The sequence below is a fragment of the Lotus japonicus genome, chromosome 3 (genome assembly GCF_012489685.1).
Source record: "Lotus japonicus ecotype B-129 chromosome 3, LjGifu_v1.2".
Taxonomy (NCBI): Eukaryota; Viridiplantae; Streptophyta; class Magnoliopsida; order Fabales; family Fabaceae; genus Lotus; species Lotus japonicus.
In genome coordinates, this window is record NC_080043.1 from 61,014,858 (window position 1) to 61,086,946 (window position 72,089).

A 72,089-nucleotide genomic window follows, 5' to 3' on the forward strand; every position below is an offset into this window, starting at 1 on the left:
ACCACACAAAAAGCTATAGGTGGGAAACTACCCTGTCCCGAATGAAACAAATGATGTTCAGAGCTAAGACTCTACTCCTACACTAATCCCATCTCGAGGAGCTCACACTAACACTCAATCCTACATGCTAGCGTGATCGTCGTCCGAATCTGAATCCAGAACGACTAAGTCTAGGTACATCCTCCGTCCTCCGCTCGCTATCGCGATGCGCTCCTGTTCCAGCATCCCAACTCTAGTTTCCCCCGAAGGGTGAACCGTCGTGAACTAGTCCGCCAAAGACATCTGACAAAGGGCGTTTGTTCGCCAAAGCACACACAGAAGACGCGAGGGTCAACTCCAAAGAATTATGTAAATAATAGCAAGGATAGATACAGATAATAGGATAGCCACTTAGGCTTTTAGCTAGGGATAACATCCTAGGGTTGCATATCTCATGATGAATATAAACGACGATAAATCACAGTTAACATGCCTCAAATAGAATTAACAAGTATCAAACACACTCATCACTAAGTCAGTATGCATGTTGCATGAAATGATATGCAGGTTAACCCAGTTAACCACATGCATTCCGGAAAGGGATGGACATCAAACGGATCAGCCCTAACACCAGCCACGGTGGAACCATTTCGGCCCGCGTGCCTCTTACACCACACAAAGGTAGCCAGATCAGCAGTAAACCCGTAGGTCTGCCATTTCGGTCTGCTACAAGAGACGTCTATAAACGCTCTTTCACGGCATTCCGGGTCTTATGACCATTTTGGAAACCGACGAGGTCCAGAGTACGTCCTGTGTTAATACCCCATTAATGTTGCATGTATGCAAAATGATTAGTCAAACAACGTCTCCGTCCTCACTCGACACGTCGCCACGTGTTCTAGGGAAGTTAAAGTCTCTAAAAGCTTACCCTAAGGTAAAGTCGATTCTGCGACCAAAAGACACACTTCATAACGACACATAGCTGCTCCAACAGCACCACAACAAACGCTGCTCCAACAGCACAATAACAAACGCTGCTCTAACAGCACAACAATAAACGCTGCTCCAACAGCACAACAACAAACGCTGCTCCAACAGCACAACAACAAACTCAACACTTGGATCCGACGACACTCCTCGTTTTTCCAAAACTATGATTTGACTTCCAATGCCTTCCTTCGAGGTTGTTATCATTACTTAAAGATTTTGAGGTTATTTAAGGTCTTATGAATTTTCTTTATAAAATAGATTTCATTTTGTCTTATCGCAAGTCTTATACATTTTCAGGATCTCCCAATCCCAAGTCGCTTCCAGAGGATGTCTCGATCCACTAAACAAAATTAAGGCCCGAACCTCGTTCGTCCTATCAAACTTTCTCAAAACTCTCAAAATAAAATCGGCATGACCTGCCCGCTATTCTCACCATTCAGAATCTCAGATTCCAGTACAGAGCATATTTAAATCATCACAATCAACAACATGTCATATATCAATAAATCGCATCATAAACACTTAGCACTTAGCATATAAAGCATGCACCACACATCCTAGATTACCCACATAGCACATAGCATGTAAGACAATCTCAAAAACATTCAGTAGATGAATCATCTACATTGTCAGCCAAAGCCTCAGAAAACATTTTCCAATCACACACAATTCCAGTGCATAAACAGTAAACAATGTCGAAACATCGACCCTAAGCATTAACTAGAGATTCAGTGAGAAGCCCTCACCTGTAGATTCTCCAGGACGATCTCCTAACACTTGTTCACAATCAAAGGCTTGCTCCTCTGGGAATTCCTCAAAATCACCTTTAGAGCAAAACCACAGAAATACTATCAGAATCTATCGAAAACTAAGCTATCGATACTTACTAAGGTTGCTCGAAGTAATCTATACTCTAAGGTACGATAATCTAGCGCGAAAGACAAGTTTTCGGAAAAGGAAATTTTCCTCCTCCCCCCTAATAGGGCTCGGCCACTTTGTGCAATTATGGGGCTCGATTTTTCTTCGATCAAACTTGGTTCCTATGCTTTCATAAGCCGTAACTAAGGGTATTCTGAACTCGGAAAAATTATCGGATCAAAAACTGTCGCAGGGGTATTTTGGTCATGATTTTTAACTTAGAAATTTCAAAACTGAAATCCCAAAAACCAAATTTTGCAGGGACGTCACCAACGGCGTTTATGACAACTAATCCTACTAGCACTAAGCTAAGGCGATAGTTTTCAGCCTAAAGGTTGAAGCTTTACTCCAAAAACTCCAAAAATGGGTATTTTAGGCTCAAATTGATTCCGGCGGAATTCCGGCGACATAACGGAAAATCTAACCCGGCAGAAGTGATCTTGGGCGCATAAGGAAGAGGTTTAGAATCAGAAATGAAATAATCAGGATAGTTTTGCAAAAACCCATAAACTATCCGCTCAGAAAAGTCTACAGAAAAGCTATGGAAAAAGCGATCAGAGGTAAGGATTAGCGACTATACCTCGAAGCCTTGAAGTAGCAACTAACGGATCAACGATCAAGCAAGCGATGAACAAAATTCTTCTTCCTTCTTCCTTGTTCTTGGCCGCGGGTTTGAGGAGAGAAAATGGAGGAAAATTTGAGTTTTTCTTCCTTTCTTTGCTATATATAAAGGTTGGAAATTCGCGGGAAAATGAAAGTTTCGCGAATCTGATTTTTCCGGCGTCATTCTCCGTGAATTAATAGATATGTTTTGGTGAAAGAATTCCAAAACTAAAATGAGGTCTCTTTGTATTTTTGGCAACTAAAGCATAGTCGGTATAAAACTATTTTACCCGATAAGTTGCTTTTTGCATCGGATGTCGGAATGGAAAACTTCCTTCTGAAGAAAGATTGAAATCATCAAGAGAAATGGGTGTACGCGTGTAGAATATTCATTTGAAGCTATGAATAGATAAAGTCTTCATCGTCGAGAAATTCTAGGGTTTTGAAATACCAGGGATTCGGTTTCGGCAAACTTCCGATGATTGGAATCGGACGTTCGTAGATCCTAGAGTTTCGCCTCGAAACGATTGTGATATATGGAAAAAGAGAAGTTCTAACATTTCTCTGAAGATTTTTGGATTTAACTGCCATCGTGCCTAAAAGTGAAAATTAGCTATATACTAGGGTTTCTGACCTAGGTTTAAGCGTAAAACGTTCGTGCTATAACTTTTATCGATCATAATGCAATCCTTGAACTTTTCCTGAACTTTCTCCTTCATAAATATATTTCATTTAATAAACTTTCGTTCAGGTTTCCCTTCACATTACATCAACCCTAATCGTGAATAAGAAGTTTATTCACTTAGCATAAACTTAAAAACTCGGGCCTTACAAAGCCCAACATTTCTTACTTTCATCATTTTGGTTGTGTTTGCTATATGTTTAATACTAAGGATAAATTGCATAAATTTGATTCTAAGTCTTTGAAATGTTATCTGTTAGGACATTCTGAACGTTCTAAGGGTTATAGAATTTACAATATTGAATCTGGAACTATCGAAGAATCTATTCATATTAGATTTGATGATAAGCTTGACTCTGACAAGTCAAAGTTAGCTGAAAAGTTTGTAGATATGAGCATAACCATTTCAGATAAGGACCAAGATTCAGAAGTTGCTGAACCAGAAGCAACTACATCAGAAGATGTTGTTACAACTTCTGATCCACCTCGTCAGAAGAAGAGTAGAGTGACAGCTTCTCATCCTGAAGAATTGATTCTGGGCAATAAAGATGAACCAGATCAGCCTTTAGACCTTCTAAAAAGACTCTTCTAAGCTTAAAGGGTTTGGTCTCTCTGATTGAACCAACCTCTATTGATGAAGCTCTGCAAGACAAAGATTAGATTCTGGCTATGGAAGAAGAATTGAACCAATTCACCAAGAATGATGTTTGGAATCTTGTCCAGAAACCCAAAGGTGTTCACGTCATTGGAACCAAGTGGGTCTTCAGAAACAAACTCAATGAGAAGGGAGAAGTTGTCAGAAACAAGGCAAGACTTGTTGCACAAGGCTACAGTCAACAAGAAGGCATAAATTACACTGAGACCTTTGCTCCTGTAGCAAGGTTAGAAGCTATAAGGTTGCTGATTTCATTTTCTGTGAATCACAACATTGTTCTTCACCAAATGGATGTCAAGAGCGCGTTCCTCAACGGATACATTTCTAAAGAAGTGTATGTTCATCAACCCCCTGGGTTTGAAGATGCTAAACATCGTGACCGTGTCTTCAAGTTGAAGAAGTCTCTTTATGGATTAAAGCAAGCCCCAAGAGCATGGTATGAGAGACTCAGCTCATTCATTCTGGAAAATAAGTTTGTAAGGGGTAAAGTTGATACAACTCTTTTTTGCAAATCCTACAAAGATGATACTCTGATTGTTCAAATTTATGTTGATGATATTATATTTGATTGTGCTAATCCCTCTCTTTGCAAAGAATTTTCTAAGTTAATGCAGGCTGAATTTGAAATGAGTATGATGGGAGAACTCAAGTATTTTCTGGGTATTCAAGTAGATCAACAACCAGAAACAATGTACATTCATCAAAGTAAATATACTAAAGAACTTCTGAAGAAGTTCAACATGTAGGAATGTAATCCAGCCAAGACACCAATGCACCCCACATGCATTCTGGAGAATGAAGATGTGAGTTCAAAGGTTTGTCAGAAGCTCTATCGTGGTATGATAAATATACTAAAGAACATCTGAAAAAGTTCAACATGTCAGAATGTACTCCAGCCAAGACACCAATGCACCCCACATGCATTCTGGAGAATGAAGATGTGAGTTCAAAGGTTTGTCAGAAGCTCTATCGTGGTATGATAAGCTCTCTTCTCTATCTGACTGCATCCAAACTAGATATTCTATTTAGTGTACATTTATGTGCTCGTTTCCAATCAGATCCTAGAGAACCTCACTTAACTGCTGTTAAGAGAATTCTCAAATATCTGAAAGGTACCACTAACCTAGGCTTGATGTATAAAAAGACATTAGAGTATAAGCTTTTAGGTTATTGTGATGCTGACTACGATGGAGATAGAACTGAATGGAAGAGTACTTCTGGAAATTGTCAATTTCTGGGAAGTAACTTAGTCTCATGGGCTAGCAAAAGACAATCTACAATTGCACTATCAACCGTAGAGGAAGAATATATCTCAGCAGCTATTTGTAGCACTCAAATGCTCCGGATGAAGCATCAACTAGAAGATTATCATATATTTGAGAGCAATATCCCTATCTATTGTGACAACACTACTGCTATTTCTCTAAGTAAGAATCCTATCTTACACTCAAGGGCCAAGCACATTCAGGTCAAGTATCACTTTATTAGAGATTATGTTCAGAAGGGCGTACTTCTTCACAAAGCCCTTAGCAGAAGATAGATTTAACTTTATCCTGAAAAATCTGAATATGGACTTTTGTCCAGTGTGAAGATTTGTTCAGAACTTCTGACTATGATACTTTTGCTCTCATCAGAAGTTGTCTAGCTCAGAAGGTAACTTAATCAGAAGCTGAGTACTGTAACATCCCGATTTTCGGGTGTTACTTAGTAACTCAAAAACAAAATCAAGCGGAAAATGAAGGTAATTTTTTTCTTTTTCTTTTTAAAGTAAAAGTCTTTTCAAACTAAAGACTCAACCCAAAATTGCACAACATAACTAACTTACGACATAGGTATACAACCCCGTTGTAACCAATAGTACCAGAAAGTGACAGAAGTAAGCCCGAAAGCAAAACGTACAAATCCAGTGATCAGAGTGACAAAGTTATAGGTACATGTCCTCAAAGGTGGGAGAGTCAGCCTAAAACTCCCCCCTTCAGACTTCCTATGCCCGACTACTCCCTGTGATTCCATCACAAAGAACCACACAAAAAGTAATGTGTCGGGGAACTACCCTGCCCCCAAATACAAAAGACGAATCAGAGCTATGACAACGAAAACCAAAATCAGTCGACTCTAACCAACCATACCCTATACTAATATAATCGACCCCCATCAGATCACGCATGGAATCCGGGTCCTCGTCGAAGGTTCAGTAGTAGTCATTCAGCTCTGGATCCTCCCCGAACGACGCATCATCTCGAACCGTCTGTCGATCGTCTGGCAGTTTGCCGACCGCCCAAACACAAACAATACAAACAAGGCAAGACGCGAGGGTCAGCTCACAAAATAATGTAGATAATACAAACAACATGTAACGATAAAGGGGTATATACGTATATAGGTTCTTAATGGCCTATCCTTGAGTATATACATAGCATATCATCATTTCACCACTAACAAATATATTATCATCACCACTAACAGATATATCATCATCACATCATCAAATATGGTAAGATGCATGGCGTCCCAATGCAATGTCATGCTCAAAAGATGATCCGGATATACGCCACCAGCACGATCGGCGGGACAAGCCTATGGCATTGCCACTTAATGTTGGGCACATATCGATCCTTACCAGCTCAGTTTAACCATGTCTGCTTGTTATGCCCGAAGCAGCTCGCTTTGCTAAAGCAGCTTGCTCCGCTGAAGCACCACGCTCCTGTGAAGTCTCGATATGAGATCGTACGTCGGAAAGTGTAAGACCCAAGTTTTTAAGCTTAGAATAAGTGGAAGAGATTTCCATTTACGATTAGGTTTGACGTATCGTGAAGGGAAACCTGAACAAGAGTTTATCGAATGGAATAAATTTATGAAGGAGAAAGTTCAGGAAAAGTCTAAGGGTTGCATCAAGGTCGATAAAAGGTATAGCACGATCGAATTACGCTTAAACCTAGGACAAGAACCTTAGGAAAAGACTAAGTTCCACCCTTGGGACACTGTAGGAATTTATTCCAAAAATCTTCAGAGAAATGTTAGAACTTCTCTTATTCCATATATAACCATCGTTTCGAGGCGAAACTCTAGGATCTACGAACGTCCGATTCCAATCATCGGAAGTTTGCCGAAACCGAAACCCTGGTATTTCAAAACCCTAGAATCAACCGACAATGAAGACTTTTTCTATTCAGAGCTTCAAATGAAGATTCTACACGCGTACACCCATTTCTCTTAATGATTTCAATCTTTCTTCAGAAGGAAGTTTTCTATTCCGACATTCGATGCCAAAAAGTAACTTCTCGGGTAAAATAGTTTTACACCGACTTTGCATTAGTTACCAAAAATACAAGGAGACCTCATTTTAGTTTTGGAATTATTTCGCCAAAACCTATCTTAGAATTCACGGAGAATGAAGCCGGAAAAATCAGATTCGCGAAACTTTCATTTTACCGCGTTTTGCCAACCTCTATATATAGCAAGAAAGGTGAGAAAAATCACAAAAACTCCTCCATTTTCTCTCCAAGGCCGCGAGCTCCATTGAAGGAAGAGGAAGAAGAGATTTTCTTCATTTCTTGCTTGATCGTCGATTAAACAGTTGCTACTTCAAGGTGCCGAGGTATAGTCGCTAATCCTTACCTCTGATCGCTTTTTCCATAGCTTTTCTCTATGTCTTTCTGTGCTCATAGTTTTGAGGTTTTTGCAAAACTATCCTGAATACTTCATTTTTTATTCTAAACATCTTCCCTACATTCTTCTGAGTATGTTTAGCTAATAATATCTCGCCGATTCTCGAAAAACTACCGTCCAGTTTCAATTATGGTGAAAATACCCATTTTGGGGCAAAGCTTCGTCCTTTGGGCTGAAAACTATCGCCTTAGCTTAGTGCTAGTAGGATTAGTTGTCACAAACGTCGTTGGTGACGTCCCCATCCAATTTGTTTTTAGAAATTTCAGTTTTGAAATTCTGAGCTAAAAATATTGACCAAAATACCCCTGCGACAGTTTTTGATCCGATAATTTTTCCGAGTTTAGAATACCCTTAGTTACGGCTAATGATAGCATAGGAACCAAGTTTGATCGAAGAAAAATCGAACCCCACAATTACCAAAAGTGGCCGAACACTCTAAGGGGGAGGGAGGAAAATTCCTTTTTCCAAAACTTGTCCTTTCACGCTAGATTATCGTACCTCGGAGTATGTATTACTTCGGGTAACCTTAGTGAGTATTGATAGCTTAGTTTCCGATATATTTTGATAGAATTCTGTGGTTTTACTTTAAAGGTTCATGTGAAGAGTTTCACGAGGAGCAAGGCTTTGCTTGTGAAGAGGAGTTAGAAGATCACCCTGGAGAATCTGCAGGTGAGGGCTACTCACTGAATCTCTAGTTAATGCTTAGGGTCGATGCTTTCGACATTGATTTACTGTTTATGCAATTGTTTGTGTTTGATTGGAAAAATGTTTTCTGAGGCTTCGGCTGACAATGTAGATGATTCATCTACTGACTGTTTTTGAGATTGACTTACATGCTATGTGCTATGTGGGTAATCTAGGATGTGTGGTGCATGCTTTATATGCTAAGTGCTACGTGTTTATTCTGAGATGTATTGATATATGACATGTTTGTTGACTGTGATGATTTAATTATTTTTTTCGCTGATATCTGTGATTCTGAGTAGTGAGAATAGCGGGCAGGTCATGCCGATTTTATTTTGAGAGTTTTGAGAAAGTTTGATAGGACGAATGAGATTCGGGCCTTGTTATGGTGTTTTATGGATCGAGACATTCTCTGGAATCATTTGGGGATTAGGAGATCCCGAGAACTTATAAGATTTTGCGATAAGACTAAAAGGATATTATTTTGCAAAGAAAACTCATAAGACATTAAACAACCTCTAAAATCTTCAATTAATGATAATAAACTCGAAAGGAAGCTTAGGATGCAAATCTTAGTTTTGGAAAGCGAGAAGTGTCGTCGGATCCCAAGTGTTGAGAATGTTAAGAAGTTTTGAGTATGTTGATACTCTTGTGCTCTGGGAGCAGTTTGTTTAGCCATCCAAGGGATGAGCCGAGAAGCTTCACTGAGGCGTGAGACCTTGTGAATGCGTGATACTTCACTAAGGCGTGAGACCTTGTGAATGCGTGATACTTCACTAAGGCGTGAGACCTTGTGGAAAGCATGGATCTTCACTGAGGCGTGAGACCTCGTGAACAGCATGAGACTTCACGGAAGCATGAGACTTCGTGCAAGTGTGTAAATTCACTGGGGCGTGAGACCCCGTGAAAGCATAAAACTTCACTGAAGCGTGAGACTTTGTGAATGTGTGAGACTCCACTGAAGCGTGAGACTTCGTGAGAGTATGGATGACTCGAAGAGTTATCGTGAGTGTTTGCACTCATTTTATGATTATTGTATTTTGTCGCAAAATCGACTTTTACCTTAGGGTATGCTTTTAGAGACAATAAGTTAGCTAGAACACGTGGCGACGTGTCGAGTGAGGTCGGAGACGTTGTTTGGCTAATCACATTGCATTCATGCATACATAGGAGGTTAATACACGGCGTGATACCGGACCTCGGTGAATTCCAAAATGTCATCGGATTCCAAAATGGTCATAAGACCCGGATTTCCGTGTAAGAGCGTTTGTAGACGACTCTTGTAGCAGACCGAAATGGCAGACCTACGGGTTACGGCTGATCTGACTACCGTTGTTGTTGGAGTAAGAGGCACGCGGGCAGAAATGGTCCCACCGTTGCTGGTGCTAGGATTGATCCGTTTGATGCCCATCCGTTTCCGGAGTGCATTTGGTTAACTGGGTTAACCGTCATATCATTTCATGCAACATGCATACTGACTTAGTTGCTGAGTGTGATTGATAATTGATAATCCTATTTGATGCATGCTATTTGTTATTACTGTCTTTTATATTCATTATGGAATATGCAACCCTAGGATGTTATCTCTAGCTATAAGCCTAAGTGGCTATTCTATTATCTGTATCTATCGGTGCTATTATTTACGTAATTCTTTGGAGTTGACCCTCGCGTCTTCTGTGTGTGCTTTGGCGGACTACGCCCTTTGTCAGATGTCTTTGGTGGGCTGGTTCACGACGGTTCACCCTTCAGGGGGAACTAGGGTTGAGATGCTGGAACAGGAGCGCATCGCGGTAGCGAGAGGAGGACGGATGGTGTACATAGACTAGGTCGTTCTGGATTTCGAATTCGGACGACGATCATGCTAGCATGTAGGTTTTAGTGCTGGTGTGAGCTCCTCGAGATGGGATTAGTGTAGGAGTAGAGTCTTAGCTCTGAACATCATTTATTTCTTTGGGGACAGGGTAGTTTCCCACCTATAGCTTTTTGTGTGGTTTCTTTGCGGGAATCACAGAGAGTTGGTTGGACTTAGGAGGTCTTGTTTCAGGCCGATTGGGCTAACTTATTCTCGTTTTTGAGGTTTGTGTTGCGGACACTTCACCTCTACTTTGGTCTGTACTTATTGCCTACGGGCGTTACTCTCTTTTGCTTTCCGTCACTAGGGGTTACTCGTGACGAGGTTGGGTACTTACAGAGGGGGCTGTGATTTATATTGTATATTAGTTCTGTTGTCTTCGCATTTGCGTTTTATTTATTTCAGTCTTGTTTCTATTATCGACGAAAAAAAATATTCACGTTTTTTCCGCATTAAGTTTATTTTTGGTTACTAAAGTGACGCCACCGAAATCGGGGTTGTAAATACAGTTCTCGCACAGGACAGATGTCGAACGCGATGCTGGGACAACCGGTTCGACAACTGACTAACAGTAACAAAACCAGAAAAATAATAAAGTAGAACACAGAAGATTGGTAACCCAGTTCGGTGAAACTTCACCTACGTCTGAAGGGTTTGCACCCAAAGAAAGGAAATCCACTATCTCAAGATTCAGGAATTACAGACACTCATGAACACCACAGTTCATAGTTCACTTCCTAATCTACCCAAGTGTATTTCTACTTAGTATCTCAACCTAAGTATGAGAGTCCCTCTCCCTTTCTCTCAATCACTGCCACAGTGATTGGTAACAAACAATCAACAATCAGAGTTTGAAGAATTAAAGAACACAGAACACAACTTTGCTTTATAGAATCATGGAGCAAAGTTTGTTCACAAGAAACAAGGATAAAGAACAATGAACAACCCTAAAACACTTGATCTCTCTCTATTAGCTTCAGTGGTCTTCAAGCTTTAGGTCTTCATCCTTTTTATAGACTTCAGCAGCAGCAGGTAGGCACTAGGGTTTGCTTGGGCTGAAGTAACAGATTGCAACAATAATCAAATCAAAACAGAATCTCCAAAGATCTTGTTGCGTTTTTCCCAAGTAAAGATAGAAACAAATCTTTTATCAAAGATTGTTTCAACAAATAACAACCCAACAATTAAAACCCTTCTGGAATAGCTACTTGCTCCTCAAGTAACTCAAAAACATATCTTCAGCAAATCTTCAGAGGGCCCACAAAATTAAACTTCAGCAAAGGACTGATGTCCTAGCTTCACGAAATCAGATGCCACGGCATCTGCTTCGACAATCAGTTGTTTTTGACAAAATGCATGACAAAATGTTCCAACAATCTCCCCCTTTGTCAAATTTTGTCTAAAACAACTCACAGTCAGAGAGGATAAAAACTAGAGAAACAATTCTCCCCCTTAGTCAGATCTCCCCCTCAACGGATGCAACTACACAACCAACTACCATTCTTCAGAAGACAAAGTTGGAACAAAAATACTCACAAACACAAAACCAGAAGTACAAACAGCCTAAGCACATGATGACACCAAAATAGAACAGCTTGAACACCATAGTATCAAAAATACTACCATCAGAAGCTGGCAGCACATGATCAGAAGTACTACTATCAGAAATACTGTTTATCAGAAGCAACATCAGAAATACTGCTTATCAGAAGTAACGTTTCAGAAACAAACATAGCCATTGTCTTGAACTTGTCTTCAAATTGAACAGACCAAAGCTAACACTATCAGAACACACATAGCGAAAACAGAAGCAGCTTCACAGTAGAGACATAAGTCTTCACAAACTTCTGAAAACTCAAATATCTGAATCACAAACTTCTGAAAACTCAAACATCTGAAACACAAACTTCTGAAAACTCAAACATCTGAAAACTCAAACATCTGAATCACAAACTTCTAAATCACAAACTTCTGAAAACTACTCCCCCTTTTTAGCACAAATTTGGCAAAGGTAGCACAGCATAAACAAACCATCTCTTCTAAGACCAGAATGACAACAATTCATGAACACTTTCAATAACTGACTTCTTGCAAACGGTAGATGGTTCAGAACCCAAGGTAGATTGATGGATTTGGAGATCAAGTTCAGATGTGTCAACAATGGGGTTTGGATTTCCAACAGAGGGTCCCATACTCACATCTGAAGTAGTCTCAACTAATGTGTCAACATGGGGTTCAACATTTGGAACAGAAACAGATTCAACTGATATCTCATGAATCACACTAGGCACAATAGCATTAGGATCTGCACTTACAGATTCACCTATGCTTGCATGAACAGTTGATGGTGCATTTGAACCTTCAAGAGAACTTGCAGCAACAAATTTCTTCCTCCATTCCTTCATAACATCTACACCAGAACTCTGAGATTTAAGAAGAGCAACATCCTTGTTGGTCATGAGAAAATGCCTAGGAGCCTTCACAATCTCTTTCTTCTCCTTCTCTTTAAGCCCACTTGGTTTCCATTCTTTCCTTGTTGGAGTTACTTGTGGATTGGTCCTTGGTTGATCATGAGACTGAGGATATCCATATAGCTTGTAACAGTAAGGCCTTATATGACCAAGTTTGCCACAGTGATGACATCTCCAAGTAGATTTCTTGGATTTTCTGAACTGAGGGTACACATGTCGTACAGAATGATGCGACATTGGGTCTGACATTGGTTGCTTAGTTTGCTTTTTAGATGAAGCAGACTTATTTGCACTCTTGTAGCTGAAGCCTATCCCCTCCATATCTCCAACTGTTTTCCCAACTTCCAGAATCTCCTCTAACACATTAGTACTTTTATTCATCATACGAATAGACTTTTTCATACCTTCAAGCTTTGAGTTCAGTAATGTTACCTCCTCCTGCAGTTTTGCATTAGTGATCTGAAGTTTCTCATTCTCCTCACGCAACTTGCTGATGGTCTTTACTTCTTCTTGCAAACTGGAGTTATTACTCTGAAGTTGCTTCTTCTCAGCAATCAAATCCTTGACTTCTTTTCTCATTTTCTCACCATACATACATGATTCCTCCCACTTAGCCAGCAACAATTTGTAGGTTTCAACTAGTTCTTCCTCATCACCATCACTTGACTCAGCATCAGAATAGCACTTCCCAATGAGAGCCTTTACATGAATAGCCTTGGTTGTATCATTCTCATGTTTGTCTGTGAGTTGAAATTCAGTATTCTTCACATTGTCCGACACATTGTCCAGGACATTTGTATTTGACATTCTGCCCAAACTCTTCAACGCTTTGTTAAGTAATGATACAGCTTCTGCAATGTTTGCATCAGTATCCTTCTCCCTCTGATCTTCATCTTCTTCAGTGTTGGACACAAAGGTTATACTCTTCGCCTTCTTCTCAGATCTACCATTAAGAGACATCTCAAAGGTTTGCAAGGAACCAATGAGTTCATCAACCTTGATGTTACTGATGTCTTGGGCTTCTTCAATGGCAGTTACCTTCATATCAAACCTCTTGGGGAGAGACCTGAGAATCTTTCTTGCTAACTTTTCTTCAGACATTGGTTCCCCTAGGGCAAAAGAAGAGTTGGCTAGATCCCTTATTCGCATGTGAAACTCATATATGGATTCATCCTCATTCATCTACATAGTTTCAAACTGAGTTGTAAGAAGTTGAAGCTTTGACATACGTACTTTTGATGTTCCTTCATGAGCAGTCTTGAGAATCTCCCATGCTTCTTTAGCCACAGTACATGTGTTAATTAACCTGAACATATTTTTGTCAACTCCATTAAAAATAGCATTCAAGGCTTTGGAGTTTCCAAGAGCTTCGTCATCTTCTTTCTTTGTCCACTTATCTTCAGGCTTCAATTCAGTTGTGGATGCTATCACAGGATGTTTCCATCCCTTGACTATTGCCTTCCATGTTATACTGTCCATAGATTTGAGAAACACCATCATTCGAGCCTTCCAGTAGTCATAATTGGTACCATCCAAAATTGGTGGCATATAGATTGATCTTCTTGCATCCATAATGTTGTCCTTGAGAACAGAATATATTCCCTGGAGCTCACCCAACAGAGTAGGGTGCCTGCTCTGATGCCAATTGTAAATACAGTTCTCGCACAGGACAGATGTCGAACGCGATGCTGGGACAACCGGTTCGACAACTGACTAACAGTAACAAAACCAGAAAAATAATAAAGTAGAACACAGAAGATTGGTAACCCAGTTCGGTGAAACTTCACCTACGTCTGGAGGGTTTGCACCCAAAGAAAGGAAATCCACTATCTCAAGATTCAGGAATTACAGACACTCATGAACACCACAGTTCATAGTTCACTTCCTAATCTACCCAAGTGTATTTCTACTTAGTATCTCAACCTAAGTATGAGAGTCCCTCTCCCTTTCTCTCAATCACTGCCACAGTGATTGGTAACAAACAATCAACAATCAGAGTTTGAAGAATTAAAGAACACAGAACACAACTTTGCTTTATAGAATCATGGAGCAAAGTTTGTTCACAAGAAACAAGGATAAAGAACAATGAACAACCCTAAAACACTTGATCTCTCTCTATTAGCTTCAGTGGTCTTCAAGCTTTAGGTCTTCATCCTTTTTATAGACTTCAGCAGCAGCAGGTAGGCACTAGGGTTTGCTTGGGCTGAAGTAACAGATTGCAACAATAATCAAATCAAAACAGAATCTCCAAAGATCTTGTTGCGTTTTTCCCAAGTAAAGATAGAAACAAATCTTTTATCAAAGATTGTTTCAACAAATAACAACCCAACAATTAAAACCCTTCTGGAATAGCTACTTGCTCCTCAAGTAACTCAAAAACATATCTTCAGAAAATCTTCAGAGGGCCCACAAAATTAAACTTCAGCAAAGGACTGATGTCCTAGCTTCACGAAATCAGATGCCACGGCATCTGCTTCGACAATCAGTTGTTTTTGACAAAATGCATGACAAAATGTTCCAACAGGGGTGTTACATTGTGGTATCAGAGCACGGTCGAGTCTTTCGGGAGTTGTTGGGGAATAGGTCTTCTGTGCTAGGTTGTGTGACTCTGCAAAGAGTAAAAAAATTGATTGTCTGCAAGCGATTTTTTCGCTTAGAATTGATTGAAGTTATTGCTTAATCATATTGTATAGTTATACTAGATGCTATCTTATGATGAGTACTAACTGTTTGTTTAACTTAACAGAACATGGTGAACACTAACCAGTTAGCTGAGATGATGGCCACTATGGCCCAAGCTGTGACAGCGCAAGCAAACGATAATGCTATGAGGCGTGCTGCTGAGGAGGCACGTGATCAGCATCAGCGTCAGAGAGAAGTGACACTGGACCAGAACAAGGGCCTGAATGACTTTAGGAGGCAAGATCCACCAAAGTTCTCGGGTGGTACTGACCCGGACAAAGCGGATCTCCGGATTCAGGAGATTGAGAAGATATTTGGCGTTTTGCAAACTGCTGAGGGTGCCAAGTTGGGTATGGCAACTTATCTGCTGCTCGGTGATGCTGAGTACTGGTGGATGGGCACCAGGGGGATCATGGAAGCTAACCATGAAGAGATCAACTGGAACTCTTTCCGGACCGCGTTCTTGGAAAAGTATTTTCCAACAAGTGCTCGGGATGAGCGGGAGGCACAGTTTCTGACACTCTGACAAGGAGGTATGTCTGTACCGGAATTTGCTTCGAAGCTGGAGTCTTTGGCGAAGCATTTTCAATTCTTTAATGATCATGTTGATGAGCGCTACATGTGTAAGCGTTTTGTTAATGGACTGAGGCCTGATATTGAGGACTCGGTAAGGCCATTGGGAATTATGCGCTTTCAGTCGTTGGTGAAGAAAGCCACAGAAGTGGAGCTAATGAAGAATAGGAGGTTGAACCGTGCCGGAACTGGAGGGCCGATGAGGTCGGGCTCTCAAAATTTTCAAGACAAAGGGAAATTTCAAAGCGGGAGGCCATATCAGCGTCCTGCTGAAAAAGGGTTTACTTCAGGATGTTACAGGCCCATGACGGGTACTGCTGGTGGTTCTGGAGATCGGACTTTGAACAGGGAGATGACCTGTTTCAGATGTGGGAAGCCGGGGCACTATGCTAATGCTTGTCCCGACACGAGGCCCAAATGCTTTAATTGTAACAGAATGGGGCATAATGCCGGTCAGTGCAGAGCACCCAAGACGGAACCAACCGTGAACACTGCTCGTGGAAAGCGTCCTGCTGCTAAAGCAAGAGTTTACACCATGGACGGTGAGAGAGCTGAGGGGTTTGTCAGAGGAGAGCGCAAGAACGATGGTAACCTTCTAACCATTCTTTCTCATTCTAGTATAATATGTTTCATTACTCTCGTAGCGTGTGCAAACACACCTAACTTACTTAGGCTGTCTAAGCTTTGACCCTATAGTTATTACGCCTATTAATACTTTATTTGACCGTTGCTCGTATTTAAACTATAGAAGTTACACGAGGTTTAGAATAACACGTTAAGCCTAGAAAGTAGTCTTGCACCGATGCGTTTAACAAGAAGCTAGAAGCTAAAGAATGAATCTTAGAGAGATTCCGTATGGATAATATACGTATGATGTCGAGAGTGTGTAGTTCCGTAGCGACATCGTTGAGGATTTAATATCAGGGTAATGGACTTTGATAGGGGGATGTGTAAGATGAATTTGGATTGATCGAGGATTTGTTGGGTTTGGGAGGAAAGTTCGTGTTAAGTAATTGATTTCCTTTGGGAAGGAGTGTTCGTATTAAGAAATGTTGGAGAGTTAAAGCATATTAGAGGTCCAAACTTAGTGAAGGCTTAGATTTTAGATCAATCGATTTGATCACGAACGCGTGAGACATGAAGTCTTGTCAAGTTTTGATCGAGAGACTAAGTATTTGAAATGATTGGAGGATGGTCAAATTACAGAAAGGGAAGTGTTCGTATCAAGATGAACACTTGAGGTATAGTTATGATTGGATCTTCTAGAGGATAAATCTCGATTTATGCGAAGTGTTAGAGATTTCAGTAAGCCTAAATTGGTTTGAGCGAGGAAGGTTTTGAGGACGAAGACGACAATAATGGATTGTTGGGTATTAAGAGGATGATTAGTTTATGAGTTGTTGATGAATTTATGATTAAGGGAATGAGCCTTGTCATGCACGAGGTATTAAGACTCAAGTTGAGTTCTAATTTGAATGGTGACTAAGCAGAAGATCGATTTCATGGTGCGAATGAGGATAATTACGAAGTTGGAAGTGACGTTAATGGACTAGTAGATTCCAAGGCAATAGTTCGTCTAGGAGTTATCAAGCGATCGAGTTGAGTTTTGGATCATGAGTGCTTTAGCGAAAGTTATGTGGAACAAAGACACGGACGGTGCTATATGGGAGTTAGAGGAAAAGATCTGTAAGACCCAAGTTTTTAAGCTTAGAATAAGTGGAAGAGATTTCCATTTACGATTAGGCTTGATGTATCGTGAAGGAAAACCTGAACAAGAGTTTATCGAATGGAAAATATTTATGAAGGAGAAAGTTCAGGAAAAGTCTAAGGATAGTATTAAAGTCGATATAAGTTATAACGTGAGTCTTATTCGCTTACGCCTAGGGCAAGAGCGTTAGTAAACGATTAATTTACCCTTAAAGCACTATAGGAACTAATTCCAAAAATCTTTAGAGGAATGTTAGAATTTCTCTTAATCATTTCTATGACAAGCGTTTCGATACGAAACCCTAGAATGTACGAACGTCAAATTCCAATACTCGGAAGTTTGCCGAAACCGAATCACTGATAGTCCAAGAACCCTAAAATAAACGGACGACGAAGACTTTTTCTATTCGGCGATTCAAACGAAAATTCCACACGCGTACACCTATTTCTCTCGATGTTTCTAATCTTTCTTCAGAAGGAAGTTTTCTCATCCGACATCAATTGCAAAAAGTAGTTTTGCGGTATATTTTGAAGCAGACTGTTTTCAAGCCATTTTCTCACTTAAATGAACCCGATGCAAGTATCGTCCTTTCTTGGATCGACACTTAGCTTAGATGCGCAATATGACAACGTTATATTTATTCTAAATGTCTCAAAATTATTCTTTAGCTCAATTTTTACTCATTTCTTTGTCCATGGATCATTTTAATTTGCTCAAAGTGATCCAAATTTATATTTTATTATTTCATAAAGTTCCTCATAATTTTTAGGATAATGATATATCATTCTTATATTTTTCTCTTAACTTTATGAGCTAAATTCTACGGTATCTAAACCAATTTGTACCGTTAAATATTGTATTATAATGTAGGGAGCATATCAGGTGAGAGGAGTGGTTTATGGTGAGAGATGAGAGAGGTTAATATAAACCATCAGATTAACATATACGGCCATGATGCAATCTCACATTAATATATCTGTTTTATTCTAATACCCCAGTACCACGCGCGTCTGTCATCACCTCCTTCCCCTTCTCTTGTGCGTTTGGCTCTGAACTCTACAGCAGTGAAGATTTATCATCAAACCATGGGGATTAACATCACTTTCGTAGACGAAACTATTTCGAGGCTCTTATGGGTCGAGGATCATCAGCTAGTTCTATCAATCAGGTTGGATTTCTCCAATTCGTCGACATTCAAACAAAAACCTAAACGAATTTTTCATTTTCAGCAAAGCAATCAAAGCAATCAATTTTGATTTTAAGAATCTCATTTGCGTCACTCAACACACTCTTGCTCTCTCAAAGAATCAAAGGGTTATTGAGAATGGATAGGTGGCCTTGCAAATTAAAAATTGGATCTGCAAACCAAACATTGAAAACCAGAAATTGTAAAAATCAATAAAATGCAACTCACGATTGCAAAATAGAAGACGGTTGGCCAAAGCAGGGGCAAGGAGAAACCAGATTGAAAGAAAAAGAAGTCTCATGAGAGAGAAGGAAAATCAGAATGAGGTGGGTGAATGGTTATCACGCGCGAGAAGAGGAGTGGGTTGCCAGATACACAATTAATAAGGGTGAGGTTATTTTTTTTAAACCAGATTGAATCCTATTCGTTCATAAATATCAAACGGCTATTATTAACCCCTCTCATCTCTCACCGTAAACCACTCCTCTCACTTGATATGCTCCCTTATAATGTATATATATATAACTCACGCACACCCTCCCTCACAATTCTAATCCTCACGTTCACTCTCTGTTTCTTTCCCTCATCACCGACTATACACACACAAAATGAATATACTAAATTATCTCCACTATTTCTTCTTGCTTTAAGTACTGAAGAAAACAATCAAACTTTTCGTTCAAACTCTTGTCACAAAATCAAATTCCATTCTCACTCTCTTTAACGTGTCTCTGTGGCAGCACCTACAAATTTCTCCATCAAATTTCTATTCCATATTACTTTCTCCTACCACTAGTGCAAGAGCCTTGTCTATTTAATTAAATCAAGAAGAATCAGATATCATCTTTTTCACAATTGAAGAAGAGGGGCCGTGAACAAGTAGGAAGTGGAGATTCCGGCACTGTTCCGTCGTTTCTTGACCGATCGTCGTACTGATAGTTGCTACGCGTAGACCTCGAGGTACTGATGCTATTTCTTACCTCTGATCGTCTTTTCCATAGCTTTTCTCTATGTCTTTCTGTGCTCATAGTTTAGAGGTTTTTGCAAAACTATCCTGATAATTCCATTTTTGATTCTAAACATCTTCCCTACGTTCTTCTGAGTATGTTTATCTAATAATATTGCGCCGATTCTCGAAAAACTACCGTCGAGTTTCAATTCTGCTTAAAATACCCATTTTGGGGCAAAGCTTCGTCCTTTGGGCTGAAAACTATTGCCTTAGCTTAGTGCTAGTAGGATTAGTTGTCATAAACGTCGTTGGTGACGTCCCCATCCAATTTGCTTTTCGAAATTTCGGTTTTGAATTTCTGAGCTAAAAATAATGACCAAAATACCCCTGCGACAGTTTTCGATCCGATAATTTTTCCGAGTTTAGAATACCCTTAGTTACGGCTAATAATAACCTAGGAACCAAGTTTGATCGAAGAAAAATCGAACCACCTAATTACCTAAAGTGGCCGAGCACCCTAAGGGGGAGGAAGGAAAATTCCTTTTTCAAAAACTTGTCCTTTCGCGCTAGGTTATCGTACCTCGGAGTATGTACTACTTCGTGTAACCTTAGTGAGTATTGATTACTGAGTTTCTGATAGATGTTGATGGAATTCTGTGGTTTTTGCTCTAAGGTTTATTTGAGGAGTTTCAAGGAGAAGAAGGCATAGAGTGTGAAGGGACGTTTGAGGATAACGCTGGAATAACTACGGGTAAGGGCAACTTACCTTACTAGCTAATGCTTTAGGTGTCGACGCATTCGACTTGATTTACTGTTTATGCACTTGTTTGTGTTTTGATTGGGAAAAGTTTTCTGAGGCTTGGGCTGACAATGTAGATGATTCATCTACTGACTGTTTTTGAGATTGAATTATATGGTACGTGCTAAGTGGGTAATCTAGGATGTGTGATGCATGCTTTATATGCTAAGTGCTACGTGATTATTCTAGGATGTGTTGATATATGCCATGTTTGTTGACTGTGCTGATTTAATTATGTCTTCTCACTGATATCTGTGTTACTGAAAAGTGAGAATAGCGGGCAGGTCATGCCGATTTTATTTTGAGATTTTGGGGAAAGTTTGATAGGACGAATGAGATTCGGTCCTTGTTATGGTTTTTCATGGATCGAGACATTCTCTGGAGTCATTTGGGAATAGGAGATCCCGAGAACTTATAAGATTTGCGATAAGACAAAAGTGGAAACTATTTTGTAAGGAAAACTCATAAGACATTAAACAACCTTTAAACCTTTTAATAATGATAATAATCTCGAAGGAAAGCTTAGGAGTCAAATCTTAGTTTTTGGAAAACGAGAAGTGTCGTCGGATCCAAGTGTTGAGATATTGGGAGGTTTTGAGTATGTTGATACTCTTGTGCTCTGGGAGCAGTTGTGTTGTTGGGCTATCTGAGAGATAAGCCAGGAAACGGGTAGTTTCCGAGTATGTTGATGCTCTTTGCTCGTTGAGCAGTGTTGACCATCGGATAGAGATGAGTCGGATGATTTGGAGATCATCATGAGTTACAGTTTATACCTTCGGGTACAGTTTATACCTTCGGGTACAGTTTATACCTTCGGGTAATTCGGACATCGACGGGGGATATGATCGACCGTGAGGTTAGGATCGACCTGTTGATTGTCGGGCATAGCGGAGGGAAAAGTCGACCCGCAGGGTTAGGACTGATCCGGCTATGTCAAGGTTGTAAGTGACACTCGAGGGTTATGGTCGACACAATGCCAGTGTTAGGACCGACTCGATCGTGCCCAGCCTACTTCTTCCGGAATCGTCGAGATTGACGTTGCATTGACATATCATGCACTCTAATTAGATTCGTTGGGTTTTGGATGAGTTGATGTTGATAAACATCGTTATGTGTTTTGATGAGTAGATGTTGATAAATATCGTTACGTGCTTTGATGATTGAATTGTACTAGAGATTTGATAACATGCTATGTTTAAACCTTAGGGTAGACAATGCAGAACTTATATGTATTTATACAATATATATATACCCCTTACACTTTACCTATTGTCTTGTATTCTCTATACTATATTCCGTAAGTTGACCCTTGCACGTGCTACCTGTGTTTGGGGGGCTATGTATGCCCTTTTTGTCAGATGTCGTCGATGGATTCTTCCGTGATTCTTCGTCGTTCGGGGAAGACCCGGAGCGAAATGACTACTACTGAGCCTTCAACGAGGACCCGGACTTCATGCATGACCAGATGAGAGTCGATGATGAAAGTATAGGGGATGGGTGTTTAGAGTCTACTAAGGTTGGGTGTTAGTGTCATAGCTCTGACTTATTCTTATTTTTGAGGGCTTGTGTTGCTGACACTTGACCTATCCTTTTGGGATTGTACATTTTGCCTACGGGCGTTACACTTTTCTACTTTCCGTCACTGGAGGTTACTCGTGACGAGGTTGCTACTTACAGCGGGGGCTGTAATTATTATTGTACATTAGTTCGGTTATCTTTAGTTGTTGAGTTTCATTTCCTTTAGTCTCTAATATTATTATCGAAAAAAAAAAAATTTCACGTTTTCCGCATTAAGTTTCTTTTGGTTACTAAAGTGACGCCACCGAAATCGGGGTGTTACATTGTGGTATCAGAGCACGGTCGAGTCTTTCGGGAGTCTTTGGGGAATAGGTCTTCTGTGCTAGGTTGTGTGACTCTGCAAAGAGTAAAAAAATTGATTGTCTGCCAAGCGATTTTTCGCTTAGAATTGATTGAAGTTATTGCTTAATCATATTGTATAGTCATGCTAAATGCTATCTTATGATTAGTACTAACTGTTTGTTTAACTAGACAGAACATGGTGAACTCTAACCAACTTGCTGAGATGGTGGCCACTTTGGTCCAAGCAATGACTGTACAGACGAATGACAATGCACAGAGGCGTGCTACTGAGGATACACGCGAGCTACACCGGCTTCAGAGAGAAGCAGCCCTGGACCAGAATAGGGGACTGAATGATTTCAGAAGGCAGGATCCACCCAAGTTCACGGGTGGGACTGACCCGGACAATGCGGATCTGTGGATCCAAGAAATTGAGAAGATTTTCGAAGTACTGCAGACTGCTGAAGGGGCTAAGGTGGGCCTGGCAACTTATCTGCTGCTGGGCGATGCTGAGTACTGGTGGAAGGGTACCAGAGGAATTATGGGAGCTAACCACGAAGAGGTGAATTGGAACTCTTTTCGTACTGCATTTCTAGAGAAGTACTTTTCAACTAGCGCTCGAGACGAGCGGGAGGCACAATTTCTGACCCTTTGTCAAGGGAGCATGACCGTACCTGAGTATGCTTCCAAGCTGGAATCATTGGCTAAGCACTTCCAGTTTTTCAACAACCATGTTGATGAACGCTACATGAGTAAGCGGTTTCTGAATGGGCTGAGAGCAGACATTGAGGATTCAGTGAGGCCGTTGGGGATTATGCGATTTCAGGATTTGGTAGAAAAGGCCACAGAGGTGGAGCTGATGAAAAATAGAAGGATGAATAGAACAGGAGCTGGGGGACCGATGAGGTCTAGCTCCCAAGACAATCTTGGAAAAGGAAAGTTTCAGATGAAGAAGCCTTATCAGCGCCCTATGGGGGAAGGTTATACCCTAGGACAGTACAAACCGATAACCATTGCTACTGGAGGTGCAGGGAATCGAGTCGGCAACACGGATGTGACATGTTTCAGGTGTGGGAAGACTGGACATTTTGCTGACAAGTGCTCAGCGACTGGACCAAGATGCTTTAATTGCAACCGAGTGGGACATCTAGCCGTGGACTGTAAGGCGCCCAAGAGGGAGCCATCTGTTAACACTGCAAGGGGAAAGCGCCTCACTACTAGGGGAAGAGTCTATATTATGGACGGAGAAGGATCGGAGAAGTTAGCCAGAGGAGATTGCAAGAACGACGGTAACCTTCTAACCATTCTTTCTCATTCTAGTATAATACGTTCCATTACTCTCATTGCGCATGCAACATACCTATCTTACCTATATTGTTTAAGCTTTGACCTTATAGTTATTACACCTATTAAGACTTTATTTGACCATTGCTCGTGTTTTAACTATAGAAGTTACACAAGGTTTAGGATAACACACTAAGCCTAGAAAGTAGTCTTCCACCGATGCGTTTAAAAGGAAGCTAGAAGCTGAAGAATGAATCTCATAGAGATTCTTGCTGGGTAGTATACGTACTATATTGAGGGTGTGTAGTTCCGTAGCGGCATCGTTGAAGATTTAATATCAGGATTGTTGTGACTGCTGGATGATAGGAACTCATTGACTGTTCCAGTGGGTTTTTCTAGATTTTCACCTTCGATGTATTTGGCCTGATCAACTTAATATTGACGGGGTGATATTCGGAATCACAACTGGCGATGGACTTTGATAGAAGGATGTGTAAGATGAATTTGAATTGGTCGAGGATTAGTCGGATTTGGGAGGAAAGTTCGTGTTAAGTAATTGATTTTCTTTGGGAAGGGGTTGTCGTCTTAAGAAAAGAATATTCATTTAAGAAGTATTGAAGAATTAAAGGGTGTGAGAGGTCCAAACTTAGCGAAGGTTTAGATTTTAAGACAATCGATGTAATCACGAACGCGTGAGACATGAAGTCTTGTCAGGTTTTGATCGAGAGACTAAGTATTGGATTGTTTGGAGGATGATCAAGTTACAGAAAGGAAAGTGTAAATTGGTTTGAGTGAGGAAGGTTTTGAGGACGAAGACGACAATAATGGATTTTTAGATATTAAGATGAAGATTAGCTTATAAGTTGTTGATAAGTTAATGTTAAGGGAATGAGTCTTGTGATGCACAAGGTATTAAGACTCAAGTTGAGTTTTAATTTGAATGGTGACTAAGTAGAAGATTGATTTCATGGTGCGAATGAGGATGGTTACGAAGTTGGAAGTGACGTTAATGGACTAGTAGATTCCAAGGCAATAGTTTGTCTAGGAGTTATCAAGCGATCGAGTTGAGTTTTGGATCATAAGTGAACATCACGGGGACAAGTTGAGCATTCACTCCGGAACATAGAGAAGTACCGAGCTTCTAATCAGCATTTTGGACGAACAAAAGCAAAGGAGCAAGTGGTTAAGGTTGTGCGATTGCACGAATGCCAACAAATATTATTTCCAACGGAGACCCGACGCAAGTGGTCGAACCGGACAACATAGAGTTGGAAGATGATATGTCTTTTGAGACGCCGTCGGTCAGCATTGGGGCTAGAAGAGTGAAACAATCGAGGAGAAAGCAGAGTGTTTTAGCGAAAGTTATTTGGAACAAAGACACGGACGGTGCTATATGGGAGTTAGAGGAAAAGATCAAGGAATAATATCCGGAGCTTTTTACTGAACCCTAAGTTTCGAGGACGAAACTTTCTTTTTGGAGGGTAGTAATGTAAGACCCAAGTTTTTAAGCTTAGAATAAGTGGAAGAGATTTCCATTTACGATTAGGCTTGATGTATCGTGAAGGAAAACCTGAACAAGAGTTTATCGAATGGAAGATATTTATGAAGGAGAAAGTTCAGGAAAAGTCTAAGGATAGTATTAAAGTCGATATAAGTTATAACGTGAGTCTTATTCGCTTACGCCTAGGGCAAGAGCGTTAGTAAACGATTAATTTACCCTTAAAGCACTATAGGAACTAATTCCAAAAATCTTCAGAGGAATGTTAGAATTTCTCTTAATCATTTCTATGACAAGCGTTTCGATACGAAACCCTAGAATGTACGAACGTCAAATTCCAATACTCGGAAGTTTGCCGAAACCGAATCACTGATAGTCCAAGAACCCTAAAATCAACGGACGACGAAGACTTTTTCTATTCGGAGCTTCAAACGAAGATTCCACATGCGTACACCTATTTCTCTCGATGTTTCTAATCTTTCTTCAGAAGGAAGTTTTCTCATCCGACATCAATTGCAAAAAGTAGTTTTGAGGTATATTTTGAAGCAGACTGCGTTCAAGCCATTTTCTCACTTAAATGAACCCGATGCAAGTATCGTCCTTTCTTGCATCGACACTTAGCTTAGATGCACAATATGACAACGTTATATTTATTCTAAATGTCTCAAAATTATTCTTTAGCTCAATTTTTACTCATTTCTTTGTCCATGAATCATTTTAATTTGCTCAAAGTGATCCAAATTTATATTTTATTATTTCATAAAGTTCCTCATAATTTTTAGGATAATGATATATCATTCTTATATTTTTCTCTTAACTTTATGAGCTAAATTCTACGGTATCTAAACCAATTTGTACCGTTAAATATTGTATTATAATGTATATATATATCACTCACTCACACCCTCCCTCACAATTCTAATCCTCACGTTCACTCTCTGTTTCTTTCCCTCATCACCGACTATACACACACAAAATGAATATACTAAATTATCTCCACTATTTCTTCTTGCTTTAAGTACTGAAGAAACAATCAAACTTTTCTTTCAAACTCTTGTCACAAAATCAAATTCCATTCTCACTCTCTTTAACGTGTCTCTGTGGCAGCACCTACAAATTTCTCCATCAAATTTCTATTCCATATTACTTTCTCCTACCACTAGTGCAAGAGCCTTGTCTATTTAATTAAATCAAGAAGAATCAGATATCATCTTTTTCACAATTGAAGAACAGGGGCCGTGAACAAGTAGGAAGTGGAGATTCCGGCACCGTTCCGTCGTTTCTTGACCGATCGTCGCACTGATAGTTGCTACGCGTAGACCTCGAGGTACTGATGCTATTTCTTACTTCTGATCGTCTTTTCCATAGCTTTTCTCTATGTCTTTCTGTGCTCATAGTTTTGAGGTTTTTGCAAAACTATCCTGATAATCCCATTTTTGATTCTAAACATCTTCCCTACATTCTTCTGAGTATGTTTATCTAATAATACTGCGCCGATTCTCGAAAAACTACCGTCGAGTTTCAATTCTGCTTAAAATACCCATTTTGGGGCAAAGCTTCATCCTTTGGGCTGAAAACTATCGCCTTAGCTTAGTGCTAGTAGGATTAGTTGTCATAAACGTCGTTGGTGACGTCCCCATCCAATTTGCTTTTCGAAATTTCGGTTTTGAATTTCTGAGCTAAAAATAATGACCAAAATACCCCTGCGACAGTTTTCGATCCGATAATTTTTCCGAGTTTAGAATACCCTTAGTTACGGCTAATAATAACCTAGGAACCAAGTTTGATCGAAGAAAAATCGAACCACCTAATTACCTAAAGTGGCCGAGCACCCTAAGGGGGAGGAAGGAAAATTCCTTTTTCAAAAATTTGTCCTTTCGTGCTAGGTTATCGTACCTCGGAGTATGTACTACTTCGTGTAACCTTAGTGAGTATTGATTACTGAGTTTCTGATAGATGTTGATGGAATTCTGTGGTTTTTGCTCTAAGGTTTATTTGAGGAGTTTCAAGGAGGAGAAGGCATAGAGTGTGAAGGGACGTTTGAGGAGAACGCTGGAATAACTACGGGTAAGGGCAACTTACCTTACTAGCTAATGCTTTAGGTGTCGACGCATTCGACTTGATTTACTGTTTATGCACTTGTTTGTGTTTTGATTGGGAAAAGTTTTCTGAGGCTTCGGCTGACAATGTAGATGATTCATCTACTGACTGTTTTTGAGATTGAATTATATAATACGTGCTAAGTGGGTAATCTAGGATGTGTGATGCATGCTTTATATGCTAAGTGCTACGTGATTATTCTAGGATGTGTTGATATATGCCATGTTTGTTGACTGTGCTGATTTAATTATGTCTTCTCACTGATATCTGTGTTACTGAAAAGTGAGAATAGCGGGCAGGTCATGCCGATTTTATTTTGAGATTTTGGGGAAAGTTTGATAGGACGAATGAGATTCGGTCCTTGTTATGGTTTTTCATGGATCGAGACATTCTCTGGAGTCATTTGGGAATAGGAGATCTCGAGAATTTATAAGATTTGCGATAAGACAAAAGTGGAAACTATTTTGTAAGGAAAACTCATAAGACATTAAACAACCTTTAAACCTTTTAATAATGATAATAATCTCGAAGGAAAGCTTAGGAGTCAAATCTTAGTTTTTGGAAAACGAGAAGTGTCGTCGGATCCAAGTGTTGAGATATTGGGAGGTTTTGAGTATGTTGATACTCTTGTGCTCTGGGAGCAGTTGTGTTGTTGGGCTATCTGAGAGATAAGCCGGGAAACGGGTAGTTTCCGAGTATGTTGATGCTCTTTGCTCGTTGAGCAGTGTTGACCATCGGATAGAGATGAGTCAGATGATTTGGAGATCATCATGAGTTACAGTTTATACCTTCGGGTACAGTTTATACCTTCGGGTACAGTTTATACCTTCGGGTAATTCGGACATCGACGGGGGATATGATCGACCGTGAGGTTAGGATCGACCTGTTGATTGTCGGGCATAGCGGAGGGAAAAGTCGACCCGCAGGGTTAGGACTGATCCGGCTATGTCAAGGTTGTAAGTGACACTCGAGGGTTATGGTCGACACAATGCCAGTGTTAGGACCGACTCGATCGTGCCCAGCCTACTTCTTCCGGAATCGTTGAGATTGACGTTGCATTGACATATCATGCACTCTAATTAGATTCGTTGGGTTTTGGATGAGTTGATGTTGATAAACATCGTTATGTGTTTTGGATGAGTTGATGTTGATAAACATCGTTATGTGTTTTGATGAGTAGATGTTGATAAATATCGTTACGTGCTTTGATGATTGAATTGTACTAGAGATTTGATAACATGCTATGTTTAAACCTTAGGGTAGACAATGCAGAACTTATATGTATATATACAATATATATATACCCCTTACACTTTACCTATTGTCTTGTATTCTCTATACTATATTCCGTAAGTTGACCCTTGCACGTGCTACCTGTGTTTGGGGGGCTATGTATGCCCTTTTTGTCAGATGTCGTCGATGGATTCTTTCGTGATTCTTCGTCGTTCGGGGAAGACCCGGAGCGAAATGACTACTACTGAGCCTTCGACGTGGACCCGGACTTCATGCATGACCAGATGAGAGTCGATGATGAAAGTATAGGGGATGGGTGTTTAGAGTCTACTAAGGTTGGGTGTTAGTGTCATAGCTTTGACTTATTCTTATTTTTGAGGGCTTGTGTTGCTGACACTTGACCTATCCTTTTGGGATTGTACATTTTGCCTACGGGCGTTACACTTTTCTACTTTCCGTCACTGGAGGTTACTCGTGACGAGGTTGCTACTTACAGCGGGGGCTGTAATTATTATTGTACATTAGTTCGGTTATCTTTAGTTGTTGAGTTTCATTTCCTTTAGTCTCTAATATTATTATCGAAAAAAAAAATATTTCACGTTTTCCGCATTAAGTTTCTTTTGGTTACTAAAGTGACGCCACCGAAATCGGGGTGTTACAAGATCAAGGAATAATATCTGGAGCTTTTACTGAACCCTAAGTTTCGAGGACGAAACTTTCTTTTTGAAGGGTAGTAATGTAAGACCCAAGTTTTTAAGCTTAGAATAAGTGGAAGAGATTTCCATTTACGATTAGGTTTGACGTATCGTGAAGGGAAACCTGAACAAGAGTTTATCGAATGGAATAAATTTATGACGGAGAAAGTTCAGGAAAAGTCTAAGGGTTGCATCAAGGTCGATAAAAGGTATAGCACGATCGAATTACGCTTAAACCTAGGACAAGAACCTTAGGAAAAGACTAAGTTCCACCCTTGGAACACTATAGGAATTTATTCCAAAAATCTTCAGAGAAATGTTAGAACTTCTCTTATTCCATATATAACCATCGTTTCGAGGCGAAACTCTAGGATCTACAAACGTCCGATTCCAATCATCAGAAGTTTGCCGAAACCGAAACCCTGGTATTTCAAAACCCTAGAATCAACCGACAATGAAGACTTTTTCTATTCAGAGCTTCAAATGAAGATTCTACACGCGTACACCCATTTCTCTTAATGATTTCAATCTTTCTTCAGAAGGAAGTTTTCTATTCCGACATTCGATGCCAAAAAGTAACTTATCGGGTAAAATAGTTTTACACCGACTTTGCATTAGTTACCAAAAATACAAGGAGACCTCATTTTAGTTTTGGAATTCTTTCGCCAAAACCTATCTTAGAATTCACGGAGAATGAAGCCGGAAAAATCAGATTCGCGAAACTTTCATTTTACCGCGTTTTGCCAACCTCTATATATAGCAAGAAAGGTGAGAAAAATCACAAAAACTCCTCCATTTTCTCTCCAAGGCCACGAGCTCCATTGAAGGAAGAGGAAGAAGAGATTTTCTTCATTTCTTGCTTGATCGTCGATTAAACAGTTGCTACTTCAAGGTGCCGAGGTATAGTCGCTAATCCTTACCTCTGATCGCTTTTTCCATAGCTTTTCTCTATGTCTTTATGTGCTCATAGTTTTGAGGTTTTTGCAAAACTATCCTGAATACTTCATTTTTGATTCTAAACATCTTCCTTACATTCTTCTGAGTATGTTTAGCTAATAATATCTCGCTGATTCTCGAAAAACTACCGTCGAGTTTCAATTCTTGTGAAAATACCCATTTTGGGGCAAAGCTTCGTCCTTTGGGCTGAAAACTATCGCCTTAGCTTAGTGCTAGTAGGATTAGTTGTCACAAACGTCGTTGGTGACGTCCCCATCCAATTTGTTTTTCGAAATTTCAGTTTTGAAATTCTGAGCTAAAAATATTGACCAAAATACCCCTGCGACAGTTTTTGATCCGATAATTTTTCCGAGTTTAGAATACCCTTAGTTACGGCTAATGATAGCATAGGAAACAAGTTTGATCGAAGAAAAATCGAACCCCACAATTACCAAAAGTGGCCGAACACTCTAAGGGGGAGGGAGGAAAATTCCTTTTTCGAAAACTTGTCCTTTCGCGCTAGATTATCGTACCTCGGAGTATGTATTACTTCGGGTAACCTTAGTGAGTATTGATAGCTTAGTTTCCGATAGATTTTGATAGAATTCTGTGGTTTTACTTTAAAGGTTCATGTGAAGAGTTTCACGAGGAGCAAGGCTTTGCTTGTGAAGAGGAGTTAGAAGATCACCCTGGAGAATCTGCAGGTGAGGGCTACTCACTGAATCTCTAGTTAATGCTTAGGGTCGATGCTTTCGACATTGATTTACTGTTTATGCACTTGTTTGTGTTTGATTGGAAAAATGTTTTCTGAGGCTTCGGCTGACAATGTAGATGATTCATCTACTGACTGTTTTTGAGATTGACTGTTTTTGAGATTGACTTACATGTTATGTGCTATGTGGGTAATCTAGGATGTGTGGTGCATGCTTTATATGCTAAGTGCTACGTGTTTATTCTGAGATGTATTGATATATGACATGTTTGTTGACTGTGATGATTTAATTATGTTTTTCGCTGATATCTGTGATTCTGAGTAGTGAGAATAGCAGGCAGGTCATGCCGATTTTATTTTGAGAGTTTTGAGAAAGTTTGATAGGACGAATGAGATTCGGGCCTTGTTATGGTGTTTTATGGATCGAGACATTCTCTGGAATCATTTGGGGATTAGGAGATCCCGAGAACTTATAAGATTTTGCGATAAGACTAAAAGGATATTATTTTGCAAAGAAAACTCATAAGACATTAAACAACCTCTAAAATCTTCAATTAATGATAATAAACTCGAAAGGAAGCTTAGGATGCAAATCTTAGTTTTGGAAAGCGAGAAGTGTCGTCGGATCCCAAGTGTTGAGAATGTTAAGAAGTTTTGAGTATGTTGATACTCTTGTGCTCTGGGAGCAGTTTGTTTAGCCATCCAAGGGATGAGCCGAGAAGCTTCACTGAGGCGTGAGACCTTGTGAATGCGTGATACTTCACTAAGGCGTGAGACCTTGTGGAAAGCATGGATCTTCACTGAGGCGTGAGACCTCGTGAACAGCATGAGACTTCACGGAAGCGTGAGACTTCGTGCAAGTGTGTAAATTCACTAGGGCGTGAGACCCCGTGAAAGCATAAAACTTCACTGAAGCGTGAGACTTTGTGAATGTGTGAGACTCCACTGAAGCGTGAGACTTCGTGAGAGTATGGATGACTCGAAGAGTTATCGTGAGTGTTTGCACTCATTTTATGATTATTGTATTTTGTCGCAGAATCGACTTTTACCTTAGGGTATGCTTTTAGAGACAATAAGTTAGCTAGAACACGTGGCGACGTGTCGAGTGAGGTCGGAGACGTTGTTTGGCTAATCACATTGCATTCATGCATACATAGGAGGTTAATACACGGCGTGATACCGGACCTCGGTGAATTCCAAAATGTCGTCGGATTCCAAAATGGTCATAAGACCCGGATTTCCGTGTAAGAGCGTTTGTAGACGACTCTTGTAGCAGACCGAAATGGCAGACCTACGGGTTACGGCTGATCTGACTACCGTTGTTGTTGGAGTAAGAGGCACGCGGGCAGAAATGGTCCCACCGTTGCTGGTGCTAGGATTGATCCGTTTGATGCCCATCCGTTTCCGGAATGCATTTGGTTAACTGGGTTAACCGTCATATCATTTCATGCAACATGCATACTGACTTAGTTGCTGAGTGTGATTGATAATTGATAATCCTATTTGATGCATGCTATTTGTTACTACTGTCTTTTATATTCATTATGGAATATGCAACCCTAGGATGTTATCCCTAGCTATAAGCCTAAGTGGCTATTCTATTATCTGTATCTATCGGTGCTATTATTTAAGTAATTCTTTGGAGTTGACCCTCGCGTCTTCTGTGTGTGCTTTGGCGGACTACGCCCTTTGTCAGATGTCTTTGGTGGGCTGGTTCACGACGGTTCACCCTTCAGGGGGAACTAGGGTTGAGATGCTGGAACAGGAGCGCATCGCGGTAGCGAGAGGAGGACGGATGGTTTACATAGACTAGGTCGTTCTGGATTTCGAATTCGGACGACGATCATGCTAGCATGTAGGTTTTAGTGCTGGTGTGAGCTCCTCGAGATGGGATTAGTGTAGGAGTAGAGTCTTAGCTCTGAACATCATTTATTTCTTTGGGGACAGGGTAGTTTCCCACCTATAGCTTTTTGTGTGGTTTCTTTACGGGAATCACAGAGAGTTGGTTGGACTTAGGAGGTCTTGTTTCATGCCGATTGGGCTAACTTATTCTCGTTTTTGAGGTTTGTGTTGCGGACACTTCACCTCTACTTTGGTCTGTACTTATTGCCTACGGGCGTTACTCTCTTTTACTTTCCGTCACTAGGGGTTACTCGTGACGAGGTTGGGTACTTACAGAGGGGGCTGTGATTTATATTGTATATTAGTTCTGTTGTCTTTGCATTTGCGTTTTATTTATTTCAGTCTTGTTTCTATTATCACGAAAAGAAAATAAAATATTCACGTTTTTTCCGCATTAAGTTTATTTTTGGTTACTAAAGTGACGCCACCGAAATCGGGGTGTTACAGATAGCAGCACACTCCCCAAGAAATGTATGCATGGATGCAATATGGTTAGCCGAACAACGAATCGTCCTCACCACGGTACACATGTCTAGCTAGAGTACATTGTCTCTACAATACCCTAAGGTAAACAAGGGAGTGCTAGTCGCACTTGGTAACTTTCCTAGTCACTTTGGCTTTTACCGGCTCGATGTCCTAACAAGTTGCTAAACGAGCAAAAGGGAGTGCTACTCACACTCAGTGATCTTTCAAGTTACTTTGGCTCACCAACTCGATGGCCAAAAGGGATGTTCAATGAACAAGGAGAATACCCCTCGCACTTAGTGGCTTTTCAATTTACCCAGGCTCATCAAGTCGATGGTCGAAAGGCTGCTCAATGAGCAAAGATGGTGCACTCGCACTTGGGGACTTTCCAATCATCCCTGGCTCATCCTTTGGATGGCTAGATAAACTGCTAAAGGAGCAAGAGGTTCTATCGCACTCAAGTATTTTTCTCACACTTAGATCGTCGACCTTTCTCGTTTTCCAAACTCATTGCAGATCCTAAGTCTTTTGAAGAAAGTGTGATTATTATTTGAAGGTGTTCTATCTTTGGTTAATGCATTATGAATTTCATTTATGAAGTCAAGTTCCATTTCACTTTTGTTTCAAAACTCTATAAGTCAAAAGATCCGAACAAACCCAAGTAATTCCCCGAGAAGGTCTCGATCTCCTAACACGACAAAGGTTCGAACCTTCGACCTGTTAATCATTCCCTTAAAAGTTCAGTCACTAGTATGGTCTAACCCCACGTTTCCTCACACTCCGTCGATCCACATATATATATACACATATAATTGCACAATCCAGTTAGTACAATCCAACAAGCATATTTGCAGATATCAACACATCCTATAATTAGCCACTTAGCACATATAAAGCATGTGATTCAGTCAACATCAATCATAGCAACAATCAAATCATAAACACATTTGTCGGCTGAAGCCCCAGAACTCGGAGACACAAGTCTCAAGTTTTAACAACGGCCGAAGTCTCAGAAAACATTTTCCAATTCAGCTCAATCAATATCAAAATGATCAAATAAACAAGTCGAAGTTATCGATGCCTAAGTCATTATCTAGTAGAGTAAGTTTCCCTCACCTCTGGTATGTTCCGCTCCGTCTTGAAAACGCTCTGCTTGCTCCAATTCAGCTCCTCTTGGTTCAGCAAAGTCGGAACCTTAAGCTAAAGCAACATTGCTTAGCTACTAATAAACAATTCAATCTAAAAAATGCTAACTAACGTCGGATAAAGCTTCATGAGCTTCAGAGTATGACATTTAAGCACGAATGGAAGAGTTTCTCCAAATGGGTGAGTTTTGACACATGAAACCAACCCCGAAAATTCTAATATTTACCTTTGCTCACTAAAACGCGGATAACTCGAACTACAGAACTCAGAATAACACGAAACCTAAGCCAAAATTTCGGCGACTTAAAGGGCTACAGTAAGCTTAAGGCCACACGTGCCCAGATTGAAGGTATGAAAAACACTAGAAAGGGGGGGGGGTTTGAATAGAGTTTTTAGCTTTTAGAAATTTCCCTCTAAGATTAAGGATAATCTTTTCGAACTAAATATCACAAGATGTAAGAGTTAAGGGAAGGAGAAAAGCACACAATGATTTTATCCTGGTTCACTAGATAAATCTCTCAAGCTAATCTAGTCCACCCGTTAAGGTGATTTCTTCCTTCTTAGAATGAAGGTAATTCACTATTCAATGATTGTTACAACTGCACTAGCAACCTGCTTAGTGACTAACAATACAATGAACTAGCAGCACTAAGACAACCTTGCCTTAGTCTTCTCAAGAATTCTGACATCACTGGTCTCTCAAGGAACTACAAACAAAGTTTGTGAAAGAGTTCTGTTTACAAAGGAATGCTTCTTAACAAGCAGAAGTAAACACAATAAGAACAGTGAAGAAAATATTGCTAAGGTATTCGCTAAAAGTATTTCACGTGTATGTGCAAAGTTTCTTAGTTGATTTCTTCAGTCTTCAGCCTTTAAATACTCCAAGGTTTAGAATGTGTATACGTTGGATGAATCTGTCCGTTGGAGGGTAGTTCTGGAATTTCCAGAGCCTGCTGTGGCTGATCATCGTAGGTGAGGCAGTTAGAATAGTACATTAGCTTTTGTACGAATGACAGTGACAATGCCTTAGCCTAGTTGACTCTTGATCTTGGGCGTCGCTTCATTTTGGAACTTGTGAAGCTTGTGTGATCAGAGTCACAGCGAAGCTTGGATGTTCAGATCATCAGAACTTCTGCTTCTGGACCGTTCATCAGAACATCTGGCCTTCTGAGCATGAAGTTCTTATGGTCTTGAGAGCCAGCTTACTCTTGGACTTTAGAGCTTCCAAGTCTTCAGCATCTGAACCGTTCCTTAGAACATCTGGTCTTCAGAACTTCAGAGCTTGGATCCTTCAGTGTCCACATCAGAGCTTTCAATCTTCAGAGCATCTGAAGCATTTGCTACCATTCAGAAGAACGTAGTTAGGTGCATAAGCGTTGTGTTGGTTACTCTTGGTCTTCAACTTTTGATTAGTATATCACCTCTGAATCAGAGTCAGAGCCTGTTTGTCACAACTTAAAAAGACAAACGTTAGAGTACCACAATTGTTCATATATAATAATAAACTTGTTATCATCAAAACATAGAGTTGTACCACATGACCAAATCTTGGTCTTACACAGATTTGAGTTTCCTTCCAGTCCTAACACAAGTAAGTCTCGGCCACTACCCAATTTAGCGTTTCAGCGCTTTTTCTTCGATCTAATTTAATTCCTAGGTAACCTTAGGTCATAACTAGGGTAAAAAATGCTCGGAAAGTTTTTAGAAATTGCTATGCTACTAGGTGCTTTTGGGTCCAAACTTTAAGCTCAAAACTCAAAGTTAAAATTTTTGAAAACAAATTTGACAAGGTCGTAGATCGGGGCGTTTATAGCAACTAATTCAAAAGGCACTAGGTTAAGTCGTGAATTTTTGGTTCAAAAAACGAAACTTTGGTGAATATGGGTATTTCCACAGTTTTTCAGATCTACAGCGACTCGATCGAAATCGGCGCGCATCGGTGATAAATATTGTAACACCCCGTTCTTAATTAAAATAATATTGGTATTTTATTTTAATTAAGATTATATCGTATGGTGGTTTATTAGGCGATATAATAATAATTTAATGAAATAAAATATTTTATGTGATGTTGGGTGTGTTTTATGAAATGGAAGAGAGTTAGGGGGTGAAAGTTAGGATTAAAAATGGAGACAAGGACTAGGAGAGATTTTGGGGTTTTTAGTTTAGCCCTTGAGGAATTAGGTTTAGATGGTTAATTAAGGATGGGGGCAGCAGCTAAAGAAAAAAAAGAAAAGAAAAGAAAGAAGAGATGAAGCTGCTCGCGTGAAAGAAGAAGAAGAAGAAGGGAAGAGGAAGTTGCGGTTCGCGTGACAGAAGAAGAAGGGAGGAGAGCCGATGTCGCGTGGAGGAAATAAGGAGAATAAGGGGAGAGGCGCAGCGGTGATCGTGGAGAGGGAGAGGAGAGACCGAGAATCAAGAAGAAAAGGGTCTAGGAGGCTTTGTACCGGTGTCATAGAAGGTAAGGGTCTGAATTTACCTTGTATAATTGTAGTATAACAGGTTGAGTTTAACATGAAGCAAACCCCAACTTCTTTGAAAATTCAGAACTGAGATACTGTGTTGAGTGTTAACATGTGGTGAGCGAAATTGATTTTGATCGAAATTGAGGTTCGGGGGGAAAATTGGGTTCTGTTTCTGCCCGCTCTACCCTAACAGTATGTGCTGTAGAGAGCATAACTCTCTCTACATAATTCCAAATAGAGTTAAACCAATTTTGTATGAAAGCTAACTCATAGAGTTATGTTGGGTAATATTTTCATAATTTTTTGATTGCTGGTTCAATGCCAGAATTATCTGCAAGTTCACTCTATTTCTGCCCGCAGACACCCCGTGTTGTAGAGAGCATAACTCTCTCTACAGAATTCCAAATTGAGTGAAACCAATTTTTTATGAAAGCTAACTCATAGGGTTATGTTGGGTAATGTTTTCATAATTTTTTGACTGCTCGTTTAGTACCAGAATTATATGCAAGCAGGGCCGGCCCTAGGCATGTGCAAGCAGACCCACAGCCCAAGGCCTCCAAGAAGGGGCCCAAAAAAAAAATCGAATTTTTTTTACAGCGGTTATCCTTAAAGAACCGCTGTAAATAATCTATCTTTTACAGCGGTTCGGACCGCTATATAGTCTTTTACAGCGGCGAGCTCTACAGCGGGTCCGAACCGCTGTAAAAGGCCAAATTTAACCTCTGTAAATGACATTTTTTGGCGTAGTGTTCCCATTAAACTTTCTCCAAAAAAACATTTAGGGGTCCATTTTTATTTTTTACCCTGGGCCTCCAAAATGTCGGGACCGACCCTGTCTGCAAGTTTGCTATGTTTCTGTTTATTTCTGGAATTGATTCTGGAACTGGTTCTAGTAATTAATGTGAGACATTTAGTGATTTGGTGTTGCTAGTTTGTCGGTGAAATAGTGAATGATTTGATAATTATATTGAAGTGTTATTTTGTGCAATTTTGGTGTGATTTCCATTATGGAATTTGGTGAGAAAATATGTTACATATTTGGGGCTGGAGTGGTCTCAAATTTGCATGTTTTAATTTATGAGTTTTTGCACGAAATACACTTCATTTATTCAAGAGGCAACGTGTCGGTTTTCCTCGGAAAACAGGGGCTTGTCCCAGAACTGGAGTGGTTCTGGAAGTCTAAAATAGACTTCATTGGTGGTTAACTGTCTAGAGTGGACGCGGTGATACCGCAAAGGTTAACAATTGGTGCCACATGCATGCATTGGAGTCTCACACACTAAGTTTCACGTTTTTCAGTGGCTTTATGTGTTTGGTGAATTGTTGGTGAATTGTTTTGCTGTTGTGGTGAAGTCGTGAAGTTGAATTATTATTCTTCTTAAAGCTTATAATTTTCCGAAGCAATAATAAGAATTGTGAAACTGTATTGAGAGCAAATATTATAATTACTCAAATTTTAAAGAAAAGGTGAAGAGTTTATAAAGCAGAATCTGAATTGTTTACTTGCTCTTTGTTATGCTATATTTTATACAATGTAAGTTCTTACCCTTCTGTTGGAATGATGTTCTATGCGACATCGTACAGGTACTGGAGGTAGAGATGTTGCTCATGAGGAGTAGCTTCGAAGAGTCTTAGTTTATGATATTATTATTCTCATAATAAAATAAAGTGTCTTGCTCTGTAATGTAACAATGGGTAGATATTTTACGTTACTTTTGCTTTTCTGTTGAGAGGATTTTATAACCTCTACTTATGGAAGTTGTTGAATAATTTTCTAAATTATGGCGATGTTGTATTGTTGATGGCCGAAGTGCTTATGGAATTCTTTTCGTAGTATGATGGATTTTATTGGAATAACATGGAAGATAAACCTATTTAAATAGGAGATTATATGCATCTTAGGATTATCTGGCAGGTTCATAAATCTTATTGGCAGGTCTTGTTATTTTAGAAATGCTGAAAATACAGAGGAAACTCTGCCCGTCTTTTTATATAAATTTTTGGGATACATATTTTGTCTGTTGTGCTATGTATGACAGGCTGAAATAATTCATTCTATGAAAACCATATGAACTTATAAATTTTCAAAACACAATCAGTGTTAATTTTAATGAGTTTTCGTGAAGAAGTGTTATACTCCCTAGATATGTTTTTTTTTAACTCGGATAAACGTTTTTTAAATAAAACAATGGGAAAAAGGGGGTGTTACATTAGTGGTATCAGATCATGACCGGTCAGTAGGCTAGGTTTATTAGCATGTTTAATTCCTTTTGTATTCGATATGTGTTTATGACGCAATCGATACGGTTTTGGAATTCTCAGGACAATGGTTGCATGAAGGAATGATGAAGCTATCGCTGAGGCATTGGCAATGTTGGCTGGCACCATTGGGCAAGGTCAGCAGGCAAATGCTGGAAACCAGAATCAGGATGAATTTCGTGCTTTGGGGAAGTTTCAGAGGAACAATCCACCAACCTTTGAAGGAGCATACAACCTTGACAAAGCACAGGCATGGCTGAAAGCAATTGAGAAGATCTTTCGAGTCATGAATTGTACTGATGCGCAGAAGGTGCAGTTTGGCACCCATATGCTTGAGAAAGAAGTTGAAGATTGGTGGGACAGCACTGTTCAGAGGTTTGAAGGTGATGGGATGGAGATTACTTTGGATCTTTTTAAGGGTACATTTCTGGTGAAGTACTATCTAGAAGATGTGCGTGGAAAGAAGGAAATTGAGTTTCTTGAACTGAACCAGGGTAATGGAACTGTGGCGGAGTATGATGCAAAGTTTGAGGAATTGATTAAGTTTTGTCCCCACTAAATACTGCTGAAGCTGAGAGATCTAAGTGTAACAAGTTTGTGAATGGTTTGAGACCTGAGATCAAGAAGGCTGTGGGCTATCAACAAATTGTCCGATTCTCTGATCTGGTTAACAGGAGTAGGATCTATGATGAGGAAAGCAGGGAGAGTGCTGATCAATACAAGTCTTTGAAAGAGAAGAAAGAAAAGGGGCAATTCAGAGGAAAACCATATGGGAATCCTGCTGATAAGGGTAAACAAGAAGCTGGTAATGACAAGAAGCCAAGAGGGGGAGGAGCTCCTAATCCGGTTAGGTGCTACAAGTGTGGTGTTGAAGGACATCGATCTTCTGAGTGTCCCAATTCGGAGGTGAAATGTTTCAGGTGAGGCAAGCTAGGTCACAAGTCTTATGATTGTGAGGATGACCCGGAGGTGACTTGCTACAACTATGGTGAGCAAGGTCACATTAGTACCAAGTGTGACAAGCCGAAGAAGGATCAGACGAGAGGAAAGGTGTTTGCTTTATCTGGTGTTGAGACTACAGCTGAGGATAGACTAATTCGAGGTACGTGCTTTATCAATGGTACATCTTTGGTTGCCATTATTGATACGGGTGCGATGCATTCTTCATTTCTTGGGAGCTTGAGAGTAAGATGGAAGAATCCTACCCCGAGTTATTCGTTTAAGAAAATTTTTGAGGGCGAAAATTCTTAAGTGGGGGAGAAATGTAACACCCCGTTTTTAATTAAAATAATATTGGTATTTTATTTTAATTAAGATTATATCGTATGGTGGTTTATTAGGCGATATAATAATACTTTAATGAAATAAAATATTTTCTGTGATGCAGGGTGTGTTTTATGAAATGGAAGAGAGTTAGGGGGTGAAAGTTAGGATTAAAAATGGAGACAAGTGTTAGTTTTTTATCTATTAAGTTTAAATTAAAGATTAAATAATGGATTTTCTATTTATTTAATTAAGATAAAACTAATCAGGTTATGGTCCATTTAATTGTTAATTGGCTTAATTGCACATTTGCTCCCTCATCTTTCACCTTTGTGCAAAGTCTCTCCCCCATGTTTAAAATGAGCGAATTTGCTCCCTCATGTTTTAATTTGTGAAAATTAGGCCCCTCCGTTAAGTTGCCATCCAAAATTTAACAGACTTTACTAATGTGGCCTCATTACTTGACGTGGCTCTGACATTGCACGCCATTAGGATGCCATGTCACATAAATTCCTTTTCTTTTCCTTTAAAAATATTTCCTTTTTCTTTTAACTTAATTTTTTTTTCAAATTTTTATCTTCTTCAACCCATTACACAGCACCACCACCACCACTCCCTTCTTCTTCTTCTTCCCTCTTCATCCAACACCATGAACTTGAACTCAAATCGTACACAGCAAAACCCATAGATGTTGAATCAAACTCAAACTACCTAGAAAACAGGATGAATCAACAACAATTTTCTCCCTGATTCAAAGTAACACAACCCATAAAGGGTTTCAAGCACAGCCCCTGAGCTCCGCCGCGGTCACAACCACTACAAACGCAGCAACGACCGCCGTCCTCCCCGATCTCCCCATCGAAGGTCTTTGAATGAGTTTGATTTTCTGGGTTTTCATGAGACCATGGAAGAAAGAGGATGAATTTTCTGGGTTTGGTTGAAGAAGATGAGAGATGGAGGTTTCAGGAAATCTAGATTTCATATGAATAAGAGATTTGAGATTGAGAGGTGGGTTGAGGGAAAGAGGGAGGGGTGGTTTTTGGCACTGATTCTGCAGAGAGGATGAACGAAGAACAACAAGGAGGGAATGTTTAAATGGGTTCTTCATTTTGTTTGTTAATTTTTTAGAAGTTGAAGAGGGGGAAAGATCACAGGAAGAGAACATTGGTCAAGAAGATGTATTTTTTTTTTTAAATTTCATGGTCCTTTTTTACGGTATATATATTAAAAACATGGAGGGTAGGTGTAAATAGGAAACAGTGATGCAAATAGCAAGCCATGTCAGCCAATTCTGTTAACTTTTAGACGGTTCACTGACGGAGGGGCCTAGTTTTCACAAATTGAAATATAAGGGAGCAAATTCGCTCATTTTAAACATGGGGGAGGGACTTCGCACAATGGTGAAAGATGAGGGAGTAAATGTGCAATTAAGCCTTGTTAATTTCAGCCCACTGACTTAGTAAAAGGGAATCTTGATACCCACTAAGTCAGTTGAGGGTATTCAGAAAACTACCTTTATTCAATCACGTGTGAGTTTGTGATGGTTTTGAAACTCTATAAAGAAGACTTATGCTGCTCTCTGAAAATTAACGGTCCACTTAACCCACTCCTCTATTCAGAAAAAACAACACCATCTAGTTTGAGTAAGTGATGGATTGGAAATCAAAGTAGAGAGCAGTTCCTCCATTTCAATTTCTCGCAATGGTTGGAGGTATATAACATGATCTTCATTTTGCTTCCGCTGTTAACTGATCTGAATATGTTGTTTAGTGAATTGACATGTTTAGATCAAAATTAGTCTTACATTTGGTATCAGAGCATGTATCATCTCTGCCTTGCGTGGTAATTTTGATTTCCATGAATGAACCTCGGATGTTTTATTTTGATTATTCTGAATCGTACCCTAGTCAGTATCCATCTTGTGTGTTAAAACGTTCGTGGGCCTTAACTGGGTCATAATGACTCAGATAAAGGAAAAAGATGACTCTGATGCAGCCTTGTTTTCGTTTTTTTGCTGCTGAGTATTCCTGAACGTTATATGGGTTATCTATATACTTTAGAAAAGAGGAAGGCTATGAGCCCCACCTCCATGACATGGCACTCCAAGACCCACTCTCCACCACCCCCCTCTTTACGTGACAAGTGTCACCTCCTAATTATTTTGGACCTGAATTGTAAAAGCCCAATTACATATTTCAGTTTTTAGCCCATTAATCAAAGAATGGGGTTTTTCATTTAATGGTTCAATGACTCTTAATTTGTTTCCAAGCTTCTGATGCAAAAACAATAAAAACGTAATAATTTTCACCTGTGCGTTTTAAATCAAATTGAATGAAAATTCTGTAAATGCATTGACCAAAACTTAATCAAAATAATAATTAAATGGTGTTGATTTGAACTATTTCTGTCAATTACATGGGCCCATATTATTTAAACTTCAAAAACTGAAATTGTTTTGCTACTCCCCATTTTTACGTTACTATTGATTTGGTAATAAATGCTTGACCTCACAATTCAATTCGGCCCATATAATTTCATTGAAAAGATGAATATGCTTGACCAGAAAGCTGAGGATCAACAGTTATCAGCGGAGGAGTGCATTGCTAGGAAGGAGTTATTGGCTGAATACTGGCGGGTCGCGAATCTGAATGAATCCCTTCTGTGTCAGAAGTCTAGAATTCGTTGGCTCCGTGAAGGGGATGCTAATACGAGCTTTTTTCATGGTATTGTGAAATGGAGAAGGAGGATTAATACTCTAAAAGGAATTGATGTGAATGGTGTGTGGGTTGAGGATCCAGTAGTAGTCAAAGAAAATGTCAGAAATTTTTTTGAGCAAAAATTCAAGGAAATAGGAGGAGCTTCACCAAATCTAGATGGTATTTGTTTTAAACAGTTGTCCGCTACAGATAATGAGCTCCTTACGACATAATTTGATTTGGATGAAATAAAGGATGCTGTGTGGGACTGTGATGGGAATAGGTGCCCTGGACCAGATGGATATAATTTCACATTCTTGAAAGAATTCTGGGATTTACTGAAGGGGGATGTGAAAAAGGTGCTGGATGATTTTCACTCAAATGGAAGATGGACTAGAGGTACTAATTCTTCATTTATCTCTTTAATTCCAAAAGTGGACTCTCCTATGAACCTCAATGACTACCGACCAATTTCTTTGGTTGGATGTGCGTTACAAGATAGTTACTAAAATTCTCGCGGCTCGAATCAAACGGGTGTTAGCCAAAGTAATTGATGATAATCAATTTGCTTTTCTGGGGGGTAGGAGCATGCTTGACAGTGTAGTCATTGCAAAAGTGATTCATGAGGCTAAGTTCTTAAGGGATCCAACTATTGTCTTTAAGGTGGATTTCGACAAAGCTTACGATTCAGTTCGTTGGGAGTTTTTGTTCTATATGCTGAGGAGGTTTAATTTTTCAGAGAAGTGGATTATATGGGTGAGGGGTTGCTTGGAATCTACTTTTGTCTCTGTTCTAGTTAATGGGAGTCCTACAAGTGAGTTCAGGATGGAAAAGGGTATCCGGCAGGGGGACCCTATTGCTCCCTTTCTTTTTTTGGTTGTGGCTGAGGGTCTCTCTGGTATATTGAGGCAGGCAGTTTCTCTTAATATTTTTAAACGTTTGAAGATAGGAGGTGTTGATGGAGTAGATATTTCTCTTTTGCAATTTGCAGATGATGCTCTGTTTATGGGAAAAGCAAGTGTGCAGAATATGGTAGCTTTAAAATGTGTTCTTCGGTGTTTTGAATTGGTGTCTGGAATGAAGATTAATTTTCACAAAAGCAAAATTGCAGGGGTATCAACATATGAGAACATGGTAAGCCGGTTTGCAGCTTTGTTGAACTGTAAGGTAATGTCTATTCCCTTTATTTATTTGGGTCTGCCCGTAGGAGGAAATCCTAGGCGTTTGGAATTATGGGAACCAATCATTTGTAAGCTCCGGAAGAAGCTCTCTATTTGGAAGGGTAAGCAATTGTCTTTTGGGGGTAGACTCTGTTTAATCAAAAGTGTTATGTCTGCACTTCCCTTGTATTATATATCTTTTTTTAAGATACCGAAAGGGATAATCAACTCATGTCGAGGTTTTTATGGTGTGGCTCGGATGATGTGAGGAAGATAAATTGGGTTAGTTGGGAGCAAGTTTGCAAACCAAAGCTGGAAGGTGGGCTTGGTGTTAAGGATTTGGAAATATTCAACAAAGCCCTACTTGGAAAGTGGCGCTGGCGCATGCTACATGAGAAGGACCAGTTATGGCGGAAACTTTTGTATGTGAAATATGGGAATGGTCAGCTGACAAATTCTTCTATAAGGTGGAAAGATCTAAACTCTGTTTGCGTTGGAAACTCTGCTGGATATTGGTTCGAAAGGTGTTTGAGCAGGAGAATTGGAGAAGGAGATGATACTATGTTTTGGGAAGATAACTGGATGGGTGGAGGTAATTTTAAGATTAAATTTCCTGAACTTTTTGCACTCTCTAATCAACATAATAAGAGAATAATTGACATGGGGTTCTGGGGTGAACATGGTTGGAGATGGGCTTTTAATTGGAAAGGTCGGTTGGATGGGGAAAATCAGAGGCAGTTTGAGGAGCTGTCACGTGTTTTGTCTAGTTTTAACCCTGTCCTGGGTAGTAAGGATACTTGGGTATAGATCAAGGAGGGTGATGGTCAATTCTCGGTGAGTTCGGCATATGATTCCATTGTGGTTCATCAACCTGAATTAGAGGAGGTTGCTTTTAAACACCTCTGGAAGATTTCGGCCCCATCAAGTGTTATTTTCCTGGGTTGGCGTGTTTTGGTTAATAGGATAGCCACAAAGGTTAATTTATTGAGGAGAAATGCACTGGTTGGTGATGTAATTTGTTCTCTGTGTATTGCAGCTGATGAATCTACGTTTCATCTATTGTTTGTTTGTTCCTTTTCTTGGCAGGTTTGGTCATTGGTGCTTAAATGGTTGGGATTTCATTTTGTGTCTCCTGGCGCGATTTTAGACCATTTCAACCAATTTGTTGGGACTAGCTGCTGTTCAAACAAAGTTGGATTGGCATTAATCTGGCTAGCTGTGGTGCATCAGATTTGGACCGGGAGGAATGGAGTAATTTTTCGGGGTAGTATTCCTGATCCCGTTGTGTTGTTTGATTTGATCAAGAGTAAGGCCTGGGAGTGGTTAAGAGCAAAGAATAAGAGATTTCTTCATTCGTTCTCAGAGTGGTGTATGGAACCTATTGCCTGTTTATCTGATATGTAAGTTTGAGTTTTGGTACTGTGTTGTGTGGCTTTTGTATCTGTGCTCACGTAAGGCAGTGGTGGGTTATCATCATTCTAGTGTTGATTCTCAAGTGTTCCAGTAGGCTTGGAAAGTTCCTGATTTTGCTACATTATAATTAAGGATTTGGTGGCTTTGATCTGATAATTTGATGCTTGTATATAATTGGAGGATTGAATTGATTAACTCAAAGGATTATTTGAAGGCTCCTTGCTATCACATTGCTGATTTCGTATTTTGGCTTGGATGAGGATATTAGTCTTTAGACATTGTGGTTTGTGGGTTGCTCCTTGGGAATTTCGCTTTGATTTTAGTGAGTTAGTACTCTTTTTCCTTCACTAGGTTTTCCCAAGGGGGTTTTTCCTAGTAAGGTTTTGATGAGGCTTTCTCGCTAAATTCTGTTTCCAAGGAGTTGGGGGGTTTTTGTGGGTGTTTGTTGGATCATTGTAACTGTAACTGAGATAAAGTTACATTAGTTCTCACTCTTTTCTCTGTTCTTTTTTCATTTGTATTGGGTTGAAGTACCCATTGTACTTCCCTTCAATATATTTTCAATTGCTTATCAAAAAAAAAAATATAGTAATTTTTGCTATCATGAAAGTGTATATGGTCAATTCCATTCGGACCATTAAATTTCCTAAAATAAGTTTTGCAGTCATTAAATTTTGAACCAATCAACGTGAGAATCATGGCCAGTGATTTATATTTTGAAAACGCTGATTTTATGTTGGGCTTTACAAACACATACCATTGTATTTTTGGACATTTGTTGACCGAAGATTAATACTCATCAATCATACGGAAATAATTTTTTCACAAACCCTTCATTCAGACTATATATACACCCCTCATGTGACATTTCTCCTCCATCATTCCCAGCATTTTCCATCATTCCTTGCATATTTCAACTTAACCTCCTTTTTGATGGCTTCAAGGATCGACGATCTGGCAAAGGTGGATGCCTCCAAAGAAACTTGGACAATTGTTGCCAAAGTTAGTCATCTATGGCTTAGTCCGAGCCTATATGGCTCAAAGCTACCATTTTCAATGGATATGATACTGATGGATGACAAGGTATACTATTTTTTGATTATTTAAACGTTTTTCCCCTATTTTTCTTATGCATTCCTAAATTGCTTAGTTTGTTTATTTTTAAAATGTCAGGGCTGCAAGATACATGCTACTGTTAGGAAGACTTTGATATATCGATTCCAGTCTTCGCTAACTGAGGGAAAAGTATACCAGATTTCCTACTTTGGTGTGGGCGAGAGCGGACGTGATTTTCGCCCGACCGATCATCCATTCAAGATCAACTTTGATATTCAGACTTCTGTACGACTACTACCTAACAAGGCTATCAACTTAACGCCGTACTCTTTCGTTCCACTTGCTGACATTATGTATAAGGACCTTGATACATCATTCCTTATAGGTATTTACTCTTCTGCAGCATCTTGATCTTTTCAAAAAAAGTAATTAATTTTTGTTACAATTTTTTAATACTTTTTTTTCACCAGATGTAATTGGTATTCTGACGGGCGCAAGTGGAGAACAAGAGTTCGAATAAGAAACTATTAGAGAAATGAAAACAGTTTATTGATTCAGATAGTTTAGAGACGAATTCCCACCAATCTTCAAAATCTTTCTTCAGGTATCCAGCAAAAATTTCATTCAATAGGTCCTAAAACTGAAGATTTCAACCATCTGAGAAGGATCTAATCACATAATAATTGGAGCCTTCTCAGTCATAGTTTGGACATCTGATGGCAGTATCTTCTGTATAAAGCTTTCAACTATACAATGAAAAATTGACACAAGTAAGATGAAAAAAATCCATTTAGTGAAGTGAGCCAAGAAAACTCTCAACAACATTAGAAGAAAAGTTTAAAACTAACATGACACAATATAAAAATTTAGCTAAAATGGAGCTACCATATAACATGAGTGTATGATTAATATCATTTGAATTTAGTTCTTTACTCCTCAAATTAATTTTGCAGGTATCTTACTCCATGTGAAGCCGCGTGGAGAACATTCAAATATGATATTCATGATAGGTGGCCTCCAGTGTTGAGATTAGGATTTCATCTTCCAAACCAACAAAGTGTTTTATTCAAAGAGAATGACGATTTGGACGTTGTGAAGGAAAACTCAACTAAAAAGGGCACTCAATTCTTGGCATGGATGGATGCCAACAAGAAGTACTCGGAGGGGAGAAATCTAACATATGCAGAATTTCCTTCCAAGTTTGTGTACAACAAAAAATCAACAATATGGCTTCCTAGGAAAAGAGGCATTTCTCTTGGTCGCTTGCAATTTATTGCTCCTGGAATGGGAGAAAATTACTACATGCGTGTTTTATTAAATAGGCAAAAAGGTTGTGACAGTTTTAAAAGCATAAGAACTGTAAAGGGTGTTGTTTATCCCACATTCCGCGATGCATGCGAAGCGATGGGATTACTGGAGGATGACCGAGAGTATGTTGATGCAATTTCAATTGCAAGTGAGCTTGGTTCCGGATCTCAACTAAGGAAATTATTTACCAGAATGCTGATGACAAACTTGATTTCTAGGCCACAAGAAGTTTGGAGAAAGTCTTGGACTCTTTTAAGTGATGGGATTTTATATGACAGAAGAAAAACACTCAACATTCCAGGTATTTCATCAAAATTATTTTTAAAGCCATAATTAGATATATATTTTTTTATCCCTTAAGAAGTAGTATGCATGTATTTTTTTAACATGTATAATTCTATAACGTTGGAATAACTTGATTTCCGTATTTGTTTAACATATTGTTGGAATAACTTGATTTAACATGTATAGTCGTTCTGTGTTTAATATCCAGAACATAAAACTACTACCAGATTATAAAAATAATTCTAAATTGAAATTATCAAAATATGGTGAGTGTGATTAGGAATGTAACTTAAAGTTGTGTAAGTTCATTTTCTTTCTCACCATGTAAAAAAAATCAAAATTGAAGCATTTAAATCAATTTTCTAATTTAAATTATTTACCTTATTTCATTTAATTTCATTGAGATCTTCGTATAGAGGATGAAGAATTACAGAACTTATGTCTGATTGAGATTGAAAAAATATTGCAAGGCAATGGAAGGTCACTGAAGGAATTTTCATGTTTACCATACCCTAAATTTTCAGAAATTCATAATTTTGAAAATAGATTCATTGCAGATGAGTTGAATTATAATAGGGATGAAATGGTAAAGACTCATGATGAATTGGTCGGTTCTCTTACTTCAGAGCAAGAGATTGTTTATAAGAATGTTTTGGATGTTGTTTTGTCTGATAACGGTGGATTCTTTTTTCTATATGGTTTTGGAGGAACTGGAAAAACATTTGTCTGGAATACATTATCTGCTGCTTTGCGTTCAAGGGGCCTTATCGTCTTAAATGTCGCATCTAGCGGAATTGCATCGCTATTGTTACCTGGAGGTAGAACTGCTCATTCAAGGTTTTCTATTCCTATTTCAATAAATGAGATTTCAACTTGTAATATTCGTCACGGTTCCCCAAAAGCTGAATTATTGAAATAAGCAAGCCTAATTATTTGGGATGAGGCACCTATGTTAAACAAACATTGCTTTGAAGCTTTAGACAGATCTCTTAATGACATTATGAAGACTCAGTTTACCCATGGTTATGACATTCCATTCGGAGGTAAAGTTGTGGTACTAGGAGGCGACTTTAGACAAATACTTCCAGTTATTTCCAAAGGAAGTCGTTCAGAAATTGTCGGTTCAGCTATCAATTCTTCATATTTGTGGAAGCATTGCAAGGTCATGAAGCTGACTATTAATATGAGATTGCAAAATGCTACATCGACTTCTTCAGCAGCAGAAATAAAAGAGTTTGCTGATTGGTTGCTTCAAGTGGGAGATGGTACAGTTAAAACGATTGATGAGGAAGAAACACTTATTGAGATTCCTCCAGATCTTCTTATTGAACAGTGTAAGGAACCGTTGCTTGAATTAGTTAATTTTGCATATCCAAAACTTGCACATAATTTGCAAAAAAAATCATTCTTCCAAGAAAGAGCGATCCTTGCACCAACACTTGAATGTGTAGAGGAAATCAACAACTTTATGTTAGGAATGATTCCTGGTGATGAAACAGAATATTTGAGTTGTGATACTCCTTGCAAGTCAGACGAAGATTCGGGTGTCAATGCAGAATGGTTTACATCTGAATTCTTAAATGATTTCAAATGCTCTGGAATTCCAAACCATGCAATTAAACTAAAAGCTGGTGTCCCTATCATGCTCATTCGAAACATAGACCAAGCTGCAGAGTTGTGTAATGGCACTCAAATGATAGTCAATGCTTTGACTAAATATATAATTGTTGCTACCGTTTTAAATGGAAACAATATGGGTGAAACAACATTTATTCCAAGGATGAGTTTAATGAAGGATCACGCGCTTACCACTACGCCAAAACCAATTGGTGTTAGTGAGGGCGCAACGTTATTTCTTATAGCGTAGCAGACAGCGCCCCGTTTCGAATGCTACCTGCAGGCAGGATGCTGGCCCACCTGGACCCAACAATCCCCCCCCCAAGCACCTGCCAGCCAAACTAGCTGCACAGCATGCCTTCCGTGGGATTCGAACACGGGACCTGGCTCTGATACCACTTGAAGGATCACGCGCTTACCACTACGCCAAAACCAATTGGTGTTAGTGAGGGCGCAACGTTATTTCTTATAGCGTAGCAGACAGCGCCCCGTTTCGAATGCTACCTGCAGGCAGGATGCTGGCCCACCTGGACCCAACATTTAACTCCATCTAATTCTGACATTCCATTCAAATTCCAGCGTAGACAATTCCCTGTTGCTCTATGTTTTGCAATGACTATAAATAAAAGTCAGGGGCAATCTTTATCTCATGTTGGACTATATTTGCCAAGGCCTGTCTTTACTCACGGGCAGCTATATGTTGCACTTTCTAGAGTTAAATCTAGAAAAGGGTTGAAGATGCTTATCATAGATGACGAAGGAGTTGTATCAAACACTACACGCAACGTAGTGTATCAAGAAGTCTTTGATAATATTTGACATGTAAGTTTTTATTTATCTTATAAGTAATTTCAATTTAAATGGTAGAAATATAAAAACTGATATGGGTATTATATTTATTGTTATACAGCAAAAAAGGATATCAAGCAAGTTATTGATCATCTAATTTGAAGGTATAATGACGTTTCTATATGGTTAGTTTACCACTTTCAAATTATACACAGTTTATATTTGTATTAGTTACTGATTATTACACTAATAATTTTTTCTTCCTTTCTAGGTTCTATAGCACAAATTGACAACAAGCTCCGTTATGATGTCTTTAACATTAATCATGGACTACAAAGGCTATAGGGTTCATGTTGTTGTCATTGTTATGTTTATCTTATTTCAATTGTCATGTAATGCATTACTTAAAAATGTGTTTTTTATTACTATTCAAGTAATGACACTTTGAGGTATCTACAAACCTCATCGAATAAATATTTTTACTATGGTCAATTCATCTACATGTTTGTGACATATGTTTTATCCCATATCTTTGATAATTACTCAAAAGAGACTAAACTAAGCTAAAAACACATTACTACTGATTTATCTTTATAATAAATTTAATCGCCGTGCAACGCACGGGTAAAGAACACTAGTATAATATATAACGTAAGGTTTAACACAACAGATGATTTGGCCGAGTGGTGGTGAACTCGCTGCATTACGCTGGTGGCCTGGGTTCAGCGCCCATTTGGGGCCTTTTTCTGTTATTTTTTTGCAGATTTTGAAATGCAATCTGAATCTGTTTGTATACCTGATGTCATGCTGTTATCACAAAATTCTGTTTTATCACACGGATATCTACTTGCTATCTGTTTGTTTCGTAACAGTTTATTAAGATTGAATTTATTAAGCTTGCTATTTGAATATACAACATGTTTATCGGTTTACTTAGTTTACTTAGTGCATGACTTTGTTGTGAATAATATATACACACATGTATTATTTATTTCTTGAGAATTGCATGCATGTTTTTTATGATGATATACATGCAATAGTGATGAATAATACTTGTGCAAAATTACTGTTTTTATTTGCTTTAAGTTATGCAGTTCTAAATGTTAAGTGATTGATATGATTTCAAATAATTAGGGAGTGGCCACAACATCTTTAATTAATTAAAATTGTATGTTAAGTTTAAGAATCACATTAAGAACATTACTTGTAGCTAATCATATGTAATGTGATGAAATCTGCCCACAGGAATTTTATTATATTTGTATGGTTAACTGGGATAGAATATTAGATTATATTTTTTAATCTGCCCACAGGAATTAAGGAAAGGAACATAATTTAATAGTTTTATCATGAGGTTAAGTGGTGAGTCCAATTGAGTGAGACTTCGGCCTACAAGCAAGTTTTATGTCACTAGATTCATAATTAAGCATGATTTACATTGGTAAAACATGAATTTTTTTCTGTCTCAAATTGTAGATAATGAGTATGTATATTTTGAAATTGCAGTTATTTAACCTGCAAGTATCTCTGATATTAAGTGTCAAATTCCCGAGCTGAGGGGTGATAATCATAAGGTATGGAAGGAAAGGATTCTCCTTCATTTAGGCTGGATGGACATTGACTATGCTATAAGGAAAGCTGAGCCTGCGGCTATTACTGAATCCAGCACTCCAGATGTAGTTGATCTTTATGAAAAGTGGGAGAGATCTAACCGTCTCTCAGTGTCTTTCATAAAGACTAACATTTCTGCTGGTATCTGTGGTTCAGTTGATCACCTTACCAATGTCAAGGACCTTCTGAAAGCTATTGATGAGCAATTTGCTACATCAGATAAGGCCCTTGCCAGCACCTTGATTATACAGCTCTCATCCATGAAGCTCACTGGGGTCAGAGGTGTGCGTGATCACATCATGCGCATGAGGGACATTGCGGCTCAGCTGAAATCTTTGGAGGTAACCATGTCTGACTCTTTCCTGGTTCACTATATTTTGTGCTCACTGCCACATCAATATGCTCCTTTCAAGATCTCTTACAACACACATAAGGATAAATGGTCAATTAATGAATTATTGACTATGTGTGTTCAAGAGGAGGAGAGATTGATGCTGGAAGAGGGTGAGAAGGTGAACTTGACTGTTCAGGGAAAGAATAAGAAGGATCATGCCAAGAATAAGGGCATCATTCTCCTCAGGCTGACATTAAAAAGGAGTCAAAGTGCTTTTTCTGTAAGAAGAAAGAGCACATGAAGAAAGACTGCTTGAAGTTTAAGAGTTGGCTTGACAAGAAAGGTACCCCATTTACTTTTGTCTGTTATGAATCTAATATGGTTAGTGTTAATCACAACACATGGTGGATTGATTCTGGTTCTACAATCCATGTTTCCAATACCTTGCAGGGTATGGAAAATCTAAGGAAGCCAGTGGGAAGTGAACAATACATCTATTCAGGAGGGAAGATAAGTTCACACGTGGAAGCCATTGGGACCTGCAGTTTAGTCTTAAGTAGCAGTTTTATTTTACGTTTGGAAAAGGCCTTTTATGTTCCTAGTTTTTCTAAAAATTTGATTTCAGTTTCGAAACTTGCCCCTTTGGGTTTTAATTTCAATTTCTCAGATTCTGGTTTAACTTTGCTATATAATTCAGAAACTATTGGTTTTGCTTCATTAGTTGATGGTCTTTACCCGCTTAATTTGCAAAATGATGATGCTTATAATTCTATGCATGTAACTACTGGTTTAAAACGATGTGTTGTGAATGAGGAATCCTCTATTTTGTGGCATCGGAGATTGGGACACGTCTCCATTGAGAGAATTAAGCGATTAGTGAATGAAGGAGTACTTAGTACTTTGGATTTTACTGATTTTGAGACTTGTGTGAATTGTATTAAGGGTAAACAAACTAACAAGTCTAAAAAGGATGCCAAGAGGAGCTCAAACCTATTGGAAATCATACATACAGATATTTGTTGTCCAGACATGGACGCAAGTAGTCCGAAATACTTTATCACCTTCATAGACTATTATTCACGATATATGCATCTCTACTTACTTCGTTCTACGGATGAAGCTTTGGATGCCTTTAAAATTTTTAAGGCTGAAGTAGAGAAACAATGTGGAAAACAAATTAAGATCGTGAGATCAGATCGGGGTGGAGAGTACTATGGTAGATACACAGAGAATGGACAAGCACCTGGTCCATTTGCGAAGTTCCTTCAAGAACATGGGATTGTTGCCCAATACACTATGCCTGGTACTCCAGAGCAGAATGGTGTAGCAGAAAGAAGAAACCGAACTTTAATGGATATGGTGAGAAGTATGAGGAGTAGGTCAAAACTTCCTCAATTCTTGTGGATTGAAGCACTAAAGACAACAGCATATATATTGAACCGAGTTCCAACCAAGGCTGTCCCAAAGACACCTTTTGAGTTATTCAAAGGTTGGAAACCGAGTTTGCGACATATACGCATTTGGGGATGCCCGTCTGAAGTGAGAGTTTATAACCCTCAAGAAAAGAAGCTAGATCCAAGGACTATTTGTGGTTATTTCATTGGATATGCTGAAAAGTCCAAAGGGTATAGATTCTATTGTCCATCACATAGCACTAGAATTGTGGAATTAAGAAATGCAAAATTTCTTGAGAATGACTTGATTAGTGGGAGTGATCAATTTCAGGACATTGCTTCTGAAAAGGATCACATTGAGCATCAACCTTCTGGATCAAGTGACAGATTGATTGTCATACACGCCCCTCAAGCACAAATGGGTGTTAGACAACCAGCCATCGAAATTCCACAAACACCTGCAAATGACCTTGTAGATCAAATTGTTGATGAAGGGCAACCAGATGGTGTTGGACAACATGTTGAAGAAGTTGGACAGCCGGTTGAACAACAGGTTGCTCAAGAACATAATGAAGCAATATTAAGAAGATCTACTAGAGTCAAAAAGCCTGCAGTTCCTAGTGATTATGTAGTGTATTCACAAGAATCAGACTATAACATAGGAGCCGAAAATGACCCTGAGACGTTTTCACAAGCCATGAGTTGTAAGGAATCAAACTTATGGATTAATGCCATGAAAGATGAGATGTATTCTATTGCATCTAACAAAGTCTGGAATCTCGTTGAGTTGCCTAATGGTGTAAAAGCCATTGGATGTAAATGGGTCTTCAAAACTAAGAAAGACTCTCAAGGCAACATTGAGACACATAAAGCAAGACTTGTGGCTAAAGGATTCACTCAAAAGGAAGGAATTGATTACACATAGACCTTTTCTCTCGTATCTAAAAAGGATTCTCTTCGAATAGTTATGGCATTGGTAGCTCACTTTGACTTTGAGTTACATCAAATGGATGTGAAAACGGCTTTCCTCAATGGTGATCTAGAGGAAGAGGTTTATATGAAGCAACCTGAAGGATTCTCCTCTAGTGAAGGTGAACACTTAGTTTGCAAGCTTAATAAATCCATCTATGGATTGAAACAAGCATCCCACCAATGGTATTTTAAATTTCATGAGGTCATCACTTCATTTGGTTTTGAAGAGAACATCATGGATTAATGTGTATACCAGAAGGTTAGTGGGAGTAAGATTTGTTTTCTTGTTTTATATATGTCCCCGAGGGTTAGCTCAAGTGGTAAGAGCTAGGGGACATGAGGGTTGGGGAGGGGAAGGTCCAGGGTTCGAATCTTGGAAGGGATATTTGAAGGGATTTTCTAACTTACTAACAACTAACCACTAACATTTGCCTATCAAAAAAAAAAAAAAAAATGTGGACGATATCTTGCTTGCAGCTAATGATAAGGGTATGCTATATGAGGTGAAACAGTTCCTCTCGAAAAACTTTGATATGAAGGATATGAGAGATGCATCTTATGTCATTGGCATTAAGATCCATAGAGATAGATCTAGAGGTATTTTGGGTTTATCTCAAGAGACCTATATCAACAAAGTTTTAGAGAGATTTAAAATGAAAGTATGTTCACCAAGTGTAGCTCCCATTGTGAAGGGTGACAAATTTACCCTGAGTCAGTGCCCCAAAAATGATTTTGAGAGGGAACACATGGAGAATGCCCCATATGCTTCAGCTGTTGGAAGTCTTATGTATGCTCAGGTTTGTACCAGACCTGACATTGCATATGCTGTTGGAGTAATCCAGGTATTGACCACTAGAGAGTTGCAAAGAAGGTTATGAGATACCTTCAAGGAACAAAGAACTTCATGCTCATGTATAAACGAACTGATGATCTGGAAGTAATTGGCTACTCCGACTCAGACTTTGTTGGTTGCATTGATACCAGAAATCTACATCTGGTTATGTTTTTATGCTAGCTGGTGGAGCTGTATCTTGGAGAAGTGCAAAGCAAACATTGGTTGCTACTTCTACTATGGAAGCCGAGTTCGTTTCTTGTTTTGAGGCTACCTCACATGGTGTATGGTTGAAGAGTTTCATATCTGGGCTTAGATTTGTGGACTCTATTTCTAGGCCATTGAAGATGTACTATGATAACTCAGCTGCAGTATTTATGGCTAAGAACAACAAGAGTGGAAGTCGAAGTAAGCACATCGACATTAAGTACTTAGCCATAAGAGAACGTGTTAAGGAAAAGAAAGTGGTCATTGAACATGCTAGCACTGAGTTGATCATTGCTGATCCTTTGACTAAAGGCATGCCACCAAAGAATTTTAAGGATCATGTAGTACGAATGGGACTTGGTTCCATGATGTGATTTTCATTGTAAGTACAATTTATTATTCACAATGAAGCTCTTATTCAGTTTGATGTTTTCTCATATATTTGTGCACATAATTGTTTAATTTGAGAAATACTATCTGTTTGGACCTAGAATAGACATATGGTTTATTCATTAAGTTAAGAGCATAAATTGAGAGACTTTATATATTGTGATACATGGAAGATAATACTTGAAGATAGAGGATCTATCGCCAAGATCCATATATTTTATTTCTTATTTAGATTGATGATGGGTTAAATGGACCAAGTGGGAGAATGTTAGTTTTTTATCTATTAAGTTTAAATTAAAGATTAAATAATGGATTTTCTATTTATTTAATTAAGATAAAACTAATCAGGTTATGGTCCATTTAATTGTTAATTTCAGCCCACTGACTTAGTAAAAGGGAATCTTGATACCCACTAAGTCAGTTGAGGGTATTCAGGAAACTACCTTTATTCAATGACGTGTGAGTTTGTGATGGTTTTGAAACTCTATAAAGAAGACTTCTGCTTCTCTCTGAAAATTAACGGTTCACTAAACCCACCCCTTTATTCAGAAAAAACAACACCATCTAGTTTGAGTAAGTGAGGGTTTGGAAATAAAAGTAGAGAGAAGTTCCTCCATTTCAATTTCTCGCAATGGCTGGAGGTATGTAACATGATCTTCATTTTGCTTCCGCTGTTAACTGATCTGAATATGTTGTTTAGTGAATTGACATGTTTAGATCAAAATTAGTCTTACAACAAGGACTAGGAGAGATTTTGGGGTTTTTAGTTTATCCCTTGAGGAATTAGGTTTAGAATGTTAATGAAAGATGGGGGCAACAGCTAAAGAAAAAAAAGAAAAGAAAAGAAAGAACAGATGAAGCTGCTCGTGTGAAAGAAGAAGAAGAAGGGAAGAGGAAGTTGTGGTTCGCGTGAAAGAAGAAGAAGAAGAAGGGAGGAGAGCCGCTGTCGCGTGGAGGAAACAAGGATAAGAAGGGGAGAGTCGCGGCGGTGATTGTGGAGAGGGAGATGAGAGGCCGAGAATCAAGAAGAAAAGGGTCTAGGAGGCTTTGTACCGGTGTCATAGAAGGTAATGGTCTGAATTTACCTTGTATAATTGTTGTATAACAAAGGTTGAGTTTAGCATGAAGGAAACCCCAACTTCTTTGAAAATTCAGAATTGAGATACTGTGTTGAGTGTTCATGTGGTGAGCAAAATTGATTTTGATCGAAATTGTGGTTCTGCGGGGAAATTGGGTTTTGTTTCTGCCCGTAGATGCCCTAACATCTTGTGCTGTAGAGAGCATAACCCTCTCTAAAGAATTCCAAATTGAGTGAAACCAATGTTTTATGAAAGCTAACTCAAAGGGTTATGTTGGGTAATATTTTCATAATTTTTGGATTGCTGGTTCAGTACCAGAATTATCTGCAAGTTCACTCTATTTCTGCCCGCAGACACCCTAACAGCCTGTGCTGTAGAGAGCATATCTCTCTCTACAGAATTCCTAATTGAGTGAAACCAATTTTGTATGAAAGCTAACTCATAGGGTTATGTTGGGTAATATGTTCATAATTTTTGGACTGCTCGTTTAGTACCAGAACTATCTGCAAGTTTGCTATGTTTCTGTTTATTTCTTGAATTGATTCTGGAACAGGTTCTAGTAATTAATGTGAGACATTTAGTGATTTGGTGTTGCTATTTTGTCGGTGAAATAGTGAATGATTTGATAATTATATTGAAGTGTTATTTTGTGCAATTTTGGTGTGATTTCCATTATGGAATTTGGTGAGAAAATATGTTATATATTTGGGGCTGGAGTGGTCTCAAATTTGCATGTTTTAATTTATGAGTTTTTGCACGAAATACACTTCATATATTTAAGAAGCAATGTGTCGGTTTTCCTCGGAAAACTGGGGCTTGTCCCAGAACTGGAGTGGTTCTTGAAGTCTGGAGTGGACTTCATTGGTGGTTAACTATCTGGAGTGGACGTGGTGATACCGCTAAGGTTAACAATTGGTACCACATGCATGCATTGGAGTCTCACACACTAAGTTTCACGTTTTTCAGTGGCTTTATGTGTTTGGTAAATTGTTGGTGAATTGTTTTGCTGTTGTGGTGAAGTCGTGAAGTTGATTTATAAAGCAGAATCTAAATTGTTTACTTGCTCTTTTTTTTTCGAAAGAAGAGAAAAATATATAAATAACAATAGAGTCATTACATCACGGCATCCAAAGCTAAACTAGAGAACAAACGGCACAAAACTGCCAGCAAAAGAAAGGAAAGACTCCTAGCTACTAGGAGCTGAAATGAATTCAGCATGTAGTAGATCCCCAACAGCATAGCAGCAGTGATTTTCATAAACAAAACTGCACCAAAACCTTGGACAAAATGCCCTATATTCCACTTCAGATCACCTCACACGTGCAGCCAGAAAAACCATAAGTAAAACAGATAAAAACTGCACCAAACCAAAGCCATATTGCCACATCAGATATAAACCTGATTGCTTATAATAATGCCTCAATGTAGCAGCTCCCCAGCTAAATAGTAGCAAAGAAATACATGAAATATGCACCAAGAAAACTTGAACCAAATGCCATATATTTCACTTCAGATCACCAACTCAGTACAGCCAAATAACCGAAAAGAAAACCGGTAAAAAATGCCTCAGACAGAAATCTGATTCCAGATAATTATGCCTCAACATATCAGTGAGAAATCAGCTACTCAATGATTGTATTCAGTTCCTCAACATAGCCCAAATTTCAGTTTGTCTAGAGCATCCTGTCTTAGCAAGATAATCAGCCAAATGATTTGATTCTCTGAAAATATGAGATATCCCTAAGCAATCAACTTCAACACATAATGAGTCAATCAAGTTGAGGTCTTGAATTACCTTCCAAGGCCTATTAACCTTGTTATTGACCCATCCTACAGCTAATGCAGAATCACTCTCTATTAAGATGTGCCTCAACTGAAATTGGTGACAAAACATGAGAGCATGAAGGATTGCTTTCACTTCAGCCTCATAAGCCCAAAGGTCCCCAGTAGCTTTAGAAAAAATACCTCTGGTTTGGCGTTCTGAATCCTTAAGAATGCCTCCAATGCCACTCCTTCCCGGCATACCATGTGAGGAGCCATCGACATTGAATTTAAGAGTCCCCGCGGGTGGTGGTGTCCAATGATTGCTGCGACTTCTAATCTTTGGAGGTTTCAATCTAATCTCCTCAAAATTCAATAGGAAATCGCTGCTACTGTACGGGCACTCCCGCCACTAAGCTTTAATCCACCAAGCAATCCGAGAAATGTGCAGGTCCCATATCTGTTCCAAATTGAATTCCTTGTCTTGAAAAATAAGATCATTACGTCCTAGCCATATAGACCAGCAAAGTGAATAAGGAATCAAATCCCATAGACCAGTATCAGATTTTGCCCTTAGTTCTGGCCACTCATCCAGTAAATCTATAACGGTCCTCGGGCAGCACCATGTCACCCCCTCTCGGTGAAGTACACCATACCATAAAGGGTAGGTCTGCTCACAAGCTAACATCAAATGTGTTACTGATTCAACTACCAAACCACACAAACTACAGCGCCCTTCATTTTCCAATGTCATACCCCTTTCCACTAGATTACTCTTGACAGCAATTTTATTATAAACCGCTTGCCAAAGAAACAATGATATTTTTGGTGGAATAATTTTGCGGAGTCGTTTAGGAATGTTCCAAACACCAGGCAAAGGAGATAAGAGGCGTAATTCCATAGCTTCGCAAATAGCTTTGACTGAGAATAGCCCTTTATGATCACCAATCCATAGGATTACATCTCGACCAGCACTAGGCAGATATGAATTCACAGTGGCATAAAATCTTCCTTCCTCATCTTTCTCCCATCCAAAACACTCTCTACGAAACTCCAATTGCCAGTTCCATTTTCGCCCTTGGTTGTGTCCCACCTCACTAATTAAAGCATTCTTGTTATTAGATAGAGCAAACATTCGGGGGAAAGATATATGGAGAGGGGCAGAATCAACCCATGGGTCTAGCCAAAATCGCACCGATCGACCCGGTCCAATTACACATCGAATCTGATCGCGAAACTCTTTGGCTAGAATAGTGTCTTCCGATAGCACTTTGAGAATGTCTTGAAACACCGTTGAACACATGTTGAATCTGTCCACCACTAGATGCAAGACCAACAAATTCTCATCCCACCCATACTTATGGCACACCATTTGTCTCCAAAAAGAATCCCTTTCTCTCCCAAATCGCCAAGCCCATTTCAAGAGTAAGGCTTTGTTTGTTATGCTATTTTTTATACCATGTAAGTTCTTACCTTTTTGTTGGAATGATGTTCTATGCGACATCGTACAGGTACTGGAGGTAGAGATGTTGCTCATGAGGAGTAGCTTCGGAGAGTCTTAGTTTATGATATTATTATTATCATAATAAAATAAAGTGTCTTGCTCTGTAATGTAACACTAGGTAGATATTTTACGTTACTTTTGCTTTTCTGTTGAGAGGATTTTATAACCTCTCCTTAAGGAAGTTGTTGAATTATTTTCTAAATTATGGCGATGTTGTACTGTTGATGGCCGAAGTGCTTATGGAATTCATTTCTGAGTATGATGGATTTTATTGCAATAACATGGAAGATAAACCTATTTAAATAAGAGATTATATGCATCTTAGGATTATCTGGCAAGTTTAGATATCTTATTGGCAAGTCTTGTTATTTTCGAAATGCTGAAAATACAGAGGAAACTTTGCCCGTCTTTTTTATATAAATCTTTGGGATACATATTTTGTCTGCTGTGCTATGTATGAAAGGCTGAAATAATTCATTCTTTGAAAACCATATGAACTTATAAATTTTCAAAACACAATCAGGGTTAATTTTAATGAGTTTTCGTGAAGAAGTCTAATACTCCCTAGATATGTTTTTTTTTAACTCTTATAAACGTTTTTTAAATAAAACAATGGGAAAAAGGGGGTGTTACAAATATAGGTTGTTGGGTAGTAGTAGAAGGTAGATCTAAAGAAAAATCGAAGAAAAAAGATAGTTTTTGAACATGCTCAAAACTATGAGCACAGAAAGACGTGGTTTAAAGCTACAAAAAGTAGAAACAAAGTTATGGAATAGCAAGATTACCTTGCTGCCGTTCCAAAGAAACTGAAATCGGGTCGATCGGACAAGAATTGTGGGAAATGAGATATTTTCTCATTTCTTGTCTTTAATAGCGGACATCGAAAAAGCAAACTTCGAGGTTTTGCGAAACTGGTCATTCTGATACTTCCGTCTAACGATAAGAAGTGAATATCTGGCGACAGAATTCCAGAACTCAAAATGAAGTTCTCAGAATTGAAGAAAACGATATAAACGCAGTATTGGCCAAAATACGCCGGAAAACTACTTTTTGCAGTTTACGTCGGATGAAGAAACTTTCTTCTGAAGAAATGTCGTAATTGTTGAAAGAATTGTGACTAAGCGAATGGAAACTTTGTTAAAATCTCCGAATGGAAAAATGCTTCATTCAGGGTCTTAATTAAAGTCCCCGAGAAGATAAAACCTAGCTTATTCTTATTTCCGAGAAGCCAAACTTATCGTGTGAATAGTCCAGAGTTCCGTAGCGAAACACTGGTCATGGGAAAAATACTCGGAGGTTCTTATTCTTCTAAGGATTTTGAATTTCGTGTAAACAATGCTCTAGAAGCGAAAATAGTCTTTTTCGGACACTCTCGACATAAGTCGGGTGTTGAAATGGCTCGAGATATAACTTAAACTGCCTATGGGACCATCCTTAGTCATTTCTTGAACTTTCTTCTTCATATAGTCATCCAAATTGGTATACACTTGATCAAGTTCCCTTCACGTTACACTGAAACCTAAACGTGAATAGGAAATTAATTTATTTAATCTACGCTAAAATCTGGATCTTACAAGTACCCATTGGTATTCCTTCTGTGAAAAGACAATAAAACATATGGCATTTTCTTTATGCAATTTTCTTTATGCCTCGTTCCACGTGTTTCTTGGGAATTTCTATTATAATGATTACTTTCATTTAATTCTCCACCGCATGTCTTTAGTATTTATTGCCTATCACTACATTAATTTTTTGTCGTTGATTTTTACCTTTTGGCTTTTGGTTTGTCAACTACTCAACGGTTACCTTTCAAATCACTACTTACCCCCCTTCACACAGACCTTCCCATCACTTCATTCATTCTCTTGATTTTCAAAAACCTTAGTTGTTGCATTCTCTCCGTTCTCTCTCTTATTCTTCATCCCTCTTTTCCCAAAGCCTCATAATTCTTCAACATGTCTCACAATACCTCCTCCGATCCTCAAGAACAAGTTGCACTTGAGTATATGCAAGAGTACCTCACTCAAGAAAGGGAAGAAAAGGTTCTTTCTGCAAGGAGCTCTCAGTTTTCGACTATGGTTGTGGGTCTAGCTAACGGGCAATCTGCTCCTAGAGTTCAAGTTCAACCCAGAACTCAAGAGAAACAGCAAGAAAAAATCGACATGCAAGAACAAGAACAAGTGATTCCTATCACTGAAAGGGAAGCTGTCGTTCACTACAACTTCAAAGTAGAAGAACTCACAGTTCTCAAGGAGTTGAGAGTGGATTTCGACAATATGGTTGCAAATGGGGTAGATCTCAGACCTGAGATGATGGCTCAAGGCTGGCAGAGCTATTTTGATAGGCTCTCTGGACCAGTTTATGAGAAACTGGTTAAAGAATTCTGGAAGCATGCTGAATGTGATGACTATCTTGTAGTTTCGCATGTTCTGGGCAGAAAGATCGTCATCTCTGAGAAATCCATCACGTTACTTCTGGGAATGGAACTGGCTAAGGGGAAGTGGTTTTAGAATGTTGATAACAGAATGTCTGGAATTAGGAAAACCGTCAACCAAGAGCTATTTGTCAACTGGGAAAGGAAGAAGACCGAGTACAAGTCCAGTGATCTTCATGCAAATCTAAGAGTATGGCACAAGATCATCCTCTCCTGCATCAATCCCAGAACTCTTACAAGCTCTTCAGACTATATCAACACCACTCAGAAAGTGATGATCTATTTCATCAAGCAGAAGAAGCAGTTGTGTCTTCCATTCTTTATCTTCACTTATTTGAAAGAGTTCTTGAGGAAGTCCAGGACTACAGCTTCTGAGAAGAAAGCAGTAATCTCCTACATTCCATTTGGCAAGCTTCTTTCTGACATTTTTGTAGAAAGTGGTTTGGTGCAAGATCTGATCAATGATGAGTGCACAGAAGATCTGACTGTTACGTCTGGAGATGCATTCAATGTCAAGAATCTGGAGAAGATGAAGATTGTGCAGTCAATCAAGGCACCTGCCTCTGATGAGTCTCCAGAAGACATCATTCAAAGAAGAATCTTCATTGATAATTATCCTCTCTGGACAAAGATCGATGCTCCAGAAGTTATTATGGAGTATATTAATCTTCTGAGGACTCAAGGTCTAGAAGTGGACATTGAGAAATTCTTAAACACTCTGCATGAATGCCCTCCTAACATGTCCAGAACTCAACCCAAGAAAAGAGCACAGGATTCAGATGATGAATCCAATAAGAAGCCAAAAAAGAAGAAGAAGACTAGAGCAGAAACCAAGGAAGTTAATCCTCATTTGACTAAGAACCGAGCTCCAAGAGTCACCAGAGCTTCTGCCAAGGAATCAAGTAAGCCGGTTGTTATTACTACTTCTACTTCTGTTGTTATTGATGTTGATGCAATTCCAACTTCTGCCCCCACACAAACACTGCCTCCATTTATTGCACCTCTCATTCCCTGTTACACTCCACTAACCTCAACTGTCATTTCAACTATCGCTACAACTGTCACAACCACAATTAAACCATCACCTCAACCTTCATCTCCCAAAAACACTTCCGCCACTGAAGAAGTCTTTCTCAAAGTTCTAAGAGAAAGAACTTCTGGACCTTCTTCAACCATTTTTCTTCTATATACACAAGCTTCCACTCAACCCACTCTTTTCAACCCAACTCCTCTTAATGTTGTTTTTCCTCCATTCACATCTTCTGAAACCTCAAATGTTTCTCTATCTGGATATTCTACTGTGAACTCTAGAGACTTTGAGTTTTCATATCCTGATGTCCAACCCTCTGAACCTATTCCTGATCAGACCACTTCTGATCAGATGATTCTGGATGTTGCTACAAACTCTGAAGCAGACACTTCTGCTCAAGCTGTCTCTGAAGCAACAAGTTCCAATCTTTCTCCGCACCCCTCACCACAGTCTATGAAATTCTGGCAACTGTAAAACAGATGTTTTACCAGATGTCTAAGACATCTTGTACAACATTACTCAAAACACAGTAAATACTGCGCAAGATAAACGACAAAAAAACTAAAATCACACAAGATATTGTTAACCCAGTTCGGTGCAATATCACCTACGTCTGGAGGGTTTTCACCCAAGAGAGATAATCCACTATTATAGAGAAATTGTACAAAAAAGGTCTCACAAGAATTGCCTCAGTTCAACTACCTTTTCTACCTAACTCTACCTGTGGAATACTACTTAAGTCTCCCCCCTAAGTATGAGAACTCCCTCTCAATCTCTCACACAATCACTGCCTCAGTGATTGAACTCAAACACGAGTTACAAAGACAGATCTCAAGATCACACAGTAAACACACAACTCTTAGCTCAACAATTGCCTAAAGCTGCTAAGAGAACAAGAACAGTATGAACTCAATGAAAACCTAATACAATCACACGTTCAGTACCTAGAACCTAGGTCTTGGGTCTTCATAAAATAGTCTTCCAGGCCTTGTCTTCATTGGGCTTGAAAGATCACACGGTCCACACACAAAATCAGGAAGTTGTTATTAGAAACAACCAGGTAGCGAATCTGCACATGATCCTCGGGCAAACAATAAATAAGCGGATTCCGACTTCCATAAGAAGATTACACAAAGAATATTCCTTGACTGCGCACAGAAGCTTCCAATAATAACCTAACTTGATCATAAAGTAATCAACTTAAAGATTCACAACTAATCAGCCAAGTCACGGAGCGTTTCCCAAGGACACATGTCATAGCACGATGTTACAACAACTTGTCCGACATCTTGGCACACAAACATACTTAGCTAAAATGCAGACAATCAAACAAAGGAACAACAATCTCCCCCTTTGTCAAATTTTAGCTAATATAATCCACTACCATAAAGACTTCTCAGACTACTTGCAGCTTGAAATAAACCAGAGTAAACCAAGGTAGCTTGAGACATCTTCCATCAACATAGCTTGAGACATCTTCCATCAACATAGCTTTCAACAGCTATAATCAACTTAGTAGTGCAGTATCAAAAATAGAATCAGATTTCAGCACAGCAGACAATCAGAATCAACTACAACACTTCCTTCACAGTAGTCACACTAAGCACACAACATGAACTACTGCTACTGCTATCACAACTGCTACTTCTAGGACTTCTACTCCCCCTTATTAGCACAATTTGGCAAAGGCTCAATGGAGATCAATAAGGAATTATCATACTAATTCATAGTAGCCATTGTAGAGAAGCAAAGTCCATAGATCCACATTCAGACTTATTACAAACCAGGAGAAAATAGAGAAGTCATAGAGCCACACAAGGCTTCATCAAATACAGGCAAAAGAAAACAAAACACATTAAAGAGATATGATGCGAGGGGCAGAACTGGTTGAACCAGTTACATCTTCTGCATCCTCATTTTCATTTCCATCCTCCTCTTCTTCCTCTTCAGCAGCCTCATCAGTCTCTGCTTCTTCTTCAGCATCAGAATCCTCATGTTCCTCTTCAGTTCCATTAGCAACATCCTCAGTACCCTGATCAGCCTCTTCTTCCTCAACAGCAGTAGGAACATCTGTCATGGCCTTGATGAGCTTGTCCAGATTCAGCTTCCTAATCTTGCAAACCTGAATGGTGTCACCCAAGGACTTGGAGACAGCCCTCAATTCAGCCAAGATATCATCTTTACTTGAACTAGCCTGCCTGAGTGCCACTAGCACTAGCAATACCCTTTGCTGTAGTCAGCACAATGTCTGGAACATGTGTCCCAGAAACAAGCGATAATCAAACTAGAGAGGCATAGGTTTCTTACCTTGAGGTTCATCAGCCCTCACAACATTAGGATGTTGTTGTACAATTATCTCAGACAAGAGGCAGGGAAACAAAATAGGTAATCTTACTGCATAGGAACCTGCATGTTTCAGAGTCTGATAAAAAGCAAGTTTACCAAAATCAAACTCACGACTAGTTCCAATCAAATAGATCATCTTGGCAAGGGGAACAGTTACACCAGACAAGTGATTTGTGGCCATCCAATTTGCACAACCAATCTTAAATAGCACAGCATACTTGGTAGTTAACTTCTCAGATGGAAGTAATCCTTTCTTTGGCCACTTCTTGACCAGCTTGCCAGTTAGGGTCTTAGCAACCTGTAAGACCCAGATTTCAGAACTGGATTAAATAATTATTTTTCCAACTCACGCGTAGGATCGGTGTAAGCGTGATAGGAGTTTGCTGTTTCGGAAAGTTTAATGAAGAAGAAAGTTCAGGAATTGCTTGAGGATAGTACCATAGTCGTTTTAGGAGTTAGTGCGAGTCGTCTGCACACCCGCCTTATGGCGAGAGTGTCCAGAATGGGCTAATTCCGCTCTTAAAGCACTGTTTAAGCGAAATTATAAATCCTTGGAAAAATAAGAAGTTCTCTTTATTTTTTCCTCGACCAGCGTTTCATTTCGGAACTCTGGACTGTACGCACGATAGGTTTCACTTCTCGGAAGTCTGGACTGTACGCTGAATGAAGACTTTTTCTATTCGGAGCTTCTAACGAAGTTTCCATCCGTGCTGCCAGTTTTCTTTCGACGTTTCCAATCTTTCTTCAGAACAAAGTTTTGTCATCCGACTTTCACAGCAAAAAGTAGTTTTTCAGGGCAATTTAACTCACACCGCTTTTGGATCGTTTTCTTCAAATTCAAGAGACTTGTTTTGAGTTCTGGAATTCAGTCACCAGAATCTCGCTTAGAATTCACAGATGAACGTACTGCAAAAATCGGAATCGCGAAATATTCATTTTCCCGCAATTTCACTCTCCTATAAATAGAGCAAAAAACACAAAATATCTCCATTCCCACCATTTGAGGCCGCGAGCAAGGAGGAGAAGAAGGAGAGGCAGAACTTCGCCGTTTCTTGACCGATCTTGTAAGGCCCAAGTTTTTTAATCAAGGAATAATATCCGGAGCTTTTACTGAACCCTAAGTTTCGAGGACGAAACTTTCTTTTTGGAGGGTAGTAATGTAAGGCCCAAGTTTTTTAAACTTATGCCAACTAAATAGAATCCTATTCACGATTAGGGTTGATGTATCGTGAAGGGAAACATGAACTAGAGTTACCAAATGAAATAAATTTATGAAGGAGAAAGTTCAGGAAAAGTCAAAGGATTGTATCGAAGTCGATTTAAGCTATAGACCGATCGTTAAACGCTTAAACCTAGGTCAGAAACCCTAGTATATAGCTAGTTTTCACTTATAGGCATGATGGAAGTTAATTCCAAAAATATTCAGAGAAATGTTAGAACTTCTCTTTTTCCATATATCACAATCGTTTCAAGGCGAAACTCTAGGATCTACGAACGTCCGATTCCAATCATCGGAAGTTTGCCGAAACTGAAACCCTGGTATTTCAAAACCCTAGAATCACCCGACTATGAGGACTTTTTCTATTCGGAACATCAAATGAAGATTCTACACGCGCACACCCATTTCTCTTGATGATTTCAATCTTTCTTCAGAAGGAAGTTTTCTATTCCGACATCCGATGCAAAAAGCAACTTATCGGGTAAAATAGTTTTATACCGATTGTGCATTAGTCGCCAAAAAATACAAGGAGACATTTTTATAGTTTTGGATTTCTTTTGCCAAAACCTATCTTATAATTCACGGAGAATAGCGCCGGAAAAATCAGATTCGCGAAACTTTCATTTTACCGCGTTTTGCCAACCTCTATATATAGCAAGAAAGGTGAGAAAAATTACAAAAACTCCTCCATTTCTCTCCCAAACCCGCGAGCTCCATTGAAGAAGAAGGAAGAAGAGCTTTTGTTCAATCCTTGCTTGATCGTCGATTAATCAGTTGCTACTTCAAGGTTTCGAGGTATAGTCGCTAATCCTTACCTCTGATCGCTTTTTCCATAGCTTTTCTGTAGACTTTTTTGAGCTGATAGTTTTGAGGTTTTTGCAAAACTATCCTGAATATTTCATTTTTGATTCTAAACATCTTCCTTACATGCCCAAGATCACTTCTGCCGGATTAGATTTTCCGTTATGCCGCCGAAATTCCGCCGGAATCAATTTTAGCCTCAAATACCCATTTTTGGAGTAAAGCTTCGTTCTTTGGGCTGAAAACTATCGCCTTAGCTTAGTGCTAGTAGGATTAGTTGTTATAAACGTCGTTGGTGACGTCCCTGTCAAATTTTCTTTTTGGGATTTCAGTTTTGAAATTCTAAGTTAAAAATCATGACCAAAATACCCCTGCGACAGTTTTTGATCCGATAATTTTTCCGAGTTTGGAATACCCTTAGTTACGGCTAATGATAGCATAGGAACCAAGTTTGATCGAAGAAAAATCGAGCCCCACAATTACCAAAAGTGGCCGAGCCCTATAGGGGGGAGGGAGGAAAATTCCTTTTTCGAAAACTTGTCCTTTCGCGCTAGATTATCGTACCTCGGAGTATATACTACTTCGTGTAACCTTAGTGAGTATTGATTACGGAGTTTCTGATAGTCCTTGATGGAATTCTGTGGTTTTACTTTAAAGGTTCTTTTGAAGAATTTCCTGAAGATCAAGGAGCTCATTGTGAAGGAACGTTTGAGGAGAACGCTGGAATAACTAGAGGTAAGGGCAACTTACCTTGCTAGTTAATGCTTTAGGTGTCGATGAATTCGACTTGATTTATTGTTTATGCACTTGTTTGTGTTTGACTGGTAAAATGTTTTCTGAGGCTTCGGCTGACAATGTAGATGATTCATCTACTGAATGCTTTTGAGATTGAATTTCATGCTAAGTGCTAAGTGGGTAATTTAGGATGTGTGGTGCATGCTTTATATGCTAAGTGCTACGTGGTTATTGTATAATATGTGGATATATGACATGCTGGTTGACTGTACTGATTTAACTATGCTTTCACTCATATCTGGGATTCTGAGGAGTGAGAATAGCGGGCAGGTCATGCCGATTTTATTTTGAGAGTTTTGAGAAAGTTTGATAGGACGAATGAGATTCGGGCCTTGTTATGGTGTTTTTATGGATCGAGACATTCTCTGGAGTCAGTTGGGGATTAGGAGATCCCGAGAACTTATAAGATTTTGCGATAAGACTAAAAGGATATTATTTTGTAAAGAAAACTCATAAGACATTAAACAACCTCTAAATCTTCAAATAATGATATTAAACTCGAAAGGAAGCTTAGGATGCAAATCTTAGTTTTTGGAAAACGAGAAGTGTCGTCGGATCCAAGTGTTGAGAAAGTTGAGAAGTTTTGAGTATGTTGATACTCTTGTGCTGTTGGAGCAGCTGTATGTGTTGTTGGGCTATCCTGGGGATAAGTCCGGGAAATTGATAGTTTCCGAGTATGTTGATACTCTTGCTCGTTGAGCAGTTTTGACCATCGGATGGAGATGAGTCGGATGATTTGGAGATCATCATGAGTTACAGTTTATGCCTTCGGGTACAGTTATGCCTTCGGGTACAATTTATGCCTTCGGGTACAGTTTATGCCTTCGGGTACAGTTTATGCCTTCGGGTACAGTTTATACCTTCGGGTACAGTTTATACCTTCGGGTAATTCGGACATCGACGGGGGATATGATTGACCGTGAGGTTAGGATCGACCTGTTGATTGTCGGGCATGGCGGAGGGAAAAGTCGACCCGCAGGGTTAGGACTGATCCGGCTATGTCAAGGTTGTAAGTGACACCCGAGGGATTATGGTCGACACAATGCCAGTGTTAGGACCGACTCGATCGTGCCCAGCCTACTTCTTCTGAAATCGTCGAGATTGACGTTGCATTGACATATCATGCACTCTAATTAAATTCGTTGGGATTTTGATGAGTAGATGTTGATAAACATCGTTATGTGTTTTGGTGAGTAGATGCTGATAAACATTGTTATGTGTTTTGATGAGTAGATGTTGATAAACATTGTTATGTGTTTTGATGAGTAGATGTTGATAAATATCGTTACGTGCTTTGATGATTGAATTGTACTAGAGATTTGATAACATGCTATGTTTAAACCTTAGGGTAGACAATGCATAACTTATATGTATACAAGCAATATATATATATATATATACCCCTTATACTTTACCTGTTGCCTCGTATTCTCTATACTATATTCCGTAAGTTGACCCTTGCACGTGCTACCTGTGTTTGGGGGGCTATGTATGCCCTTTTTGTCAGATGCCGTGGACGGACTGTTTCGTGATGCTTCGTCATACGGGGAAGACCCGGAAAGAAATGACTACTATTGAGCCTTCGACGTGGACCCGGACTGAATGCATGACCAGATGAGGGCCGATGATGGCAGTATAGGGTATGGGTGTTTAGAGTCTACTAAGGTTGGGGGTTAGCGTTATAGCTCTGACTTATTCTTATTTTGAGGGCTTGTGTTGCTGACACTTGACCTATCCTTTTTGGGATTGTACATTTTGCCTACGGGCGTTACACTTTTCTACTTTCCGTCACTGGAGGTTACTCGTGACGAGGTTGCTACTTACAGCGGGGACTGTATTTATGTTATATACTAGTTTTGTTATCTTTTGTTGGGAGTTTATTTCTTTCAGTCTTTGGTTCTATTATCAAAAAAAAATATATTTACGTTTTTCCGCTTTAAGTTTCTTTTTGGTTACTAAAGTGACGCCACCGAAATCGGGGTGTTACAGATCTTCATGTCGTTCGTCGCTACTTCGTGACATTGAGGTACTCTTGCTTATTCTTACCTCTGATCATTCTTTTTATCGCGTTTCTTTATCTCTTTCTGAGCTCCTAGTTTCGAGCTTTTCGTAAAATTGTTCGATGTTCTTGATTTTTCTTTTGAACTACCTTCTATAGTTGCCCAACAAGCTAAATCATTCGCCGATGCGCGCCGATTTCGATCGAGTCGCCAAAGATCTGAAAAACTGTATAAAAACCCATTTACGCACATATTGAAACTTTATCTTCGAAAAGCCACAATCCGACTTAGTGCCCTTAGGATTAGTTGCTATAAATGTCGTTGTGAACGACCCCATCAATTTTGTTTTCCGAAGTTTCAACTTTGAGTTTTTGAGCTTTAATTTTGGACCAAAGTGCCCCTAACTAGTCGTAATTCGACCCGGTCGTTCTAAAATTTTTCTGACAATTTCTTTGCCCTAGTTTTACCCTAAAACTACCTAGGTATTAAATTAGATCGAAGAAAAAGCGCTGGAACCCTTTTTCCTTGAGTGGCCGAGAGCATGTTTTGAGGGGGGGAGAAATTCGTTTTTCGCGATAACTCGTCCTCTCGTGCTCGATTGTTGTACTCTGAAGCTTCGTAAGCTTTGTCTGTCAATAATTAACTTTGTTGTGATCGAGCTAATCGATTTTGGATTGATTTTGGCTTTGTTTTCTCCAAGGTTTAGTTGAGGGAACTTTGGGTATTACTGAGCTAGATTGTGAGGAAAACCTACACCGCGAGGCTGGAGCAACTCGAGGTTAGGGCAACTTACTTACTAGCTATTTGTATTGTAGACGTCGATAAATTCGACTTGAAT

General features: G+C 39.2%; 3 protein-coding genes, 1 long non-coding RNA gene and 1 pseudogene across 4 annotated transcripts; 4 read left to right on the forward strand and 1 right to left on the reverse strand.

Annotated features, from left to right (window-relative positions):
* The first annotated feature begins 30,462 nt into the window (after positions 1-30,462).
* Positions 30,463-38,592, forward strand: LOC130745139 (uncharacterized). The gene is made up of 2 exons (XR_009021549.1): positions 30,463-30,710; positions 38,281-38,592. It is a non-coding gene; the product is annotated as an uncharacterized LOC130745139 (long non-coding RNA).
* A 475-nt stretch (positions 38,593-39,067) lies between these two features.
* On the forward strand, positions 39,068-40,206 carry LOC130744453 (uncharacterized). Its single transcript, XM_057596637.1, has 3 exons — positions 39,068-39,480; positions 39,630-39,875; positions 39,963-40,206. The coding sequence occupies exons 1-3, from the start codon at positions 39,068-39,070 to the stop codon at positions 40,204-40,206; spliced, it is 903 nt and encodes a 300-aa protein (XP_057452620.1).
* A 4,338-nt stretch (positions 40,207-44,544) lies between these two features.
* On the forward strand, positions 44,545-45,478 carry LOC130744454 (uncharacterized). The gene is made up of 2 exons (XM_057596638.1): positions 44,545-44,666; positions 45,161-45,478. The coding sequence occupies exons 1-2, from the start codon at positions 44,628-44,630 to the stop codon at positions 45,476-45,478; spliced, it is 357 nt and encodes a 118-aa protein (XP_057452621.1). The 5' UTR covers positions 44,545-44,627.
* A 942-nt stretch (positions 45,479-46,420) lies between these two features.
* LOC130744456 (uncharacterized) lies at positions 46,421-50,572 on the forward strand (annotated as a pseudogene).
* Positions 50,573-59,534: 8,962 nt separating this feature from the next.
* On the reverse strand, positions 59,535-60,494 carry LOC130744458 (uncharacterized). The gene has a single exon (XM_057596640.1). It carries the CDS (start codon positions 60,492-60,494, stop codon positions 59,535-59,537), a length of 960 nt encoding a protein of 319 aa, XP_057452623.1.
* Between the last annotated feature and the right edge of the window lie 11,595 nt (positions 60,495-72,089).

Excerpts from the sequence above, each read along its gene's own strand:
- LOC130744454 (XM_057596638.1), top strand. The coding sequence starts at position 44,628 with ATGATACTATGTTTTGGGAAGATAACTGGATGGGTGGAG. Across the intron at positions 44,667-45,160 it reads AGATAACTGGATGGGTGGAG|GTTTGGTCATTGGTGCTTAA; the intron begins GTAATTTTAAGA and ends TTTTCTTGGCAG.
- LOC130744453 (XM_057596637.1), top strand. The coding sequence starts at position 39,068 with ATGTTGGCTGGCACCATTGGGCAAGGTCAGCAGGCAAATGCTGGAAAC. Across the intron at positions 39,481-39,629 it reads GTGGCGGAGTATGATGCAAA|GAGTAGGATCTATGATGAGG; the intron begins GTTTGAGGAATT and ends TCTGGTTAACAG. Across the intron at positions 39,876-39,962 it reads TCGGAGGTGAAATGTTTCAG|TACCAAGTGTGACAAGCCGA; the intron begins GTGAGGCAAGCT and ends AGGTCACATTAG.
- LOC130744458 (XM_057596640.1), bottom strand. The coding sequence starts at position 60,494 with ATGGTGTGCCATAAGTATGGGTGGGATGAGAATTTGTTGGTCTTGCAT.